Below are 72,089 nucleotides of genomic sequence, written 5' to 3' on the forward strand. Positions count from 1 at the left end.
TCCAGAGGAATGAGGACTCCTGCATCGAACCTCTTTCCCTTCTCAACTTATTTTCTTTCTTCTCCTTTTTCCCGCTCATTTGCTCCATGATCCATTCCACTCATTTTTATCTTTGATTTGTAATGACTCCCCCTCCTCCTTCACCTTGAACATTCTTCCCCAAATACTTCCTATCTCTTAAAACACTGGCTGTCATCACTATGATCTTGCTATTAATGTTTTTTAAATGCTCATTGGACTCCAAACCAAGAAGTGTGTTTTGTTTTGTTTTGTTCTTCTCTCTGGGGTGATCCATCTCAATCTCACTGACTAGTTTCAGTGGTAGAAAAACTAAAGTGAAAATAAGACTAAATCACTGAGAAGAGAAATAAATATTGTCCCACTGTATACATATATTTTTAAATTATCTGTCTTAACCTGAACGATTTATCTAGACACCCCTCTTACTTTCACCTGCTTGTATTTAGCAGTATAAAAGTATTTTCTAAGACAAAAAAAATTGCTTCAAAACAGGGAATACAAATAGGACCATATGCATGAAAATCATCTGGTATTTTCTCTGCTATGGATATTATTTTAAATTCTGGATTTTCAATGATATTGATATATTTGTGAGAGAGAAAGATGAATTGTCTTTGGAGAATTTTAGGTTGGAAAGGTGGAAAATCTGTAGATTTTAATCAAAACCAAAAGTTATCTAGATAAAATGTTTTTTATTTTTTTTTCAGGCTAAGGCATTGTCAGGTTGTAGTGCAACTGTGCTTTTGAAATATGACTTTTATTACATATGAAAACATACTGAGTCACCATTGAAGAACGATCCTAGACTTGGGGAAATTACAAGATAACTTATAGATTTTCTTTTTGAAGAGATGCAAACAATTGCTCTCTGGTTGGGGGAAAAAAAAAAAAAAACTCTAAACGTATGGTTTATTGCCTTGTAAGAAATTAACCAGTTTTTTTAATCTGTTTTCTTTCACTAGCTTATGACTGACTGACTATATAAAAAAATCCCATTTCTTGAATTCTCTTTTAAATATCTTCCTAATTTTTTAATTAACTAATTAGCCCAATAAATTATTTTATTTATGTTCAGTATATATTTGTATAAGAATAAGGTTTTTAAATTTTGAAAATTAAACTTAAATATACAGTTGGTGCTTGTTATTTGCTATCATTATCATCTACAAGGCTGCTATGAATACTACCTTAACAAACGACACCTCCTAGGGGAAATGTGGGTTAAGTTCCTTGTAAAGCTCTAGTCACATTTTCATCAACCAATCAATACTTGACTTTGTTTTATGTGTATTTTCTGTTTTAAAGACACTTTATTTAATATATATTATTGATTCATTAACGTTGAGCTCTTGTCCAACAGAACTATAACTCATGGCTGAGAGAAACTTATCTAACAAGTGCATTTTCTGTGTGAGTCACAGCACAGCCTTCTGGTGCTTAGAGACATCAGCCAGCACATCAGGATGACTGTGAGGAGCCCCTTAAACAGTGAGATCACCAACAAAAGACACAAAAATGAGAAAAAAAAAAAACATGGCACTAAATATACTGTGAAAAGGACACTTGTTTACAACATGAGATCTCAAACAAAACAGAGCATCTCCGTGTTTGACCTGAGCTGGCAATGTGCTCCAGAGCAACTCAGATTTTTTGCTGCTCTGTTCATGTCTGTAAACAACCCCAGAAGCACAAGAAATATTGATTTGGAGTTACCAATAAAATTTAGTAAGTAGGAGAATTCACAAATACTGAATCTACACATGATGAAGATCAGCTATAAGGGCATGTACTCATATAAACTAATAGGGATCATATTCAATAAAATCACATTTATTCCAAAAGAACAGCAAAGTAATGAAAAAATTCTTAAGCACTTATACAGGCTAGGTCTTCCCAACCAAAACAAGAAGCCAATGTTCAAAGAAATTATTTATCTTAAGATAAATTTTAATTTTTTTCATCTTGTTCAAAAACTTCCACCTCTAAAAGACAAATTGCAAACATTTCTCCCTACTTATTTTAACAATAAAACACAACTACTATGAAATGAATAATGCAGTACTCTGAGTCCTTTTATCAGCTTGATTCTCAAATAAAGTAAGTTCAGCAGTGCTGATGTGTAATGTTGAAATGGAAATGCTTTGGTTTTGTTGGTCCTGAGTTTGAAGTATTATTTTTCTGAGAGACACAAGAATTATTCTGTTTCTGACTATGACACCTATATAAAAGTAGAATGCTTTTTGTAACTTAATTTCTTTCATTCAGATTCATTCAAAACTTTTGTTTTTGTAGGTATTAACTGATCAACTACTGATATTGTTTTAATTGTTTCATGATAACTTTATTTTAATATTCAACTGCAGAGTTTATCAAGAGCTTTTAATGCTGTTAAAAACCAAAGAGCCATCTGAAATTTAAAGAATCCCCCCTGTTTTCTGTGTCACTAAGCTGTCTCAATATTTTTCCTTTATATTTCTTGCCTGAGAATATTGGTCAATCTCAAGTTTCCAAACATGCCATCCTCGTTTCACTCAATGACATGACTGACAAAAGCTTAATTTCCAGAATATATAAACAGCTCATACAACTTAATAAGAAAAAAACAAACAACCCAATCCAAAAATGGGCAGAAGACCTAAACAAGCATTTCTCTAATGAAGCCATACAAATGGCCAATAGACATGTGAAAAAAATGCTGAGTATCATTAATTATCAGAGAAATCAAAACTACGAGGTGTCACCTCACACCAGTCAGAATGGCTGTCATTCAAAATTCCACAGATGTTAAATGCTGGAGAGGGTGTGGAGAAAGGGGAGCCCTCCTACACTGCTGGTCGGAATGTAGTTTGGTGCAGCCGTTATGGAAAACAGTATGGAGATTCTTCAAAATACTAAAAATAGGCTTACCATATGATCCAGCAATCCTACTCCTGAGCATGTATCTGGAGGGAGTTCTAATTCAAAATGATACATACACCCCAATGTTCATAGAAGCACTATTTACAAAAGCCAAGACATGGAAACAACCTAAATGTCCATTGACAGATGATTGGATAAAGCAGTTTTGGTATATTTATATAATGGAATAGTACTCAGCCATAGAAAAGAATAAAATTATGCCATTTCCAGCAAATAAATGGACCTGGAAATCATCATACTAAATACAGTAAGCCAGAAACAGAGAGAAAAATACCATATGATATCTCTTATATGTGGAATCTAAAAAAAGGACACAGATTAACTTATTTACAAAACAGAGATAGGCTGACAGACATAGAAAACAAACTTATGGTTATTGTGGGGGGAGGAGGTGGGAAGGGATAAATTAGGGGTTTGAGATTTGTAGATAATAATTACCATATATAAAATAGATAAACAAGTTTATACTGTATAGCAGAGGGAACTATTCAATATCTTATAATAACCTATAATGAAAAAGAATATGAAAACAAATATATGTATATATATATATATGTATAACTGAACTAATTATGTGATACACCAGAAATTGACACAAAATTGTAAACTGACTATACTTCAGTTGAAAAAAAGTAAGTGAACAGAAATTGTGTTTCACAGTTTACAGATCTCTTATGGAAAATTTTAATTTATAGCCCCAAAGAGAGAGAAGAAACTGACTAACCTAAATAGGAAACTTCTGTTTCATTTGGATCTGGTCTTCCTGTGTAGACACAAACACTGAACTGCTTTTCTCATGTTTTGTTTTTACCACCATCACTTGACATTCCACCAATGACAAGCAAGTCAATAAATGACCTGTCTGCAACCAGATTGCAGATGTTTCACACTGTGTCCTTACCATTGACTTGAATACAGAATTTAGAACTATCTCCACAGACCTGAGAAGCATAATACTTGTCAATTTTATTAAAAGTTTGCAAGCATCCCACAGGCTTGCCAGCCCTCACCTCTGGCAAGTCCTTCTTGACTAGAGATTGTTGGCAGAGGGAATGAAGGCAGCAAAGATATTTTTATAGTTTCTCATATTATCTTTCCTTGATGGACAGATGTGTTTTAAAAGTGAGAAATTTATATTGAAAGACAAAAGATGCTGGTTAATTGGTTTAAATAATTTTTTTTTTTGGTAAAATTTTTGTCATGACCATCATTCTGATAATACTTTTCTCAGCATGAGGGTATCTGAAGGAATAGAAGCCTGAAGCTCTAAGTTTTCCAGTATAAAAACTAAGCTAAGAATATTTTAACTGGGCCTAATTGGCCCTAATTGATATGCTATGTAAAAAAAATACACCAGGAAAGCAAGATTTTTCCTCCTTTGCATGAAAAATAAAATGCTCACCTAAAACATTTTAACAAAGCCTCTGCATCCACTGGGACGTGAGCCCATCACTTAATTTCACATTTTTATACTGATTTGTGAAATATTTCTGAGCTAGCAATATTAATGAAGAGTAACATGGATTCAATGCAGGTGTTTTTAATACAAAGTGTTTTTGAAGGAAATTTCCCAAACCACAATATTCTTGACCACCCAAGCTGACTATGTAACCAACAAGTCATACCTGACCCCTTACCATACGGCATAGCAGGTTTCCCATAACACTGGTTTTGAATGAGCAACTAGAGAATTATATTGAGACAGAATTTGAAAAAAATGAAAAGACGACAAGCAACAATTAGTCTGGCATGGCGGAAATAGATTTTTCCTTTGCTCATTGTTGGGCCACATCCTAAAAGTGTGCTAAGCCTAGTGAAATTGAAATATGCCCTCCGAGACCACAGAACACTTGAGGAGAGGCGGCAGAGTTACCCATGTGTGAAGTTTTGAGGAATTTTTCAGATTTTATAGTTTCCCATAGAAAACAATAAAGTTGTTATTGAAGTCCAAATGTGTAGATGGAAGTCCAGCGAGAGTTGTCTATTTTGTTCCCAAGATGGCTGTGCTGAGTGCAAGGTGTTAAAGAAGTTCTCTGGGTCCTTGGTTGTCCCTTAGGAAAAAGGGCTCCCATGCAGGTGTACGTGCTTCCTTATCTTTCCAACCCTGGTGCACAGAAGATGAGTTTGCAGTACACAAGATGCTACTCCTTCTCTACACAACCTTCTTGTTGAGTTTGTGTATCAATTAGAAGCATGAAGTGAAACAGAATAAAGCCACTCTTTGTTTGAACACTTCAGTATTTAGCTCTTCCATTGCCCTAAGCAAGGTTTGACCAAGGCACATAAAAACAAAGCAACAAAGCAGTTTAGGATCATACGTAAGCAAAGTTTAGGTAAGTAATGTAAGCTAATATCACTATCTTTTAAAAGACAAAACCAAACAAAAACATACATTTTGCAATTCTAATTTTATGCAGTAATGTCACGTGCTGTATTCCTTGGGACTTTTTAAGGGGAGATTTGTATATATCTGTAAACATTTTATATCTGCTTTCTCTCCTTCCAAATTTACAGTGTAAGCTGGAGCAGGCGAGAGAGAGGAAGATAAAGAGAGAGAGACAGGGAGAAAGAGTGACATATATCACACTTACAATCAGTGGAGTAAAAAAGAAGAGATAGTGAGAGAGATCAAAACATTGTTTTATCTTTAAAAAAGTGTTTAATGAGAGATGAAGCTCCAAAATTCTTATTTGTGAGTATTAGTGATTTTTCTCTATTATTTTCTTTCTCTCTCTTTCCTCTTCTCTTTCATATAGACACACAGCAGTGGATTAGCGTATTCTTCCCAAATTTTACTGTCACAGAAAAATTAAAATTTGACAAAGTACTCAAATTATCAAGTTAGTATTTAAAAGTTATTACAGTATTGGAAAACATACCTATGTGGGAAAGTTCAAATTTCAAGTTACCATAGAGATGGAAAAGATGAGAGTAACTCCATAACTTTATGAATTGTTCATTTTAGGTTAATGGCTAAGATTTTCTCAATTTTGATGGTGGCATCACAAAGGAAAATGTCTAAAGATTTGACTCATCAGTCGTGAGTACTGGGGAGGCAGATTGAAACATTCATCTTTTTATAAAAAATATGAACATTCATCTCACTGTGACTCTTATTCTTTATCTTTGCAAGAAAAGCTACGTACAAATGCCCTTCTTGCTCTTACTCATCTGCCTTTTCCCCTTTCTACTGTGTCCTTTCTCTGTCTTTTCCTCGTTTGCATTCTGGGGATTGGGGTATTTGGTATATATTTATGAATTAGTTATGCTAATCCAACTTTTGAAGAAAGAAGAATAATTTTTTTCCATTAACAATAGCAATCCACCAAAAATTAACTGGGATTTCGCTGAGGAGAGTCACAAGAATCAGCTAGAATTGAGAAGCTGGGATGGTGGGGAGGGAGGACTTGAGCCTGGAGTTGGTCCCTGAAGGGGATTCACTTCTCCCGGGTGGACAGTGAGTACACAAGGAGACCTCGTTACACTTCTGAAACCTTAGTTGATCACAGTACTCACCACTCAAAAGCCTTTTGTTGAGTGGAACATGACTTCATCCTCACCTCGAGATTTCAAAGAAGCTTTCCTTTTTTTTTTTTCCCTCAAGTTTTTTTCTGTCTGGTAGAAACTGACTCTCAGGGACACTGTAGCCTTTCCTGTATCTTCATTATCCCACCTCCACCTAGCTCCTGAGCTGAACTGTGTGCCGTGCTTGTCAGAACAACAGCAGGGTTGCACTGAGCAGATTAGAACACACAAAGTTCACTGGGGAGGGATGGAAACGACTGGGTTAATATTCAGACAATACAATAAACTATGAAGGAAGCCTCAACGACATCTCTTCTGCAAATTTTTCATGTAAGAAATCAAACTTGCACCTATTAGTATAAACTTAACACATTTCAACTCTCCCTCCACTCTAATTTGGAATCTAAATGCGAACCACTCTTTAGAAATGTTCAGTGTCACCCGAGTCATCTAGAACATTTGTCTCCATTTGTCTATGATGATAAGGAAAAACTTTCTTCTTTCCATCAAATAAAGGGAAACTCTTTCCTCCACTCTCAACACTTCTAATACCTTATTTACTATTACCTATTTATTATAAAGTTTACAACGCAGGAGCCGCCAAATGGAAGAGATGCTTAGAGCAACATAGTGAGGTACAAGGCTTCCGCTCCCTCCCCGGACATGCAGCTCTCCCTGCACCAGCATGTGTTCACTGACCTGGAGGCTGTCTAATGCCCTCAGTGAAGGTGTTTATGGAGGCTTTAGTATACAGGCATGATTGATTAAATTATTAACAATTGATTATTAATTCATTCTCCAGGCTTCCTGCCTCTCTCCTCTCCCCATGACTAAGGGTGGACTTAAAAGTTCCAACTCTCTAATCACACAGTTGATTTCTCTGGAAACCAGCCCCCATCCTCCAAAAGTCACCTCTTCAGCACAAACCCAAGAATAGTTGAAAGGGGCTTATTACAAATAACAAAACATGCCTCTCTCACTCCCGTCACTCAGGATACATTTCAGAAGCTGAGCACAAAAATCAAACATTCTAACAAAAGATGCTTCTCTTACTCTTATCTCTTAGGAAATTACAAGGGGTCTGGGGAGCTTTGGCCAGGAGCTGGGGATGAAAACGAAGATTTATATGCCTTATTACATCACAGTATCACAGATGAGTGTGACATGTGTGAGCTTGTCAGGTTGGCCGATTTGCTTACTAATTCCAAAACAATTCCTTAAGCCAGTAAACGTCAAAAGAATGATAACGACAACACTCCCTCACTTTCCTACTAAATTCTGATACACTCTTTGTCCTCTTATATTTGAAATATATAGTTACGGACTTCAGATAGAGGAAGAGGACAGCGTACCAAATGTAAGCAGGTCTAAGAAGTAAATTACAAGCCCTGGGGATGTATTTGAGTAGACAGAGCAGGCTACCCTGGAAATAAGGATATCAGGATTTCCATCACAACTCTGTCACCAGTTACACAAGTGCATACAACCTGGATGTCACTTTCCTTAACAGTGAAAGAAAAAGATTCATCACACTGTGCTCTTTACAAATGTTTTTAGTATAAATTTTAAGGATTAGTTTTTAATTAATTTAATTAAATTTAAAATATTCTTTTATTTATTCCTGAATTATATATATTATTTTCATTCCAACTGGGACTCAGAGTGAGGTTAGGTACTATTGTGGGTCGAGTTGTGTCCCCAAGATATAAGCTGAAGTCCTAATCTCTGATTCTTGTGACTGTGAAGTTATCTGACAATAGGGTCTTTGCCAATGCGATTGAGTTAAGATGAGGTCCTACTGGATTAGAGTGGGCTCTGATTTAATACCCCTGCTGTTCTTATAAGAAAAGGAAACATACACACGAACAGGAGAACACCATGTGAAGATGGAGGCAGAAAGTGGAGTGATGAGTCTCTAATAAAGGAATGCCGAGGGTTTTGGGCCACCACCGAGAGCTAGGAGACAGGCACAAGGCAGATTCTCTCGGAGCTTCCAGGAGGAACCAGCACTGTTGACAGCTGAATCTCAGACTTCTAGCTTCCAGAACTGTGAGAAAATAAATGTCTGTTGTAAGCTAGCCAGTTTGCAGTACTTTGTTACAGCAGTCTTGGGGAACTAACATAGTTATCAATTAACTACAAATGTAAACTGTGAGTTTCCCATGATGTACTGCTTTGTCATCTACCAGAGAGATGATCAATTGAGTACGAATAACACAGTTTGGGGGCAGTCTGTATTTTTGTATACTCGCCTTATAAATAATTCTGGTGTAGATCACAAAGGAGGCACCCAGCTGTACTTACCAAAGATAATTTAGATTAAACCATTTTCTACATTACATATTTAGTTGAAAAGAAAAAAAAAATTCCTGAGTCACTATTTATCTATTGATTTGGTGGCTAATTTAAGGATTTGGAGTTTTTAAACAAAAGTTACCTGGAATATGGCCATTTTAGCTTACAAGCTGTAATCAGCTGAGATTTTAGCTCTTACAAAATTGATTTTATTTTTATTGGCTTTTTTGGTGTTCACTTTTGAGCTCTCCTCTTACATGTAGAGCTTTGAAGAAATGTGTGATGGATGAATGTAAGAGATCTAGTACCAGGTCTGTGTTTTTTCAGATGAGGAAGCTGAAATCCCCAACATAGGAAATTGGAAAAGAGATGAAGCTCTAACTCGGGTTGTCAAGTTTCCCACTGTTTACACCAGCTACACTGCATTGTTCCCACTGGATTTCAAATCTAGGAGGTGGAAGCCTCTCGCGTTACCTGGATTTAACATGTTAGTGTTGATGAATATAATTTGAATGTGAGATCTGAAATTAAGATGAGTATCGATTATAAATTAGAGAAAAGTGAGGTCTTTTAATAAAAATGTATCTGTGTTGTTTTGTGGGTATTCTTTTGTTTGGTTTTAGTATCTGTTTTCCTCCATCCCCTCAAATCAAAGTTTTCTTAAATGAGGGAAAAATTCTCTCCTTTGATTTATAGGGTCTGGGAAATAAACATTAATCTGTCATTTCAGCCACCACCATTTCTACATTTCTCATTCTTTAAATGAACTGCTGTGCCTAACAGGAATGCAGATGTTATGAGAAGAATAAAAACCTCTAATGAATGAGTTTGGGGCTTTCACAACTTAGGACAGAATCAAGACATCAGTAGGAATTACATCCCTCATGAGAGTTTTTAACGCTTAAAATAAAATTGTTTTTTAAGCCTTAAAAACATCTTCAAAATATGTTTAATGTATATGAGAAATTTACTTCTGTCCATGTTGTTTAACAAAGGCACAGAATTCACACAAGTTCATTTACTTTATTTTCACCAGACATTAGCCAGGGAAAAACTAAGCCACAAAGCTGACAGCTAAAGAAATTCTGCCTATCAGTTTTAAGACCAATTCACATTTCTAGCATGAGGGAGAAAAGCACACAAAACCTCTAACCCATAAGGATTTTGTTTTATATTAGGGACTGTATCTGTGTTTTTAAAGCATGGTATGAATTTTAAAGAAAAAGTACGATGTTGGTGCACTGTTCGATTCCCTAGAAATTGTTTGAGAAAGAATCAAGTGATTTAACAACAAACTTATGATTTCCCCTACAAAGTGCTCTTTGTATATTGGTATTGCTATGAATTTCAAGATTCGTAGTGAATGTCATCAAGATGTTATCATTTTCCCTTACTTAATTTTAAATACCATATTCCTAAGGGGCAGGATCAGAAGAACATCTTGCATTTCTAATCTTAATATTTCATATAAAAGAAACCACTCTAATTCCCCTCAGAGCACTTAACAGAATAACAAAGAGTATCCTGGACCATCTTTTACTATTGCAGTTATATGCAATTTATATACAGATGTGTGGGACAAGGCTTGCAAAAAAAAAGGGGAGGAAATGTGCCAGAATTCTAAAATATCTAGACAAAACACAGTTTTTATTGTGCAGAGTCACAACATTTCTTTGTCTAAAAACAGATGATAGGAACAGTCCTTGATAGTGACTGATCATGAAAAGAAACCCCAGGAGTACAGAGACACTATAAAAAGATCTAGAAGGAAGTCATTATGCTATGGAGGGAATAAGAAATTTAAGTCAGAGAGTTGTGAAATGTTCTCATTATAGGTCATCTTGGTGATTATCTGACATCTACAGACGGAGTCACTTCTTAATCAAAAGAATGAATCATTACTGCTATTGATTCAGACCAAGATGTTTGAAATAATGAGTCTGGTAACTCAAGTATAAATTTGGAGGTAATTCCAACAACTTCTTAGCTAAAGTTTTATACTAAATTAAAAAATATATATATATGCTTTTACACTTTTGATGATTATATTAAAATATAGCCATAACTGGGGATAAAATTGCAGTAGTGTAATCTCCTTAATTAAACCTAAAAATAATGGAGGTTGCTAGTATTCATGGTGCCATTGACATGGATTAATTATTAACAAGTAGGACATGGAATTACACTCTCCTAAGAATAATGCAGAAGCTTACTATAGAATACAGAATTTTACTGGGCAGCAGAGTGATTTAATCTTTTTAAACTATTTTCAGAATTAAGAGGCTTGAAGATAGTAGATAACTAGCCAGTTTGGCGAAAGAAATACAACTAAATGCAATTTATATTAACCCCAATTTAACATCAGTTGAGTCCTGACAGGATCCAGAGCTATTATGGACGTAAGGGCACATGTAGTCAAAACAGACGTTAAAGACAAGGAAGAAGAGCCGTAGATGCAACACATCATTAGGAGAATAAAATACCAGTTATTAAACAAAAAAGAGAAAGCTGTAACCAGCAGAGAGTTCCTCTAGGCATGAATCCAACTATGGCAAGTGGCTTTCTTTCCATTATTTCATTGTTGTTGGTGAGAGGAAGGAACTTCTAGAAAATTGAGTGGTATTTCCCCAATCTCTTAGAATTATGTAGTGAATTCAAACAAAATGACTTCAAGGAGTACCTAATAGTATAAGCCGGTAAAGGGGGGTGGGGGGAGGAGTAAAGAAAAAAGAAAAGAACAAAGCAATACTGTCAGTCTTGTAAAGCAATGAAACTACCTGGGGTTCCACTATGCTCAGGATTCAAATCCAACCTAAGGCTATTGGTTTCATTCTCATAAAGGGACAATTGTCATACTCTCCATTTCCCTCCCATATCAGAGTAGTAAGACCTTGCCTGGGTTCTTGAAGGCCAAATACCTGTGTTGGAATCCTGCCTCTAACAATTATTACATCTGTGACCAGGAAAATTACTTTATCTGTGTCTCAATTATGTCCTTAGTAAAATAGACGTAATTGTGCTTGTGTTTTTTGTGAGTGTTTTTTTTTTCTTTGAAAAGAACAAATGAATTAGGTTTTCAAAAATTTCAGATCATCATCAATAGACATCATTCACCACTTGTTCATCTGGGAAGCACCTGCTACGCTATATCATGTAAACTTTCTCAAATTATAGATCACAGAATAAATCTCATTTGATTTTTATAGGAAGATAGTAATGAATAATATGTACAATGAATTTAATTTGTTATTTTAGAAAAGAAGTGCCTTTTTGGTTTCCTTATTTCATTGATTAAAGCAGTCATGATCATTTGTTACATAGTTAAAAGTATTCTTTAATGTAACCAATGTATATTTTGTAAATAATCTTGAGATATTTCAGCAAGGCATTTTACTTAGTATAGTATCAAATCAGGCATTAGGGAATAAAGAGATGGACCAGAAACACTTCTGGAAATAAAGGGAATGTGAGTTTTGTTTTTCACAAACTGGTGCTGATATAGTACCCAAAAGGGCTTTTGCAAATTTTTTGTGACAAAAATGTTTTAATGGGACTTGCATTAGATACAAATTTTCCAAAGAAAGCTGTTATGCTCTATTAAGTAAACAATGCTTAGTTAGTGCTGAAACTACTTGTAAATCACTCCATCCCCTAAGGGCTCTGATTTATTATACAGTAAAGTGTATTTTGTTACCCATCTTTACCTTCTTTTTCACACTGCTTCTTCCATTTTAGGGTTTTTCATGAGCTTGGGTCATTCCAAATCAAAATTATACACCAGGATGAAATTCACAAGCTCAGTTTAATTAACTCGAGAGAGATGATGATCTGAATATTTCCCCAAAATGCCAATGCTCATTGTCTTTTAGATAAAACACTGAAAATATAGAGACCTCTTATTTTTATTAGGATACATCATGCAGGTAGAAATCATCTGGAAATTGGAAACATTAAGAAAATTAAAAGTTTTCTTTAAGGGTTATTTAAGTATCATTTGAGGACAAGGCTTTTACTCTTTCCCTGAATTTATAGAAAATGCAAGATAGCAGGATGAGATACCTCATAAAAATCTGAAAAGCAAAGAACTTGAAACTAGCTTTGAAATGACATATTTCACAGGTACAATAATACAAATTTAAAGCTAGAGTGCATGATTATTACACTGCTGTACCCCTAGGGCAGAAGAGGAGAGGGTTTAAGACTGTGAACACATGAGCTTTTATCCCTTCCCAGGGAAGTATATGCTAGTTACAGAGAGATCTATGTCCAAAATTTTACCTTAAATTACTTACAAGCGACTGCTAGGGTTTCTGAGTTTCTATCTGCTTAAACCAGATGCAGTTGGACAGCCAAGATGAGTCTTAAACCCAGATTCTGTGCAGAATAATGTTTTCTCTGACTTTGCCATCACCCTTAAGTTTTTAATTTTCACTTGAAGTATTTCACTTAAAATTCTCTGTATTTTGCCATCTTCCTAATAGTATCAAAAGAGGTAGATACAATGTTGTTGAAAAGCAGAGTCTTTGTAGTGAGCAGGGCTGGAATCTGACCCTAGCATTACTAGGTTCACATTGTGGAAAGTTTATTGGGCAAGTTAATACCTCTTTGCAGAAGTTCCATAACCTAAGAATACGAAGATAGATATATGTATGTTCATGTATGACTGAAACATTATGCTGTACACCAGAAATTGATGTAACATTGTAAACTGACTATATTTCAATTATATATATATATATATATATATATATATATATATATATATATATATATATATACACACACACACACACACACACACACACACAAAGCTCCATATCCTAAAATGGGGATGTTAATTTTTTATTCATAGGTTTTTTTAGAATTTTCAAATAACTTTCTAGATTTCTGGTTTTGAATCCAATGTTTATTTGATGAGTTGCTGGAGGTTCAGTGTAGACTAGCTTGAGAGTTATAAAATCTGTAGGGGCACCATCAAACATGCCAACAGTCCAATAATGGGAATGTCAGAAGGAAAGGAAAAAGAAAAAAGAGCAAAAAGAATATTTGATACACATTGGACAAAAACTTCCCAAATTTGAAGAAACTCTAACACATTTAAGAAACACAACAAACTTAGAAGTTGTAAAAATTCAATAAAATGAATGTGTACGATAATATAGCCAAGCTTTCAAATACCAAATACAGAGATAATCCAGCAAACACTAAGAGAAACGGAATTTGTCATGTAGAAGGGAGCCTCAACATGATTAACAAGTGACTGCTCATCAGTAAGCATGGAGGCCAGAAGGCAATGAGATAATATATTAAAGTGCAGAAAGAACGTGTGTCAAGTCATGAATTCTATATTAAACAAAACTATACTTAAAAATTGGGTGGAAGGGCAATACATTCCTGGATAAACAAAAACTGAGAGAATCTGTTGCTGGAAGAAATACAAAATACAAAAATACAAGAAATACTAAAGAGTTTTTCATGCAGAAATGAAAGAATACTGGATATTACAGTCTTCCTTTGGTATCGATGGGGGATTGGTTCCAGGACCCACTGTGAATACCAAAATCCACAGAAGCTCGAGGTCCATAGTTGGCCCTCCATATCTGTGGTTCCGTATCCACAGATTCAACCAACCACAGAATCTGTAATGCTGTATATATTTATTGAAAAAAAATCTTTATATAAGTGGACCTGTGCCGTTCAAACCTGTGTTGTTCAAGGGTCAACTGTAACTGAAGGCCATATAAAAACATAAAGTGCACCAGTAAAAGTAGTTAACTATAAAAGAGTATAAACGTATTTTTTTACAACTGTTTTCTTCTCCTACATAATCCAAGAAATAATTGCATAAACCAATAATTATAAAATGGTGTTGATAGGTTTAGAATGTATGAACATGTAATTTGTATGGCAATAGTAATAAAATGAAATGGGTATGTCTTTCTAAAATTCAATTTACCAATCCCATAAAAGCTGTAATTTGGTAGGAACAATTTCATGTTGAAGAAAAAAAATCGACGTTTTTCCTAAACAAATTTTTTTTAGAGACAGGGAGCTACATTTTCATTAAAAAAAAAAAAACTATAAACATAACATATAGGAATTAATAAGATATTAGACACCACAAGGCTTGAGTAGGGTTTTTTGGCAAAAGTACATTTTTCAATCTCTCCTTTATTAATGGCTTCCCTCAAATAAATACCTGAAAATAATCCTTATCCATTTTATTTATAAACCAGTGCCTTATCTGTTGACCAAAAACCTATTTTTTTTTTGATTTTTAGTCAGTGAGAGCAAAGTTAGAGAATGCATTTGATATGTTTATTTTAAAGTCCTGTATGTCTTTAGATTTATCAACTAGAAATCTTCAATAGGAATCTTTTGATTTATCTTCATTCTTTTTTTCTTTTTTATATATTTTTATTATAGTTTAGTCCGTTTACAATGCTGTGTCAATTTCTGGTGAACAACATAATGCTTCAGTCACACATGAACATACATATGTTAATTTTCATGTTCCTTTTCACCCCAAGTTGCTACCAGATATTGAATATAGTTCCCTGTGCTATACAGTATGAACTTGTTGTGTATCTATTTTATATCTATTAGTTAGGATAAATTGGGAGTTTGAGATCTTTATACATTTTAAGTGTCTATCTTTCTTAGAAGATTTTAAAAATTCATTTGGCAAACATTTACTGTCAACTGTATACATGTACTCCTGTGCACTTGCAATATGAACATGTATAAGACATTGAATGTGCTCACAGAAAATAACATGCACATATGTTTGCAGTGTTTAAGACAAAATTGGAACCCTCTAATAAGCTTCTGCTTCTGTCTCAGAGATCAGGGAATACAAACCTAGCACATTTTAAATAATAAGTAGGAATTTTTTCTTTATAGAGTTTATGTTAAGCCAAGAAAAGCAATAGAAATGAAAGCAAGTTTTTACGTATAACTAGTAAAGATGCACTATAGTTTTGGTGACTTTCCTGTTTTATAATTTGAGTATTAATTGTGTGCAAGCTGGCAAACTAAGTTTATTGAACAATTGCTATATGCTAGTTTGTTCAAGACATTTCCAAATAAATAAATGGATAAACAAATGGCATCATTTTATTTAATTCATGAGATAAATATTATCAGCTCCAAGCCAGTTCTCTTTCCATTAAATCAGGGTGATTCATATAGGGCTGAAGAAAGACATATTCAATCAAGAGCAATAAATAAGTGATTTCCCGAAGCAGTGTCTAGACTGTTTAGAGGAATAGGTTGGGGATAAAGACAATATAATCAGGTTTCCTGTAAGTAAATTCTGACTTCTCTTGTGTAATTATTTTTCTATGCTGTATAACAAATTGCCACACACTAGTGGCTTAAAACAACACACATCAATTAGCTCATAGTTCTGTACATCAGAAGACCTAGGACAGCATGACTGGGTTCTCAATTCAGCTTCTTTTCAGCCTGGAATCAGATGTTGGCTGTACTTAGTTTTTTTGCCTGAAGGCTTTTAGGACAAATTCACTTTCAAGTTCTTTCAGGTTTTTTGCCAAATCCAGTTCCTTGTGGTTGTAGGGCTGAGGTCCCCATTCACTTGCTGGCTATGGGCTACTCTCAGTTCATTGAGGCCACCCTGAGAACCCTGCCACGTGACACTGTCTATCTTCAAAGCCAAAAAAAGAATGACTTTCTCTCCTGTCAAATCTCTGTGATGCTTTCAGTCTCTCTGATTTTGAATCGTTGGCTTCAGTAAGACACCAGTCCTTTGTCAAGAAACACCTGATTAGGTCAGCCTCACTGAAGATAATCTCCCTTTATTAAAATGAACTGTGCCAAATAACAACCTAATCCCAGGAGTGAAATCCATCATGTTCACAGATCCAGGGATTAGACCATGTACGTACTCCAAGGCATGGGGATCTTGGAGGTCATATTAAAATTCTGCTGACCACGTCCTGTGACTTTTTGCAAGTCATTTAAGCTCATAAAACTAATTTCCCTGTAAATATAATGGGACGACTTACTTCATATGATGATTGGGAGGGCTCCCAAGAGTAATATACGAAAGTACTTAACATGTTATTTGGAAAATAATAAGCATTCAGTAAATGTTAAGAATTATATTAGTTTGAGTGTTCTTTTAATTAGCAAATTAATAATGGAATGTTTTATTATGTATTGTTATTATTATATAGCAATATTATTATATAGCAATGAGAGTTAATCTAAATGTCATTACACATATTTTGTGAGTTAAAGAGAAAAAAAAGTTGATGCAACTGGCAACTTCAATTTAAAAATAATATACACGATTTAATAGTTCTTACATGTTTCTAAAAATGAAGCCTTTTGATCGAAATGCAAAATAAATTTTAAAAAATAAAAATTTCCACACCTACTTTAATCACTCTATTAATGCTCATGAGATTCCAGTCTAAATGTAATTCCATTCATTTTAATTCCTCATTAAACCAAATAGTGCTCTATCTGTGGCATAATTGAACATATTCTTAATGGGAAAGTAGTAATCACTGAACTCACCATTTACACACTGAATTGGATATTATTCTTCATTTTGCCTGCTACTACTGTTGGGTTGGCTACTACTGAGAAATTTTGTAGCTGATTTCAAACAAGTGAAAAAATAACATCTACTAAAATGTCCATATGCTTGTTAATAGTGGAAGAAGGAGCATCTGGTAGAAATCCTATTTAGTAAGAAGAAGATAAAGGGGGAAGGTGTAACTCAGGAGGTAGAGTGCATGCTCAGCATGCACAAGGACCTGGGTTCAATCCCCAGGGCCTCCCCTAAAAATAAATAAAACTAATTACCCCCCCACACACACAAAAACAAAGAAAAAGATACCAATTTTTACATGAGACTGATATATGGATACAGTTTCAGAAGATTTGGACACAACAACAGACATTCCAACACTAAAATATGCTCCTAGTGCTAAAAGCTTTATATTTTAATGATGTGGGATAGAGAAAAAGGATATCTGAAATGTTATAAATAAACAGATGATCATTTCTTTATAAAGTCAAATAGCTTAAAAAATTCAACAATTCTGAAAGGAGGATTTTAAATGAGCTAAAAGTACAACGCAAAATAATTTGGGAATCTGCAACTGCTCTTTGATATTTTCAGAAGTCAGTTTGTTACTTCTGAAATGGAAATAACATATGCATTTCTCTGCTCTATTCTTTATGGAGAAGTGGGTTTTCAGGCTTCTTGAGGTAGCATCTACAAGGATTTAAAAACTGCTTAGAATAAAATTACTTGTAAACAAAAATTGTATAGTATATACATTCCTGTGACAAATCAAATACATTATTTGAGGTTTATTTGAATTTTTAAAAAAATGGGTTCCAAATGTTGAGAGCATAGTACATCTTCAAGGCCTGAGAAGGGCTCCCCTGAACAGAGGTCCTGCCAGACTGTAACTGTAGCAATTTGACAAGTCCCATATTTTCTTGGGGTTTCATTTTTCACATTTACAAATTAGTAGTATATTTATTCTTATGCTTTCTTCTCTAGATAGGTGAGGACCAACATGAGATCACAGCTATGAAAAGACATTAAAGACTACTATATATTAAAAAATGAAATGACTAGTATGAAAATATTACCAGCACAAAACTGATGATTCTTACAGACAGACTAGATCTGACCCATGAGTAATAAGAGTCAGAGGTAATTACTCTGCATTTCATCTTCAATAGCTTTAACATAATATGATTATAATGTGTATGTCATAAATATTGTTCCCTTTTTACTTTTTTCCTGTTGGCCTCCTGCTTCCTACTGGAATCAAGTTATAAGAAACATAGATGGTTTTAATTTTTCTCAAATGTTTCCAAAAACTGTAGTTTGAGAGGAAGTACGTGTGAATGGGAACTTTTATTGCTGTAGAGAGCATGATTCAAACATCTTTCAGAGAACTCAAAAAAAAAAAAAAAAAAAGAAAAACAAAGAAACCCAATGCCAAACAAATTAACACTCACACTCGAGCCTCATCTTCCTCCTCATCTAACAAAATGCTGTGTCCCTCATACGCTCATTGAAAATTCAAAATATATAATTACTTAAATTCTACTGGAACAAACATGGCTGATTTGGAAAATGTAAACAGACACGCTAGATACTACATAATAGTAGTATTAGCTCATATATTATAAAAAACACATTTTTTTTGTTAGTGGAGATAAACATTTTAAATGAATTAAAATGAAACAAGACTGAGGATTAAAGAAAGATAAACATGTAACTTTAGAATGAGAAATTGGTGATACCTTAATCATAACCCTACCCCCAAATGACTAAAGATTATTTTCAAGTATGGCAAGAGATATCATTGACCTCAAGAACCTGCAACGTAAACATCTTGACTTAAAAAAGAATCTTTTTTTTTTATTTGGTGAACAGAATAGGTTTCTATATGATAGTTCTTAATTAAATGGGCTGTGGAACAGATCTGTACTGTCACCAGGTTGTCAGACTTTTGGTTAAAAGAGGAGATGGTATTTCATTAAATACCTAAGATTAATCTCGCCATCACGTTGTATCTAATGTTGAAGCTCTTACACTAATTACCCCATCTAAGTTGATCTGCCTGTAGGACCACTTTGAAAGTATGTGCAAAGAAAAAGAGATTAGTTTTTCCTGATGGGTTTTGCTGCTCTTCGCAAATTGCCTTTGTTCTTCCTTCCTGATGGGAAGCATTACTTGAAATTTTATTCTACAGTGTCCTGAACAAAAATGTCCAGGAAACAAAGTTTGCCTTTAGTTCTCTCCTCTCTTAGTAGTGGCTCCTGTATCTTCTTAGAAGACACGATGGGAGCTACCCAAAGACTACTTGGATACAGCAAAAACAGCATGTGCCCTGAACTCAGACATAACTGATTCCCAGTATCTGTATGTTTTGTGCCTCTAATTTTGGCAAGTGACTTAAACCCTTGGAGCCTCAGTTTCCTTATCTACTATATTACATAACTTGTAAAATTATTGAGCAGATTACATAAGATACTATATACTTTTGAGACATAGTAAGTGGTCATTAAATGACAGCTACTATAAGAAATCATCTTAGGCTGCTCTCGTATTCTTTTATCTTTCTTTGGTTCCCTGCTAGAGAAACACAGACAAGTTTGTTGTCATGAATTTTTGCTAGCCCTGATAATTTTCATGAAGTTATACCAAAAGCACTCTGTTATTCTGCTTCAAGCTAATCAATTAATTGGAAAGATTAAGAAAGTTGTTTCCAAGTGATCCAAATGAAATTCAGCAGTTTCTTTCTGGAGATAATCCTCCCAGCTTGGTAGGCAATGCAAATATAACACAAACATCTACAGTTGATGGCTTGATTAGTGTGTCCCATGCCTAAGGCTTTGAGTACATTGTTTCATTCAGCCCTAAAATCAACTCTGAGAAGCGGCTGTCATTTTCCTACTTATAGAGGACAAATTGGAGACTCATGGAGGCAAAATAGATTCTCCCAAGTTGTACAACTGGTGAGAAATATATCCAATGTTAAGACTTGTTCTTAACAATCAGTAGTCCTTGAATAAAAGATTAAAATGACCGAAATGGCAGTCTCTGTAGGAGTGAACTGTCGTATGTCTGCACTTGGGGACAATTGGAGACTTTGTCGACTTACAGACCACCATTTCCCACAGTGTGGTCTCAGCTACAGGGTATACGAGATTATTTATAGTTGGATTATCAACAACATTTTAATGTATATTAGTGCATAACTATATCTATAGATGTATGTATAGTACATCAAATTCATGATTCAAAGTCAGTACTACTTCAGACTAGGCTAAGTGAAAATGCATATGACTGAAAATATTAAATAAATTCTAGCACAGGAGATCAACAAACACTCAAATATTACAAAGTTTTAAAGATAACACAGAAATTTCTAAAATGTAGGTATTCCTTCCCCAATCCACTGCACTGTATAGTACTGGGATAGGCATTAGCAGAAATGTTTAGTTGCAGATTTGGTTTTAAACTACTTTTCCTCTTTTCTAATTGTGTAGTAAAGAAACTCTATTCAGGGTCATAGTAGTAATAGTATTCATCCATATTTTCTCATAAAACTTTAGTCCCCTGTTCTTATCTGCCTTATATGAGGATGGTATTCCTTTAAAAGATCTTAATCTAAATTTGTAGCCTCTCAGCCATGAAACTCCCTACAAATTGTTCAAAATAAATTCAGCTTAATTTATCTAGCTTTTCATCTATTGAAACAAAATTAATATTTCTAATTCTCTCTTCTCACAGGTCTCAGAAAACACTCCCATTTTATCGCTTCCTGCATTATGTTAGCTACATATCCTCAGGTCTCTCCTGCAATCATGTGCCCACCACTGAAAGCTTTCTCAAAGCCAATATTGTCTTTCTAATATTTTAATTCTTAGGCCTCTTACAGGGCCTGATACATATCAAGTTTCTTATCAGAGGAAACAGAGTGGGAGATTCCAGCTTAGTCTTGGTGGCCCTGATACACATGCTTGCCTCCTGGGTAGGGAAGAACTAGCCTCTAGCGTAAAGTTCATGATCAGGAAGAGGAAGGTACAAGAGATAAATTCTAGAGTTACTCAACATCAAGGCCAATGAGATTTGTCTGTCTAGAGGAGTTTGGAAGATGGGAAAATATAAAGCAATGGGAAGAAAAATGGGGAAAGCAGAACCAAAAGTAGGTCTGGAGTGGAAGATAGCAAAAGGGACCTGAGCTGGAAATATGGCCCCACATGTTTTCTGTTGGGACTTTACCTCTTCACATTGTATCAGTGATGGATCCATTAAGTGCTCCAACAGTCTAGCATTATAGATGTTCCCTGAAGTGAATTTATCTGGCATACTCAATTTCACTAATGTGTACACAATAGAAGGGGCAATCTTGCTTGATGATTTATGGGCTGCCCAGAAAAGTTGTGAACACTGGCATACACTTTTGATGATATGCTAAAGACTGTGTCATTTACTCCAGCGGTAAGACTTAAGAACAGTGCAAGGAAAGGCATATATCATTCCATTTCTTCCCGGACAGATTTCCTGTTGGGTCTGCTCCTGATTGGAGAGAACGAATAAGGAATTAGTCAAGTGGAATCGCAGGGTAGCTGTCTAAACCAGAAATTGAGAGCTAAGAGGATTGGAAGTTAGTAAAAGTCAGTATCTGGTTGATTGGCCTTGGGTTGTAAGAATAAAATAAGTATAGGATATTCCCAGTGCTAGAAAACTGCTGGACTTCTGCAGCCCATTAAAGTCAAGATAACAGTAACAACAAGTGTGCAGCAAACAGAGGCCTCCTAATCTGTCTTTTTAATGCCAGTAAGAAAAATTACTTTCCAATAGTGATGTTATAGGGTGGGGGGTGTAGTGGGCAATGCTTTGTTGCACAGAGTGAGCTCTGTGAACTGAGCTCATGAGCAAACTTTTACCTTCTTTCCAGGATCTTAATGTTAGTAAAAATTCACGTTGTCTTTTGCTAACTGTGACAGTGAAGCTACCTAGGAAGCCAACAGAGAAATCCACCGTAGACTTGGCCTTAAAGCTAAGAATAAACTTGGACAGGAAACCTTATACATAGTCTGAATCTTGAACTTAGTTAGCTCACCTTGTAAAGAACATGCTTGACTTCATTGTTCATTTTTCTAATTTTAGTTTCATCATTTGAAATCATGCATTTTTTTTTAAGAAGAGTTTGCCGTTCCTTTGCAGAAACTGTTCACCACTTTTCTATTTAGATTTTTCTATTTGAGGGTTTTTCTATTTAGATTTCAATCTTTGGGGCTCTATTAACCTTTAAACATTGGCTACACAGATTTATTTTGTAGTCATGATAGACACTTTCCAAAGCCCTTAATCCCTTGCATTTATCTGCATAGCATCTTTCAGTTTTCAGCATGCCTTCTAATTCACTGTTTCATATTGTCTTCACAATAATCTGTGTTGTAAGTAGAGGAGTTATGGTAATCCCCATTCTACTGATGAGGAAACTGAGGTTCCATGAGGTCAATTAGCTGGTTATTATCAAAAGCAGGTTTTGAACCAAAACAATTTCACTTCTTGTCCATCCCTCATACCCTTTGTCTTCTATGCATTGTGAGAGAATAAATTCCTGTTACTTTAAGGCACAGACATTACAGTAATTTGATATGGCAGTCCTTATAAATTAACACAGTGGGCAAAAATGTTATGGACAAGTTACCTTCCTTCTGGTTTCTGGTTTTATGTAGGGATCTCATGTCTAGACCACTATGATAAATGGGATTCCCATGCTTTGTATGGCCATTAAAAGTCCAAACATAGATGTATCTGGTCATACATTTCCTATTAATGTTTTGATTTCAACTCATTCTCACTACTTTAGGCTTCAGGTCCTCCTTATATTTGGCATCTGCCAGTTTCATTTCTTTGATTTGAGACTAGCAATATATTTCCTTTTTTCTTGGTCATATTCTATCCAGGAATTCTTTATGTTCATATGCTGGGCTGTGAGGTACAGGCAAAACTTCTGTCAACCCCCTGCCCTGACTTTGTCTTCCAATAATCAGGTATCCTGGCTAGATAGCTCTAAGGTTAAAAAACAAAACAAAACAAACAAACAAACAAAAAGACAAAAACTCCCACCTTAGGCAAGGGGCTAGACAGAATGAAGTTAGTAGAGGTATGTGACTTAATCTTTGCTTGGATGACAATAAAAAGCTACTTTCTTGAAAGTCTCTTGGTGACCTAAAATGATTTTCTTTTGCAATAAAATTTCTTAATTTTCACAATGTCCTAAAACAAATCTGAAGTATGTTTTGCAAAGGTACAGCTCAGAGTCTCTTAAAAAAGTCCTTATCTGAGAACCCTGGGTGGCAACATCCCAGCGGTGATGCTAAAATTTATGCTATTTGTGTCTTTAGTGTCTATTCTGTACATTTTTTTAAAGCACAAGTCTTAGTTCTTCTACTTTTGATTTTGTGAATTAGAGAAGGGATTTTTTGGATTTACTATTTCATTCCTTTTTCTTTTCCAAGTCACTTGTCTGTGGGAAGCCAATAAAGAATTATTTGAACTAAATATTATAGAGCAGCTGTGTTAATGAAAGCATTTGTTTTCATTTATTTTATGTGCACATACCTAACAAGTTATGCAACAGCTATACATTCATATATCCAATGAATGGATATTATAAATAAACACAGGAATAGACTTCAGTTAGAAACCAGAATTTGCAGTTAAATAAATTATATAAACTACACAAATAGACAGGAAATTCGAGCTCTGTAAAATTTATTGGGGCAACAGTATATCATCACTTACTTTTAGTTTGACATCATTTTCTACTTAATGTCTTATACTTGAACTTTTATGCAATTTGGACTAGTATAATATTGAGTTTATTGATGCTGGTGGAGTTAAAACATGGTCCATTGAACTATATGAATTGGAGCTGAAAATGCCAATTTAAAAATGTTATGATATGGTCGCATTTATTTAACTTGTGCAAAGGAGTTAATAAAGTATAAACAACCCTTCATAATATTCCTTGGGAATAGTGAAAATACACAGATAGTAGAACCAATGCTAATAATTTTGAATAGAACATACTCCAAAATTTCATCTCCTAAGATAATTTTTATTTTGATATTTTACAAAATTCAAAATGTTAAGCATGAACTTCCAGTTTCAGCTCTGACAAGTAAAGAGCTTTGAACTACCCTCTTTACAACAAGACAAAATTAACTAACTGAAGAGCAGTGAATTTTCTCAGACCCATCAGAAAACAGAGGTTGCAGGGCAAATTGCTTCCCCTTAAATTTAAAGAGATTTGTGAATCCAGTGAGTCACAACTGAGCTCTATGTACCTAGAGCAGAAGTCCCTGGTGTCATAGAAACTGATGAGAACACTTAAATTTTGACAAATTGACAAACTGGTGGAGACTGAGTGTGAACTACCATGAGAGTGACACATGCATGGAGGCTGCAGTCTAACAGAGATCCCTACACTTGTATGGGGTTTACCTACACTCACCCTCATCAGGTTCTTAAAGATTCAGGAAAGATCTCCTCATGGCTTTAGTCAGGAGCAACTACTAATCATTATGAAATACAACCAGAGCATTCTTCCTAAGAAGAGCCAATTCTCCAAGAAAAATACCACACCAGAGTCTTATGCTAGCTTGCAAAAGCGTACTCCACCACTTGCCTTCCTGTCTTAGAAAAGAGTGGAGGAAATGCTGTGCCACTGGAGACACATTTGTGGATGTCAATGTCTGGAAACACAGGCTGATTAAAAGGCAGATTTAATTTTAATATTACACATCTGTCCGTCTCCCCACACCTCAGCACCATCCCAGCAGGACTCTAACATGAAAAAGTAGATATAAAGACACAGATAACAGAAGGGGTGGCTCAGTTTCTTACTACGATAGCACCAGAGTTCCTACTTCTGAAATTGTCTAGGCATTAAAAGTCCAGATGTAGACATGTCTGGCCACACAGCTCCCATGAGTTATTTTTGGCATCAACTCACTCATTCCTCTAAGTTTGAAGTTCTTCTTCCTCATTTCTGGCACCTGCAAGCTTTATGTCTTTGTTCTGAGACAAGAAATACATGCATATTTTTTGTAATATTCTAACAAAGCCAAACTCAAAGGAGACAAAAATAAAAACACTAAAGGAAATTAAAGTCTGGTATCTACAGCTACAGAAAAAATAAAATACAACATAGCTTCTAGCTAGGTTAACATGAAAAAGTATTGGGTTTAAAAAAAAAAAAAAAAAAGAAAGAAAGAAACAGAACTGGACATCCAGCAATTGTGGGATAATTCCACAAGATATAACATGTGCCCAAGAATGTTCTAAAATTAATCACAGACACAAAACCACAGATCCAGGACAGTGGTAGGACACCAAACAGGATAAAAACTAAAAACAACCTCAGCATATATAACAACCTTCAGAAAACCAAAGACAAAGAGATAATCATGAAAAAAACTAAGTGGGGAGTTATGTTCTCAGATAACAATGCAATTAAGCTAAAAATCAATAAAGCAAAAATTGGTGGAAAGTACCCAAATATTTGGAATTCAGACAATATGCTTATTCACAACTCAAAAAAAATTCTCAAGAAAATATCAAAATTATTTTGAACTAAATAAAACAAAAATATAACATTAAAATTTGTGAAAAGCAACAGAAACAGTGCTTAGAGGGGACTTTATAGTATTAAAGTCATACAATAGAAAAGATAAAGTAATCTGAAATCAAAGCTTAAGCTTCTACCTTAGGAAACTACAAAAAGAAGAGTGATATAATCCTAAAGCAAGAGGAAAAAAATAAATAATCTAAAAGCAAAAATCAATGAAACTGAAAACAAATAAATAAGAGGAAAACAAACAAAAGTTAGTTCTTTAAAAAGATTAGTAAAATTAATAACTTTTTATCCAGGCTAACCAAAAAAATAAGAAAATAAAAAGGAGAGTAAAACCAATTGCTAATATCAGAAATAAAGAAGGGAACATCACTATTGCTTCCACGGACATCAAAAGAATAATAAAATGTTCAGAGACTGAGTGTGTTCAGTGGGTTACAGTTTCAGTCCTAGACTTCCAATGCCTACTTCATGCTTATCCAAGCAAATTCAGGCATTGACAAGGAAATGGGGAAGTGGTCTAGCAGAAGTCAGTTCAGAATGGGTGATGAAGAGCCTCCCAGAAAGGGAGATATTCTCAAGGAAGATAGAATAATGATTTAAATCAATAATGAAGTTACAGTTCTGAGAATAAAAGTAGTTTCCTTAGTACAGTTTTGGATTCTGTTAAATACAACTCTCCTGAACACATGTCTTTATCCTAGAGATTAAAAAAGAGAGCGAGAAAGAGGAATAAAGTGGAAGAAGAAAGTAGGGGGAAGGAAGACAGGTGAAAGAGATGAGAGGAGAGGAAAGGATAAATGTATGAGTCAAAATGCTATAGATCTATGTTGTTAAACCCCAACCATTGGGGCATGAGGAACAGGCTCGAGAAAGTGTAGAGAGTAAAGCAAAGGCATAGGAATAATGATCTCTAATACAGCCACATGGTTTTGATACCACAAAGCAAACAATTCCTGTGGGGGAGAAAGGAAATGGTAACTCACTCTTACAATATGGATGTTGATATGGATTAATGTATCACTTCAGCTGAAAAGCTCACTATTTCTACCTCCCACTCTCTTCTCAACCACTGAAACCACTCTTGACATTGTTGCCAACAACAACCTTCATCTTGCCAAATCCACTATTTTAGTCTCAGTATTCTTATTTCATTCTGCAGGAGCAATTGATGAAATTGATCACATCGCCTTTCTCAAACCCCAACTTTGCATGACTTTCAGGATATTATATTTACTTGGATTTTATTCTACCTCGAGCTATGCCTTTCTCACCTTCGTTTAGTAATTTTCATATTTTCCCTACTTTTCTCCTGAGCTTTGACCTAATATATCCAGCTAGGTGTTTAACATAATTCTACTTGGAGGTTTAAAAGGAATCTCAAATATAATGTGTCTGAAACATGATTTCATCTCCTCGCTCCTTTCTCCATCTCAGCAGATGGCATCATCATTGGCTCAGTCACTAAGGCCAAAAACTCTATGACTATTACTGGTTTTTATCCTTTATCATCTGCAAATTCTATCAACTCCACTTTTAGAAGAGATCCAAAATGCAGCAAGTTCTTGTCACCTCTATTGGCCCATTTTTTGTCCAAGCCACCTTATCTCTCCCTTGGTGAGGCAGTAATCTTCTTACTCTATGCTTTTGCTTCCGGTAGCCAACTGTATCATCTCCGAAGAGCAGTAAGATGAACTTTTAGAACATAAGAAGAGACTATGTCTCTTCTCTCTACAAAATTCTCCAGTGGGGCTTCTGGAAAAAGCTGGAAAAGCACCACTCCATTCTAACCACAAGTAAAAGCTGAACAGACCGAAAAGCCACCAACTCTTCTTGGATTCATAAGAAAGTGAGGGACGCAGGACAAACCGCTGCCCCGAAGAGTGGGGAGAAAGACGGGCAAACACAAAGTACCAGTGCTTATTGGAAAAGGGATTCAGGAGCAGGAACTGCCTTGAGAACCAGCACCAAGGAAAGGAAACCTGAACTGTAATAAGCAAATTGCTAAAGGCTCAGCTTGAGCAGCTCAGTGTTAAAAACTGCAAGAGGAACCAGTCATAAAGGAACTTCTACAATATTGTGAGATTTACCTCCAGGATCTTAACCAGATTCTCACAGTAAATATTGGAGAAAAATCCCTACTTGTTTCTGGAAGAAGAGGAAAAGAACCATTTTGAAATAAGCCATAGCACTCTGTTTTTAACAAGGCCTGCTCTTAGGGGAAACTAGCCAACCACATGTAAACTGTTGGGGTATTATCGCAGGCTAACTGGCTTGGGGGAAGGAAAATAGCTACTCCTGTTACTTGGAGCCATCCTGTTCCATCTAAAGGGAGAACAAAACAAAAACAAGTAACTCTTGGGAAGTTCATAGTCCAGAGGCATAAGCTCACTTAAAAGACTAAAATCTAATCGTGGAACCATAGACTGCTTCCCTTTTCCCAAAATTTGCCACCACATTACTATTTACATAAGTTTCTTTTACCCAGTACATCATGTCCACTTTTCAAAAAAAAAAAGTTCCAAGGCACAAAAGGCAGTAAACACAATTTTAAGAGAAAGAACAGGCACCAGTACCAGGCATGTTAGGGATTTTGGAATCATCAGATGGAGAATTTAAAACAATTATGACTAACATGCAAGGATTGTAATGGCTAAAGTACACAGCAAGCAAAAACTGATGAGCAATGTAAGCAGAGAGATGGCAACCCCAAGAAAAACTAAAAAAGAAATGCTTGAGATAAAAAATGTTGTAAAAGAAATGAAGAACCCCTTTAAAGGGCTTGTTAGTAGACGGGATATGACTGTGGAAAATATCTCAGAGCTAGACAATATATTAACAGAATTCCTGAAAATTAAAAAATCAAAGAGAACAAAAAAAACAAACAAAAAACAAAAGCAAAAAAGCCCAGAATATTCAAGGAGTGTGGGACAAATTCAAAAGGTGTAACATATATGTAATGAGAATATTAGAAGGAGAAGAAAGAGAAAAAGGAACAGAAGAAATACTTGAAACTAGACTGGCAGAGAATTTCCCCAAATTAATGTCAGACAGCAAACTACAGATCCAGGAAGCTCAGAAACATAAATCAGGATAAATACAAATAAATAAAAATAAAACAATCAAACAAACACAAAAACAAAAACAAAATAACAAGAAAAAACTCTACACATAGGCATATTATTTTCAAATCACAGAGATAAGAAAAAACCTAACGGACATAGTTATAAATTACACCCACCTTCTCTAAAAACATGGTAGCAAGAAGAGAGTCAAGTGAAATATCTGAAGTGTTGAGAGATAAAATGAACAACCTAGAATTCTATATCCTGGGAGATTACCTTCCAAGAGTGAAGGAGAAATTAAGATTTTCTAAGGTCACCAAAAATTGAGGAAATTTGTTGCCAGTAGACCTATCTTGCAAGAAATGTTGAAAGAAGTTCTTGAGAGAGAAGAATAATAATATAGGTCAGAAATTCAGATCTACATTATGTAAGAAGAGCCGTGAAGAAGGAATAAATGTAAATAAAATAAAAACTTCAATTGATCTAACAGATAATAGTTTGTTCAAATAATACCAACAATACATTCAATTATGTATGCTTTATATATCATCTACCTACCTATGTATCTTTGTTTATATGTGCTTATATGTAAGTGAAATAAATGACAGAAATAATACAAAAGACAGGAGAGAGAAATTAGGATTATTTTGTTAATATAAAGCACTCATACTTTCTGTAAAGTAGTACAATATTATTTGAAAGTAGACTTAGATTAGCTATATATATCAAAATATTGGGCAATGAAAAAAAGTTAAAAAATATGTAACCAATATGCTAAGAAAAGAGAAAATGGAATCATATAAAATGCTCAGTTAAAATCACAAAAAGGAAGTAAAAGAGTGGAAGATAAAAGAGGAACAAAAAATATAGCAACAAACAGAAAATAGTGAATGTGATATTATCAATAAAATGATATCAATAATTACTATGAATATCAATTGTCTAAATGTGCCAATTAAAAGATAGATTGTCACAGTGGATAAAAATCAATAGCCAACTATACATATTGTCTATATGAAAACTAATTAAAAAACACATATAGATTAAAATTATATGGATCAATGAAAAGTTACTATGCTAACACTAACTGAAAGACAGCAGGAGTGTGTATATTAATTTCAGACAGAATAGATTTAAAAGCAAGGAAAGTTATAAGTGATTAAAGGCATAACATAATGATAAAGGGGTTACTCCTGCAACAGACAGAACAATTTTTGATCTGTATGTACCTCACAAACACAGTGAAACAAAAGTAATAGAATTGCAAAAAGATATGAATGAATCTACTATCATATTTGGAGACTTCAACACCTCTATCAGAAATGGACAAATCCAGCAGGAAGAAAATCATTAAGAATACAGTTGAATTCAAAAACATTATCGATCAACTGGTTATAATTGATATCAATGACAGACTTCATGTAACAACAGCAGAATACAGACACTACTCAACCTCACATGGAACACTCAACCGCGATAGACCACATTCTGGACCATAAAACACACTTTAAAAAATTTAAAAGAAAACATATCATACACTGTATGTTTTCAGACCACAATGGAATTAATCTAGAAATTAATAATAAAAAGATAATCGGAGAATTTCAAACTATGTGAAGATTAAACAACACATTTATAAATAACACATTAGCCAAAGAATAAATCTCAAGAGAAATTTTTAAATATTATGAACTAAATGAAAATGAAAACACAACTTATCAAATTTGGGGGATGTAGCAAAGCATTATTGAAAAGGAAAATTATGCCATTGAATACATATATTAGAAAAGAAAAATGATCTAAAACCAATAAACTAAGTTTCTACCTTAGGAAATTAGAAAACAAAAAAACAAGTTAAATCTAAAATTAGCATATGAAGATGAATCATGAAAATTAGAGCAGAAATCTATGAAATTGAACACAGGAAAGAAACCAAAGGAAAATCTCAATGAAACCCAAAGGTGATCTTTGAAAAGATGAATAAAATCAATAAACCTCTATTACTTTAATCAATAAGCCAGAATTACTTCAAAAAAAAGAGAGAAGACACAAATTACTAATAACAGGTGTGAAAAAGAGAACATTACTACACATCCCATAGGCATTACAAGGATAATAAAAGAATATTTTAAACAATTCTATGCCAACCATATTCCATGTTTATGGATAGGAAGATTCAAGGTGTCATTTCTACCCAATTTGATCAACATAATGAATGCAATGCCAACCAAAACTCCAGAAATTTTGTGGATACTGACAAACTGATTCTAAAGTTTGTATGGAGGAGCAAATGACCCATAATAGCCAACACTATTGAAAGAGAACAAAGTAGGAGCATTGATATGACCTGATTTCAAGAATTATTATAGAGCGTCAGTAACCAATACAATGTGGTACTGGCAAAAGCACAAGCAGATGAATGGAACAGAATAGAGAGGCCAGGAGTAGACTCATATAAATATAGTGAATTGATTTTGACAAAGGAACGAAAGCGGTACACTGAAGCAAAGACAGTCTTCAAAAAATGATGTTAGAACATCTGGACATCCGTATGCAAAAAAAAAAAAAAAAAAAGATAAAAAAGAATCTAGACAGGGACTTTACATTTTTACATAAAATAACTCAAAAATGGATCACACACCTAAATGTAAAATACTAAACCATAAAATTCCTAGAAAATAATAAGAGAAAACCTAGATGACCTTGGGGATGATAGTGAATTTTCAGATCCAACACCAAAGGCAAGATCCATGAAAGAAAGACTGATCAGCTGAAATCACAGGCAAAATCTTTTGCTTTGCTAAAGAGTCAGGAAAATGAAAAGAAAATCCACAGACTGGGAGAAAATATTTGCAAAAGACACATTTGGTAAAGAACTGTTATCCAAAATATGCAAAGGACACTTAAAATTCAACAATAAGAAAACAAACAATCTAATTTTAAAAAATGGGCCAATGATATTAACAGACACTTCACCAAAGTAGTTATACAGATGGCAGGTAAGCATTTGAAACGTTGCACCATGTTATATGTCATCAAAGAAATGCAAATTTAGACAATAAGATACCACTACACATCATTAGAAACATTCAACAGAACGAAGAGACAACCTATAAAATGGGAGAACATATTTGCAAATTATATTTTTGATAAGGGCTTAATGTCCAAAATATACAAGAAACTCAAACAACTCAATAGCAAGAAAACAAATAACTTGATTTAAAAATGGGCAAAGGAATTGAGCAAACTCATAGCAAAAGAGATGGGATATGTGATTTCCAGAATCAAGGGGTGGAGTGAGAGGGAATTGGATAAATCCGTTCTAAAGTACAAACTTCCAGTTATAAGATAAATGAGTACTAGAGATGTAATGTAAACGTGATTAGTGGAATTAACACAGCTGTAAGTTATCTACAAACGTAGTTACAAGACTAAATCCTAAAAGTTCTAATCATAAGGAAATTTTTTTTTCTTTTTCTTCTATTTTGTATTTATATGAGATCATGGATGTTCGCTAAGTTTATGGAGGGGATCACTTCAGTGCTGTTTGTCAATTACATCTCAGTAGATCTGGAAGTAAAAAAAAAAAACTGAATGAACACTGATGAAGTTCATAAAAACAAACAAAATATATACAGATAAGTAATATATTACAGACCATTTTCCCATACCCGGGTGGAATACTTTCCCCATGTCCTCATTATATATTATAACCTCATTTTGAGAAATTTGCTAACTTTCAGATAAATGACATTATGCTAGTTAATAGTGAACACCATAAATTATATATGTACTAATATTCATCTTTTAATATCTTTGACTCTGGGTAAAATTATAATCCATGCACTTTTATAATATTGCTAAAAGTATAACCATGCAATTTTTTTTTCTTAAGGAAAATTAACTAACAATTGATGAAGTAGTCATAACTGAAATACATTTAATATAGGCACAAAATGTTATGTTGTCATTTCTTTATGGCTATTTAGATTTGCATACACAAAACCAATGTTTTGGTTATAGCACCAAGTGTTTCATATGTAAGACATTATTCACAGTATGTTTCCTGTTATTCTGCATAGCATTATTCTTTGTGAAAATAATGTTTTGGCCTCAGGAGGAATATTGCAATTGGATGCACAGCAATATATTTTTGGTATGGAGCCATGGTACTATGGTTAAATTTTTTTTTTTTAATTGCCTTTGTAGTCAAGTCAATGAGCTAAGGTAAGAGTCAGAGAGACAGACAGACAGGGGCAGAAACAGAGAGGTAAAAAAGGAGTGAGGGGAATAAATTATAGAGAACGTGAACATTTTATCTTTAAAATCTGAGGCAGTTTATTAATAGATATAAAAAATTAGCTTTTTAAAATTATTACTTGCTCTTCTAAGTAGTATGTTTCTTTTACACAAATTACCTATAGTTTTTATAGATTTAAGTGATAGAGTAAGCTATAAAATGAATGATGAAAATAAAATGATTGCCTTTTGTGAGATAATTCCACCTTTGTGATCTATCTTGTGAATCTAATGATAAGAACTACAGAACTTCTATTAGCACTTTTCAAATTTTAGTTTGTCTTAATAGCAAAAAGCTGCCAACATCAATATAAAAATTACAGATTACTATATTTTCTTTTTCCAATCCCCATACATGTACATTGTTTTTCATATATAAATATTTACACTATGTGTATGTACATGTCAGTACTGTATAACTCTTCATAATTATCTTTCCGTCCTCCTAGTTGTCATGTTTTTCTGCTCATAACCTTTGGAAAATTGCCTTGTGTTTAGTAATGATGAAATAATTGAATATGTATTTGTTTAATGAATGTGTACTGAGCCAAAGAGTCAAAATCCTTTAACTAAATGGCTTAAACTTCACAATATTTTAAATATGTCTGATTGAGCATGCGTATAGAAAGTTGGCAAAATGATTTTTAATAAAAATTTTAAATGTCTCAAAATCTTGATATATTTCAACAAGTAAGCAGTGTACATAATTCTACTTTTGCTTTATGTCAGAGTGATGCAGGTACATTGGCTTATGGTAAAGACAAATCGTGCCTGAACGCGTTTTTGTAAAATTTGCAATAACCATTTCAACTGGTTTACGAAAGGACACATTTCCAGGATGGACTTTCTATACATTTTCAAACACTCACTGAATATATATTCTACCTCCTCTCCCGATATATTTGCTGTATTTGCATTTTCTATGGGTTCAGTTCTTAACCCGGTCCTATTTCTTGCATGTGAAATCTCTTCTTTGAAGTCAGTGGAAGCGCTGCATGTGGGAAAGATTCATGTTGTGTGGAGAGAGATGTGAATTGCAAATGCAGTTCTGAAACATCATAAAAAACATACTTATTCAAAAATTTGAACAACTAAGCTTAGAGTTGATATATAATGTCAATGCATTCATATTCCAAAACCTCAAACATGACTTGATTCTTTGTTTTGCTTGGGGTTATTTTTTTAATATCTTTAAAGTATGAAACCGTAAATGCCAACAACGTCAAAGTCCTCCTGATTTACAAGACCGCACAAGCAGCAATATTTTAGGTTCATAACACATACTTCAATCCTGTTATACCTCCAAATATCTAAGGATTTCTTTTTTACCCCTCAATTTTTCCTCTCTACCATTGTGTTCTGTTATTGCATCTATCCTGAACACTCCGCTCTTGCCCTTCTTAACAGCTACTCTTCTGTCTGCCTACTTTTTACAGAAAATCTCCTTGTAGGTGTTAGTAATCCCTAACTCTGAAACTTCTCACATTTTCTTGAACCCACTCCAATCAGACTGTCATCCCCAGCAATCCACTTATTAACAAGGTGCCCAGTGAAGTCCCTGATACTAAGTCCTCATTTAATTAACATTACTTGACCTGGTTCATCATCCACTCTTCCCTGAAACACTTTCTTATTTGGCTTTTCTTTTCAACATTTTTTCACCATGCTTTGGTCGTTCTGTGCCCCCTTCCCTGTGCCGTTTCATCCTCACCTCCCTGATCTCTACATATTGTGCCCCAGGGCTCAGTCCTTAGTTTTCCTTTTCTTCTTCTTTTTTTTTCTTTCTATCCGTACTTATTCTCTGATGGATCTCATACTGTCTTCCAACTTTAAACATTGCTTGAGGAAGATGAATCCCAAATTTTAGTTCTGGCCCCAATCCCTCCCATTACCTCCAGGTTGGTATAACCAACTATCATGTAGTTATCTCAAACTGAACAACTCAAAACCCAACTCCTGGTCTTCCTCTTAACCACCTCTTAATGACCTTGCACCACTTCTGTTTTTTTCCATCTCAGGTAGAAGAACACCACCATTCTTCCACATGATCCAGCCCCAAATCTTAAGAACCATAATGAGCTCATCCTACCCATGAACAAGATCAGAGCTCGACCTTCACAAAATATCCATAAACTGACTATTTTCAAACCACCACCATAGCTACCACTCTGCTCCAAACCATCACTGTCTCTTGCTTTGATTTTTATCTTTGCCTCCTCATTGTTCTTTCCAATCCCATGATTGCCACCCTTCAGTCTATTCTCACACAGTCATCAGAATGACCCTATTAAAATTTTTTGAAAGCATGTCATTCTTCTCATCACAATCTTCCAATGCTTGGTGTCCTTAAAAGGCTTCACCATAATCTAGCTATCCAGGTACCTCCAAGACCTGACACCTTATCATTCTTGTCTTTGCTCACTCCCACCAGTCAATCTGCTCCTCCTCTCTGCCCCCACCTCCATAGCTTGCTGAACATAAAGGTCAAATACCTGCCTTAGAATGTTTGGACTTCCTCTCTCCTCTGCCTGGAATGGTTTCATTCAAGATATGTACACACTTCAATTCCTCACTTCTTTAGTGTTTATTTATTTAAATATCACCTCCTCAGCAATGCCCTTTTCAACACCCTATTTAAATTTCAATTCCTCCCCTCCCTCCCTCCCACCATCATGTCTCAACATTGCCCTTTCCTGTTTTGCTTTTCCTTAGCACTTACTTAACAACATTTACACTACATATATATTCATGTATGTATACATGAGATTTAATGAATAGTATACACTTAATTATGATAAAGTATATACGTATCTTTTTGATTCACAGTCTACCCACAACAGATTTAAGTTATCTAAAAGCATGCAGACATTTTTGCCTGTTTTATTCACAGTTATATTCTTACCACATAGAACAGTGCCTAATACATGATATGTTCTCAATATTTATTGAATGAATGAAAAGACTTCCAATTAGATCAAATTCCTCATTACATAACTTTATTTTGTAAACTCCTGGATTGAAAACTACTGAGCAATAAAGATGTTTTGGAAAATTTTCCTTCACTAATCTGCAATTTCAGTCATTTTACCCTTTCTTTTTGACATTTTCCTTAGGTTTGGAATAATATTTTTTTCTTCTCTTTTGTGTCTGTGAGAATGATTTATAGAAACAGCAGCCTTCCCAGACAGTGCTAGGAATGTGGTCTATTAATTCTCCAAAATAGCTCTTTTCATATTCAAAATCCCATATTAAGCCAGAAGTTCTTGGATGATCTAAAAATACTTTTCATTAATTTCGATGAAAATACAAACATCTTTAGGTTTCTGAACCAATTTCTTTTGAACATTTTGCACATTTTATAATTCAAGATTATTTTCTTTTGTATCCTGTTTATAAAACTTTGCTAACTTTAAAATCATAAAGTTTTGCTACTATGATTTACTCCTTAAGCTTTCATTTTTATTTTACTTATTTATTTTTATTTTTTGCATTCAAATTCAAAATGCATCTGGAGTTACTGTTTTATTTATGATGTGGTGTAGAAATCAAGTTCTTTTTTACTTTTTTCACGTAGGTATTCAATGAGCTCAGAACAAATTATTGTGAAGATTTGAATATTACCTTTTCCATATATCAGATGTCTATACATGTGTGAGTCTGTTTCAGTCCTCTCTTCTGCTCCACTGATCAACCCTTCTACCTTTTAACCAATGTCATCCTCTCCTAATAGCTGGAACATTAAAATAAATCATTATATCAGGTAGAGTCTGTCCTCTGAACTTTGTGGTCTTCTTCAGGAGTGTCTTGACTATTTGTGGCCATATTCATTTCCATGTACCTTTTTTTTCCCCTTTGAGATTCTGGTGCCTGTAGGATATCTATGAACTGTATAAGGGAGGCAGAAGGGTGGTCAAGGCTGTAGCACAGGATATAAACCTAGCCCTTTTTAGAGTAAGACACATCAGCTTTCATATATCCATTGAAACCTGAGACTAGAAAATGAGGTATGGGGAGAGGGAAAAGAAGCAGGAAGGTATAAGAACCCATTGATCACTAATATTTATGGGCAGGAAGAAAAGTCTCAACGTGCATCCAGAGAAGTAGGAGGAAAAGCAGGAGCCAGACTTGTCACTAAAAGCAAAGATGGGAAATATTTCAGGGAGAGAATTGCCACGGTCTCATGTGATAAATATTGATAGTATAATTGGGTCCTTCACAAGAGCAATGCTTGGAATTGCTGGGTTCCAATGGGCAGTTAGTGGCAGAGGATGGCCTGGAGTCAGTAAATCTGAACAAAGGTAACAAACTATGGGGCAGTTAGATGAGATACAACACTCAGTGCTAAGTAGACAGTGGTATATGCAACGTATGTTTTTAGAATGTGTGAAGGGCTTAAGCTTTAAAACATTTTTCTTTAAAAGTCTCTTAATTTTTATAGAAATGAACAGCCTCATCCAAACAATTCTTGGACTTCAGTAAAAATTCTTATCTGATGTTACTGAAGAAAGAGCTAGTCGGTTAGAAAAAGATCGATTAAAGCAGTTAAATGTACAAATAATACATATATAAACATTATGTTATAATTTAAAACATGTAAATATGAATTGATTTGTCAATATTTTGATATGAAGCCAGACTTTTCTTCTAGAATACTTCCACTTATTCTCATTTCTGAGCTGCTGCTCTTGCAAAAACCTACTAACGAACATCAGTTATTAAATATTCAATTAAATTATATAATTAGATACTCAGTAAAACTACCATAAGAAAGATTAAAAAAGAATACGACCAACTTATAGGAAACATTAAGCTTTGGGTTGCCCAGCCAAATAAGTACCGAACATATTGTGACCATGAAACACGTCAAGACCATGAGTCATTGTGCACCAAGAGGGAAACAGAATATTTAATGATCTAGTTAGTCTGTCTGAAGGGGGATTGGTTGAAAGACCATTTACTTTAAGTCATTAATATACATCTTTATTGTATGACAGTATATTTTTTTATTCTATTTATTAGAAAAAAGACAACTTCAGTGCACTTCGGTGTAAGACAATAAGATAAGTAAGTTTTCAAAAAAAAAACCCCAAAACCAGGGAATAGGAAAATAATACATCAGAGCTCTGGGCATTCTCTGCACAATGTTTGATGACTAAGTGATAAGGACAACCCAGAACAGATTCAAGAAGTATTCACTGGCACACCAACACACCCAATTCTTCATCTTTTAGTCCTAACTTATCTCTGGAACACCCTACACATATAGTCAACTATGTTTTTCACACTCTTTCTACATGACCTCTAACACATAGCATCAAAACTACTAATGAGATCAAAACAGAACTTCTGATTTATATTCCAAACCTACTGTCTCATAGGGAGTCCTATGGATTCATCTCTTTCCATGCTTTCCTACATCCACCCCTTCACAAACCTCAGTGACTCTAACTTCAAAATGGTTGTAAACCTACTTAGTTCTTATTTTCATCATTACCGCACTAGTTAAAGACCACATTCTATTGCCTAATTTAATGCAGTTGGTTTCTGGTAATCTTATCCTCTACAATCTATTCTTCTGAGTAATAATTTTAGAACATAAATGAGAAGGTATTATTTCCTCTAATGGGCTCCTATCAAAATAAAACCAAACTCAGTACTAGACAAAGAACCTACATGATCTGGCTCTTGACTCTAATCGACTCTAATCTCCTCTTCTTTTCCTCCCTCCCTTGACCAGTATGCTTCAGCCATTTTTGCCTTATATTATGCAGCTATTTTGTTCATTGTATGAATAAGGCACTCATTTTCCACTGGTTAACTAACAAACCAAGTCACTTTCTAAAGTCAATCATTGGAGGGAGGGTATATAGTTCAGTGGTAGAGTGCATGCTTAGCATGCACAGAGTCCTGGGTTAAATCCCCAGTACCACCATCAAAAAGCAAAAGAAAAAAGTAAAGTTTATCACTGAATTCCTATTTACTTTACAAGAGAAGCTGGAACTGAATGGGTGAGGTATTAGGATTGCCACAGAGTCCAAATTGTTCTCTTAGTCTTGATTTCAAAAGGAATATAACTCCATAAGAGTTTATATTTCATGAGCCCTGGAAATAAAATCATTTCTTCCATATAGGAGTCTACTGGGAAATATAAAGTGAGACACTGCTGGGAGATATAAAATAAAAGGTGGGTTCAAAAGTCATACATAGGTTGAGAAACCATATAATTGATCATTTCAACAAGGACATTTGAGGTTGAAAAGGAGGACCATCACTAATTACACAGGTATTAACTAGGATTGTTACAGGCCTACCCGTCTTACACTGTAACTAAGAGAGAGATTGAGAATCTATCACTGATAGCATCAGAAACCATCCAAGTTGTAATCTGGGTTACTTGTGCTAATTATTTGCTTCATATTTTGCCTTTTATAAAAACCTGTGCTTAGGCAGCTCCTTGGAAGAAGATGTGAACTCATGGCATTTGATTTCCAATGGTCACAATCATCCAAGCAAGAAAATCCTGAGGGGAAGCTAAATTTCCAAGGGAACAGAGCAAAAGCTGGCAGGGCAATTAACCTTCCCCTATATGGACACTGTATTTCCAAACCTAAATACTTGAAGATGAATTTATTTTTGTAAATGAGGGTGATAATTCCTTCATGGATCAATTGGGAATAATTGATGAAAACAGATGCATTAAGAAAACTTAAATATCTAGAAATTAAATGCTAAGACTTAAGTTGTGGTACTATTTCTATACCACCAAGCTACATCTATAAAAATATTACTGTACAATTAGGAGAGTTGTATGTTGTTTCTATATAGATGCATAAATCAATGTATATGTAAGTGTTCTCTGTATCATCTACATGGGCAAACATAAGTTAAATTATATACTGACTTACTTTTTGAGATTATTGTCTTACTATTTAATGATATTACTGATGCTTGATGTGTTCAAGAAGAAAGGCTAGGAAAACAGGAAAAGTCGTTTGGGAACTTGCATATAAGGAAAATTACCTATATGAAAATATGAATTTGACAGGGCATCCTTCTGTCTATCTCAGTGTTTCTCAAAGTGTATTTCAAGTGTCACTCACTATAATCAAAATCTTTAGGGAGTAGATCTAGAAACTTGCAGTTTTAACAAGATGATATTTATGCAAAGAAAGTTTAAATATTTTGGTCCAATTGGCCAGGCCCAAGGACTTGACACACTTATATAACACAGAAGACCTTTTGTACAAAATGCATAAAAGAAGTGGTTTTTGCTATGAATGCAATTTGGAATGAAGAATATATTTTACCAGTTAATTTGAATCTTTTTCCATTGTGGGAAAAGCTGGAAAAACTCTTCATCCAATATGGGAGAGAGATGGCTTAACAGAGGTCTGTGTGGAAAAATGGCAAAGGAAAAGTAACCAGTTGAAAAGAAGTTAAGCACTTAAAAAAAAAATTGATGGAATGGAAAGATTTTAATTGAATATGCTAATGTATAAATAATAGAAATGATTTTAATGAATGAAACAATAAACATATGCTTCTGACCTTTTATTTTAGAGTTAATATATTTATTTTAAGTGCCATTCACCTATATTACTTGTGGCAGCAACAATCCTAATGACACTTGGAATATTTCTATACAGCACTAAACAGTTACAAAGAATGGGCTCCATTCATCACAGAGGCAAATTATGAAATTGTGCAATAACAAAACTAGAGAAACATTAAAACACTGACCGTCCAACAACAGTACAGAGAGCAGGTTGTGTCTGCACAAAAAAAATAATGTGTGCTCATCACATATATATAGCATAGTTACTATTATAATAAACACTGTATTGTTACAGAGACCTTAACAAAATTATAAACATAAAGAAAAAAACAAACATTAACACATTAAATTTTTTATTTACATCTTAAGTTTTGGCTTATACGTTTTTTTCCTAACATGTGTTTGAGGGAAAACAACTATCTAGGTTACAAAACAAAAAAATAAAAAAGAAATTGTCTTGAAAATGAGAGAGAAGACTAACGGTAGGTATGTGTATTCTTGGAAAAAAGATTTCAAAGTTACTGGGATGTACTAAAAACAGTCAAAGAAAAGAATGTATCAACTAAAATTTGAGTTAATTTATATACAAATGAGGCTTTTTATGGGCTAAAAAAAAAGAATAGTAAAAAGACATACCCATGAAAAAAAGAGGAAATTTTATACTTTGCATCTAGTTTCTAACTATACCATTCTGTATTAAGTCCCTAAATTATGGCCTTGAACTCTCCTAATACTGAAGAATAAAAACATACATTAGAGATTTTTAAATCTCCATATCAAACTCCCAAAGTATTTGTTCAAGAAATATTTTTTAAAAGCATCGAAGTGATGAAAATGAATTCCATATGGTATGCTTACATATGCTAAAAGCAAACTTTATTTTTCTAATCTCAGGGAACATCTGTACTTTATAACACATTTTTGGGTGTGTGTGATAGTCTGTTTTTCATACAAGATGGTTAGGCTGCCATTATGCTCTTTTTTTCTTCAGTGGCAGGGGTGTGTTTCTAACTATTTTGTTTTAATCAGCCTAAAATTGATAGCTTTGTTTTTTGTTCTTTTCATGTTTATGTCTATTTTTTCCCCCAGTAATACTTGAAGATCAGCATGTATTAATAGCTGCAGGGCAAAGGCAGCTAGAGGAAATTAGCTGTCACCCACAGCCGAGGATTCTGTGGTCTTAAAAGGCAAAAAGGGCTAAGTGTTCTATGGTGATCTGGCATGCAGATCATGTCATTTCTATTAAAAATTAGACATCTTATATATTTTATATTGTTCTGTGTTGATTAAGAAATCCAAATTAATATGCTTTCTGACATTACACAAAACTCCCATTTTAATAAGCAAAGTATGATGAAATGTGAGGAAATCTAAGGATTGTCTTAACTAATTATGCATTTTTGACCTAATTTTGTTTTAGATAATTAATCTTTCACTTTGGTAAATCTTTTCTAATTAAAAGGATTATACATTTTATTGTGCTAATGATGATACTTGTTTTAAAGAATATTTTCTTTAATTGCTGTTGTTGCAGTACCAACATAATGGTTTTTAGAGATGAGTTACAACAGTGTTACTAGAAAAACTCTATACTTTTTTTTTACTTTAATGTTAAGTCCTCAACAAATTTCAGTGAGCACAGGAAGTCTCACAAATGAGAGTCTAGTGTATTACAAAAACATGGTCTTTGCTTCACTAAACAGGATAGAATGGACAAATGCAAGGCGACTTAAAGCTTATCCTGTCCTCTGTGGATGTGGTTGCTTTGCTTTTGGTCTTGGCTGGTTCCCACCAAGTTGTCTCTGGAAGGCAGCCGATCACATTGTCTGTAGTTGGTTTTTCAGAAAATATGTTGGTCAAATTTTAATTTGGATTTATATATGCCTGTTTCAAAACCTTGATCGTGCTTTCTAAGCATTAAAGTTTCATTCACCGATTCAAAAATTGTAAAGAGCAAAATCAGAACCAGAGTTTGCAGCTTGTATTTGCGTGTGTGTCTGCATTTGTAGATGTGAAATAAAGTTCACTGACACCAATGTCTGCCTGTCTGTCTGTTACACACACATTTAAGGCTCACAGATTATACTAGGGGATGGGAGCCAACATGGCCAGGTATCCTAAGTGATTAAGTGTTTCCACTTTATGCAGCAAGCCTCAATCACATCATTACAGTCTACCTTGAGGTTGGGGCACTCACTTTAGGTATGATGAAAATAAGCATTTTTACTTAGCTAATTTTTGCAAGAGGGGAGAGAGGCAACATTTTACACTAAAGAAAAAAAAAAGCAAGCTATTTCCATGATACATTCACTCCCAGGCTATGAGTCATGGCACTGCATTTAATTGTTTTATTGACTTTGACGACAGAATACCGGGACACTTTCTTTTCCTGCTTATCACTTTAGCAGATTGCTAGATTACTTTCCACTGATTAAAAATGGCTATCTCTTCCACAACTTGCTTCTTATAATGTCAGTTGATATTTAAAAGCAATAGGTAATCCATCTCCCTTTCATAGTTTACATAATGTTTGAAAATTTTGCATGATTTTTTCTAGGTAAAAATGTTCTTTCTTTACCTTTCCCTCTTGTTTCCAAGCTTTTATGCAGTACTCATCAGCTGTAAGAGAATAATGTGGAGTCTTCAGCAGAACTTCTTCACCATCAAAGAAACTACTACCTGCTATTCACACTTTTCTCTTCTCTTTTGTTTTTTTTTTTAGGTTTTAAGGTGACTTAATTGGACTCATGACCATTGCCAAGAGACAATAATATGACCCAGGACTACTCTGGCAAATTTACAATTAAATACATCAACTTGAATACAGATGTATTCCTTATACCTGTGATTTTTAGAACATTTTCTTCACTAAAGCTTGGATGTTAAAAGTTTAATTGATTTATAAAATATTGTTTGAATTCTGAATTTCACAGCTTCTGCAGGACAAAATAATGAAAACTGCAAACTCATAATTACATTTCATGAAAAAAAATACATTCACTTCTAAGCATTTTACTCCAAGAGGGATGCATTTCAAATCAAAATTAAATATGATGGTCGACTTTTCTTATGAAAACACATTTTGAGGATTTTGATGACATAGTTACATATAGTTACATAGGAATTCATGCAGTTAACACCTAGACATAAGCAATCAACTCAAGGCCCCAAGACACTGCAGGTTCAGAGAATAAGCCATGGAAGTCTCAGAGAATCATTATTTTAAATTTCTTAAATCATAATTCTTTATAAAACCACTACACTGAAAATGAATATGCTTTAATATGCTTGAGAAGATACTAGTATTAAGAAAAATTTGAAAATACACACTGAGTATGTATGATGAAGGGAAAAGTAAAAAACTGTACATAGGAATAAGCAATATAATATTCACCATCTGATAATCAGAAAGCATGTAGCTCTTCTAAGTCTATGAGAAAACAGGATTCACAAAGGAAATCTAAAGAGCAAGATAAGAAGACATTGACTACAGCACGTACATGCACAGGAAACCCCCTAGGAGTTTAAAAAGAAAAAAAAAAAAAGCCAGAAGTATATTGAAACTGATTTAGACTTTTGCCATAATGACTTGCTAATTTGGGAAATTTTGCAAAGTTTGGGGAAGATGAGTTTCCATTAGGTCCTTCAGGGAAATACGAAGGATGATTTACCTAAGTGGTGGTGAACTTTAAGGATGAGATATCAACAAAGATGAATGATTCACAGATCTAGATAAAAGCATTCCATGATGGCCCTCTTGAGCAAATGGGTGGTTCAGAGAAGGCTGGGTGACCCAAGGGAACTTCCCTGGGCTGAAGAAATGCCTACAGCCACTGTGATTTTGTAAAATGGCTCATTTACCTTTGATGGAATGCACTGGTTTTCTTGATGTATTTAAAATAATATTGAGGTGAAATTGTTACTGTTTTCATTGTTGTTACACTATATTTACTGTGTACTGTGTATATTTACTGTGTACATTACTTTGAGTATATAGTGCATGATAAGCCATAACACTGATTATTTTAATTAATCCTCACAATAACTCTAAAATTATTTTAAGTAATGAGTTGTGTTAATGAGGAAGATGAGGAGAGACCCAGTGAGGCATTATGAATGGAAGAAAAAAGTGTGCTAAGACAGAGGGTGAATAACAACATGGTCTATAAAGAAAATTCTGATAGATTCAGAAATACTGGATCATAATATAACTGGGGAGTGAGTGGAGGAGAGGGTGGCAGGAGCAAAGGGCAAAGCTTCTGTCTGGGGGTTAAGTAAGGAAGAACACTGTCACCATTCCATAGACATTAATCACTACCCTATACGTCATACAAATCTACTGAAAAATACTGAACAAAACAGAAACATGACCGTATTTACCTTTTATAATGTGAACTCTAATAGAGTATGAGGAGAAATGGAATGGTGGGGATAGAAGCAGACAGAGCAATTAAAATATTATTAAAGTAGTCAAGCTGACTGAATCTTGAATCAAGTTAGTATTGATGTAGGCAGATGGAAGAGAAAAAAGAAGGCATATTTTAAGGAAGGAAATCTGTAAGATTTGGCACATGATTAAATGTGACAGGACAGGGAAAGGTGAGGTCTAGGGTAGCTTCTAGATGCAAAGTCACTTATGAAGACCAAAATCTGGTGATATTATTTGGGCTAAATCTGATACTTTAGAGAGACTTCTGAGTTTTATGTAATACACCCTCCATCCTACAAAAAACAAAAACAAAACAAAACAAAACAAAAAAACAAAGCAAACAAACAAAATGACCTGCTTTTTCTCAGTTTGATGTGCAGCAAGTGCAGATAAAATGTTAGATGATCCTTAAACTCAAGAGTTTTTAATCAGAATCGGGGTTATTTACTTCTATCCTGCCTCCTCTGTTTCCACTCTAGCAAGAGAATTAACCCTTAGCATTGAAAGGCTAAAGAATAGCATTTGAAATTATGCTATTTCAGAAGCACTAAGAAAGACCATACCTCAGAAGATAATAAACATAGTGGCTTACACCACACAATCATTTTCTTCCCATGGGCCATCATTTTAGTTTAGTAATTCCTTAATGGAGAGGGGAGAGTTGGAGGGGAAGTTGAAGAGATTCTCACCTTGCTTTTGTAAAACTGGACACCGAAGCAGATAGACTCACAGAACGGCATTATCTTACTGCAGCGAGCATCTCCTAAGAACGCTTCCAAGGAGAGTGGAGCTAAACAGAGTGCCCCGTTACAGGAGTCCTGCTCGTTAGACGATGCCTTCACTATGGATGACTACAGGAGAAATGTGTGTATGTGTTATTAATGACCACAGTTAAATGTGTATGTATATATACACTTTGTGTGTTTTGTGTTAAGGGCAAATAGGAGGGTGGCTGGTATTATTTTATAAGGATATGCATAATATTGGGAGTATACAATTATCTAGTCTCTTAAATATTGTTATTCCTACTATGGAGGATCTCCCTTTCTGTTTAATAGCTAAGCAAGGTTACTCAATGTTTAATTCATGACATATCACCTAGAATACAATCGAATTTTGTTTTGAAAACTATTTGAAAACAGATTTTAAAAACAGTGACACCTAAAGTTAAAAATGCATAAATTTGGAAAATATTCCAAACAGTTAGATTATTTTGACTTGGGTTTCAAATAATGTGCAGTAAGTATATAGATAAGAATGAAAGTCTGGTAATAGAATTGAAATAAGTCTAAAGTTGAAAGACTTGAATTCTGTATTCACCACACTTAAATGTGTATGTATTAGAAATATTTTGCTCAAACATAGGCATGAATTGAATTAGAATTCAGCTGTAGCTTTTGGAATATGAGTATTAGTGATGGCATTATATATTTCAGTGAAAGGTTGGAAAGATTCAACAAATCTGGAAATGATTAGACTTCCTTCAGGAACTCACATTTTAAGTTTTTGTGGACTGAGAGAAAACAAGCCTTTTAAGGGCAGGAACTGTGTCTTATTCATATTTAAATTTCCAAATCTGAACACAAGTTCTGACTAAGTTGAAATTTAAAAAAATGAATTGATTAAATGAGAAATATACATATCAGATTATAGAACACATAATTATTGAGCTTCTACTGTGCTTCATGAATTTGCTAGATATTTTTAAATAATAATTTATCACATATTTGCACAGAAAATGTCTTTGCTGTGTTTGTATTAGGTGCTGTAGGGGATATGGGTCTATTTATAAGAGAAAAACAAAGACATGATTCCTGATACCTTACAGCTTACAAATACATTAAAAGAATGACATGAACAATGATGGAAAAGCTAGGGGACAAAATAGTTTGTTGGAAAGCACTGGCAGAGAGAAGTAAATTATATGTGGTAGAGACAGCTAACTGTCCACCACAGTTAATATTCCCTTTCTATTGAAAAATCTGTCATTTATGAACAGCTACAGAGGCACAGAACTATATTAGGTAGCAACTAATTCTTTTAATCTTATATGGACAGAAGTGAATTCATGTCCATTTTGGGCCAAGAAGTTTAAATGTATAAGTAACTTGTGGATATCACTTTTCTGAGTCTAGTTGGTTGGAGTGTAGATGATCACCAGGGCCATATTGTAAGTCCCAAGCTGAAGATGTTGGAACATCTATCAGCATGGATCCCTGATTGATTGTGTGGATAAGGGCTGACTTGAAAACCTGGGCATTTATTCAGTATAGTTATCTGAATAAGATACAAACTTCTACTGACTTTGATCCATTGCACCATATTGGGGCTGTTACAGCAGTTAGATTGCCTTAACATTTGACATTTGCATAATAAATAGATTGATGGTGATAGTAGATAGAGATGGATGAACTCATGAAGAAAGCCTTTTGAGATTAAGCAGTGACATTAAAGGACAGGAGCACATATTTCATTAGAGAAAAAGAGAAGTTACGGTATCAAAATGGAAAAAAAGATTGTGTGTGTGTGTGTCTGTGTCTGTGTGTGTAACTTTGGTTGGTGGAGGAAGGAGTTCTGCAGGTCCATCATAATTTACTAAGAAAGCATAGTAGAAGAACTTGAACATCAGTCTGGATGGACAGCATGCTGTAGAGTAGAAAGTTTTCATAGCACTTGCAAAGAAGAATTACATGAAGAAAGCAATGTTTTAGGAGGGTTAACTTACTGACACTGTGTCAGAAGATTTGGTATATGACAAAGATAATTCAATGGAGAGGTAAACCTCAATCATAGAGTAAACACTAACAAGAGCACCTTTAAATTTGAGGGTGGCAGGAACTGAAAATTCCTTTAGTGTCCAGGCAAATAATGTAATTGTCCAGAACAGGACAACATATGCTGAATAGGAAACACTGGGAATTATCAACTCAGAGAATATTTGTACTGCTTAAAAATAACTGTAGAATAGATAAACAAGATTGTACTGTGTAGCACAGGGAAATATATACAGGATCTTGTGGTGGCTCACAGCGAAAGAGAATGTGACAATGAATGTATGTATGTTCATGTGCAACTGAAAAATTGTGCTCTACGTTGGAATTTGACACAACATTGTAAAATAGCTACAATTCAATTTAAAAAAAGTTAAAAAAATGGTCTAATAAAATGAAGAAAACTCTGTCTGTAGGGCCCATAATCCAGCAGTTTTGCTACCCACTTTAATAAATATAATTATACATTTTGTGGAGTGGAGAAAGAGAAAGAAAAATCTACTTGTGTCAAAACCTATAGAGTGGGAAACACAACATATATATGTATATATATCATATACACATAATTATTTATTTTGAAGTCTTGATTTTCCATCACAGTCTATGATTTTCATAATTTTCCAAGATTTGAAAATTGAAAAGGCTTTGCTGAAGTTATGCAATAATTAAAGAGTAGACAAAGATAATAAAACATATCTCCTTTCTGAAGTCTACTACCACTTTACCTGATATCATGATGATGCTGTGGTTCATGCCACGCACATGTCATTGCCTATTGCAAACTATATGACCGAACTTGATACCAACAGATACGGAAGTGAACTGTCCTTATGATGAACCCATGGTAAAGCAGTTGCAGTGAGGGTTGAACTATTCAGGCCAATTATACAATCTATCACTCCATTTACGCAAAATTATGATTTAGATTAACTCATTGTAACTGACTGTAGTTCAATAAAAAATTAAAAATATATAAAAAACTAAAATAAAAAATAAATTTAAGTAAAATTATTATTTGGAAGTCCAGTAATATTTTATATAGAATGACTTGGAGAATTGGCTAAGAAAATTACTTTATTTCCTATAGACTTAGTTAAAAACATAACTATTTAAACATTGAGAGGTAAATACTTCTCTATTTTAATTAATGAAGATTCTGTTATGTCAAATAGAACATTTTCTCACTCAACTCCATTATCCTTCATTTATTTCACTTTCTTTTTTTTTTCAGCACTCTTCATTCTTCTTTTCCTCCTTCCTCTCCCAGAAAATGTTTGAGCACTTATTTCATGGACAGTAGTTAAGTGCACAAGCTCGGGTCAGATTAGCCAGGTAAAAATGTACCCAAGAAAAACCCGGTTTAGGGCACATCACTTACTACATCTAAGCCATATGTCCCCTAGCTGCACTATAGTGATAAACACCACCTCACCAAGCTGTTACAAAGAATAACTGAGATCAAGCAAGTAAATTATTTAGCAAAATACCTGGACTATATTAAGCGCTCACTAAAGGTTAATAATGATTGATTGCAGAAAGAAAAAGACTTCAAAAATAAATGCAGAAAGAGTAGGCCTAGATTGTTTTTCCAGAAACAACTTTTCTTTTGGTAAAGAATCGAGTAATTGTCTGTTTCTTAGAGGGGTTATGTCCAGGCATAAATAATTTAACTGAATAAGACTTTTTCCTCTTGTGATGTGAAAATACAGCTAGGCATGTATTTTATTTTTTAGATAGGCAACAAAAATTGTTTTATATTTGTCATGAAAACGAATGCTGCTGCATAATTACACAGGAAGGCTTTTTGTCCATAACAGTCTTCTCCATTCGAAGATCAATTTTGCTATCTCTTGAAACGATCCACAAGTTAAATGAAGTCAAGTGTGACGTACATACTTGAACGTGCTTGAAATACTCTAATTTGAGTATTTATGATATGCTTTTACATATTTATGGTTAAAAATATAACAGTGCCTTTTAATCAAAGCAAAACATCTTATAGATAATGATCTACATTCAAGTGCTTAAAGGCTACGCAAAGTAACAAAGATTCCATTTTTATGTGTAATATTTTATAAAGTGATTGATAGGCTAAAAGCATGAGAAATACTGGCCAGAAAGCTAAGTTCACAAATGTTTTTATTTTATATTAAAAAAAATCTGTAACTAACTTTATTTTTCAGATTCTTGCTAGAAAAGATAGAAGCCAGTACTTCAGTAAGCTGTGGTGGAGAGAAGATCTGGTAAAATCACAGATAATAGCCCCAAAGGAAAAAACAGAAGGACCTATTGTATTGACCTATTTAAATATTTCCCCTAAAATTCAATAGAGTACTAAAAAGATATTAAAAGCCTTGAGTTGGAAGAGTATGATTATATAGAACTGATGTATTTTAACAAATTAAATCTCATATTTTAAAGTGAAAACTAGCATTTTCTCAAAGTTAAATGAAAGTAGCTACTGTGTAATGAACAGCTATGAAAAGGAAAAATTATTTGCAGATAAAAAATCGTATTTTATTCATTGATTATTAGTCTTAGAAAATATAGAATAAAAGCTGTAATTGTTGTATAAAAACTTTTATATGTATAATTATTACTTTATCTCATAAAAATCACTTCCTTGGCCCATTACACCTTTGCTTCCATCCACCTCCTTTGTGCTGTTATTGGCAAGTATATGGCAATTATATTACATTTCTATGTTATAGGTCCAAGAACACATTTTCCATATGTATTTTATAAAATGTATTGTCATATATAGTTATTTATATACAACATATGCACATATATCAACATAAAATGTATTACTGGGTCTAGAGCATATAGAAACATTTGATAAATTTTATAACTTAAATCTTTTTATTAATATAATCTATATGACATGACATGGCTATCACATCTACTTTTATTTCTTTAATTTTTAAATTTGCTTACCTTCTAACCTCCTTCACTTACTTCACTGACAAATATGGAAGAAAAAGACTCTATTTGTACCTATGCCAGAATCCTGCCAAAATATACATATTACAAGGAGATGTCAATGTCCGTCCAATACTCGATCTCAAGCAAGGTTAAGTGGATAAGCCCAGCTGATTCTGGAAATGCCCTGACACCTTTCTCCACCACCCTTACCAGTCTCTCCCTGGTCACTTTTGTGACCTCTGTTTCTTGCCCCACTGTTTGTCTCTTTTCTCCTCCTTCTTTTCACCAAGGTTAGGCTGTACAGACAGATGAACAAGTGAATAAAAACAAATTATTCACTTGTTATCAAGATCCTAGCCTATTTAGGACTGAATAGGAATTCAGAGACAACCAAAATTCAGCTTCCAACCTAACAGGGGAGAATGACTCCTTCAAGACAGAGAGATAAATGCCAAAAGAGAGGTGAGGAGGAATCTCGGGGGGTCAGGCAGGAAACACTGGGGATGTGGCATATTATTTAGCCCTTGAAGAAAAAGTTCCTGCCAAGAAAAGAAAGTGGCATAGCATCTCAGGAAGGAAGAATATTGTACGTAAACAGATGCTGAGTCTGAAACAATGAAATACTCGAGGTGTATAGCATTCAAGCCAGGGAGAAAAGGAAGGCAAGCAGCCCAGGAACCTCCCTAAGACCTGTTCACGTCTTGGACCTTGGATCAATTTGATCTTCAGATTTGCTAAGTATCAGGGGTCACTAGAGTCTTAAATAGGTTCCACTTCTATCATGATGATGCTTGTTCTGTTCCCTTCACAATGTGCTACTGAAATCCCACAAAATTTTGAGACATGCTTGGTCCTGAGGCTGGAGCCAAATGATCCTGCTGAAAATGCCCATCTCCATGCCTCCACCCCAGGCTTGGTTTTAGTATATATACCTACATATAGAAATGCATACATTTAGTGTATAGAATGTTACTTTGTATGAAATAAGTGGCTCTGCCTGTGTGCACATTAAAACCAAGGCAACCTGAAAATGTAAATATTTGCCAAATTACTCCTGGTTGGAAAGAAAGGAATTTATAAAAAGGGGTGAAAGTAAAACTTTAATATCTTTACCAAATATCTACATCACACACACACAAAGAGGGGAAAAATTTCATTTTAAAGTTTCTCTGATCCTGTCATTTTGGTTTAATCTTTTTTCTTTGGGTCCATTTGTTTTAAATATACCCCAGTCACTGGTCTGTATTGACCTTATTCAGCCTTTTGTTGAATAAATACTAGTAGTCTATAAAATACTTAGAATAAATTATTATGTAATAATTAGTAAATCTGTTTTCTCTTTTCTTGTTTTCTAAATTAATATGACATAACTAAAAACATAGATTAATATGATATAACTTTGGCAACACATACCTTCATTTTAGAACAGGTACAATGAACCAGAAAAATGGATTTACAGAATTCTAGTCCCTATCCTTAGAACTGTTCATGAATCAAAGAAATAAATGTGAAGGTGAAGAGAAAATTTATGGTAGATGTTTATGGGATGCAGAGTTCCCCTCAGGGTTTCTGGGTTCTTCAGCTCTGCATTCATATCTGTGCCAGAAACAAAAGATGCAGCTCTTGATGGGTATCAGAGTGAGAGTTCCAGGGGACGGGTGAGTAGCTCTAAAGGGCCAAGAAGATAGGGGTTTATGGGGAGGAAAGAGTGGAAAGAACACACCCAACTTTGGAGAACTTAACATGGGACTTGAACAATGAACCCTGTGTTGATAAGTGCTCAGGTGTAAAACACTATGTCTGGAAGCTGGAATCAGTAAGAATAAAGGGTCAATGGTGGGGATGCACAGGTGCCCTGAGAGGAAGTAATTCCTACTTGAGACCACCTTTTGCAGGTATGTGCATTAAAACACAGGCTTGAAAGAAACGTGCCCTCATGGAATCTTCCCTCCCCACTCCCACTACTTGCCAGTCTACCTTCCTGTTTTTTGACTATGAACATTTGTGGCCTTTTATTGGTTTATTTTCCCCTTGGTAAACTCGACCTTTTTAAAGAATTTGGTCTCTGCTAGGAATAGAAATAACTGATGCAGCTATAATCATTGCTATTCATCTCTTGGAAATACTGTGACATAAAAAAAAAAAATGTCAGTTGCCTTATTTTACTGAATCGTAACCAAACGGTAATGGTTTTCTCATTTTTACCGATCAGCATAATTTTGGAACACACTAACCTGTATATTATAGGATACATTTTTTGAACTTTTTCCTACTAGCTAATCGACTTTTGACCAATGTGTTAAATTAAAAAGAAATTTGCCACATATTATCTTCAACACTTTATCCCACAGCAGATTTCAGTGTGGCAAAATAGAAGCTGGATAGAGGATGTGGAAGCAAGAACAAAAAAAGAAATAATCAGAATAGGGTTTCTCATATAATCAAAAAGGAGATAAGGGTTTACTCCAAAACTTGTTCCAAAGTCGGGAGTGGCAGATCATAATGTCACTGTATCATTTTTGCACTGTATACTCAGCAGTATTTAGTATATTAAAAAAATGCATGTTATCCAAAGTCACTGACTATGAAGATGCCTGTGCTTTAAGGACCTTGGAAATCATGAGTCATTAGAAACTAAATATTGAAATTTTATTTTAGAAACTAAAAATCAACCACAAAAAAAAAAATCTTTGTTTCTTCAGTGTTCTTTCTATCTGCCACATCATTCACTCCCAAAGAGAGAAGGATTGGTTATTGCAACACACTGAACTGCATAGCACAGGATAGGTTTTACGTTCTATACACTCTTAGCCTTTGTGGAAATATACTTTCCAATTTATAACAGGAAATCCAATTCTATAAAAATCTAATTATTTCATATGGTGGACTCAGCATGACTCTCCCCTCCACGCCTTCCCTGTTACTTGGCTGGGTGATGAGTGTATTTCCTCTAGGGTTTATATTTTTTTTTCAACCCAGCTACATTTTGAGAACACACACGCAAAAAGGGATTTGGCACACGTCTTTTCCCATCTCCTTTCGGTAATTATAGTTAATGAAACGACGTGTGTTTTTTCACTTGTGTGGTCTTCTGGAAAATAAGAGTTTATTTTATTCCAAAAAATGTCATTGCAGTATTTTGGTTGGTTCGTTGTTATTATCTTTTTCAAGGGTAACAAGCAGATTCATTCCAAAAATATGTTAATAATTATGGTATTAACCAAGAAAGAAATTGCTGTACTTTAGAATTAACATTCATCTTCTGCGGCTCTGCTCTGCAATAACTGGGTCATCAGTTTGGGTGTGCCTGCTTAACATGCATTTACTATCCATGTGTATTCCCTCACCTAGAGGCCTGATATTTTTAATGAGATTATATCAAAGGATGGAAAGGCTGGCAAGTGGTAACATCATTTTATTGGATAATTCCCAGAACTCTGATCCATTTCAGTGAGGCAATTAAGACTGCTAACTACAATAAATGATACTGAGAGATTATAGAGGTTTTCCTGCATGAGTGCATAGTTTAAAAAATAATTTAGGTTTACTTAACATAAAAAAAAAAAAAAAAACCTTCCAGAGAGGAAAATAGTGGGTTTTTTTTTTTTCTTTTTTTTTCTTTTCATTTTTCAATTTAGCTGAATGCAAAGGAGCGATTTTCTCTTCCTGGGCCTGTGTGGCACTTTTGTGCACTCTGATGATAAATGATTTCTTTGAGGTATCCTGCTCAAAGAACGGGATTTTAATTGTACGCTTTTCCTACTGATACCTGTAAGGTTCATTAGCATTAAACCCACTATGGTGGGTAGCTGGGGAGGACTATCAAGCCTGCATGGTAGCCCGTGAAAAGCTCCGTGCACTTAGCCTCCTTCTCCCTTGTCGGCTTATTACTGCCAGTGCCTCCAAAGACAATAGGAGAGTTCTTAAAAAACAAACACAGGAAAATCAAAGTTTGTTGTGTTGAAGAGTTAATTCTGACAGAGAGGTGACCTTTATCCCTACCTACTCATCCTTTTATTTTATTTTATTTTATTTTTTTATTTTATTTTATTTTATTTTTTATCAAGCCTCTCCAAAGGGACTCATCATATGCAGGGCTCTATGAAGAGAAAAAGAAGAGCATTGTCCTTATCATCTCCTTCCAGAAAGTGGCAGAGTAATAGGACTTTGTAAGGCGGAATGAAGCCCAGTCTGATGGCTGCTGATTAAAAATTGACTCTGCCACATCAAAGAGGAGTTGAAGGTGAAAATGATGATCACTTCCCTCTCCCAGGGACCCTGCACCATTTCTTTTATTCAACCTTGAAAGGTTCTTTCTGAATAAGATAATATCCCTTGAGTCCATTCTGCCTTGGCAGCATGGAAAAATGTAGATCAGTATGCCTATTCTTTATGGAAAAAAATGGGATTTTGTTAATGACATAGCACTGTAAAGTGATGGCTTGTATGTGGTAAATGCTGAGAAATTAATTATAAAATGCTTCTTAGACTGCAGATGAAATTAATTGCTGAGATGTAGCTACTAAAAGCCCACCGTAAACCTGAACGTCCTTTACTGCCTTTTTCCTGATTATTTTCACTTTTAGCCTGAATATCGTTGCCTACGCTCCTTTTTTATTTTCACATTTGAAAAAACCCTGAATTCTCAGAAAGGTTGTCATCTGTAGTATAATACTCTTCTACATAAAAGCAAAAGTAGCTCTCTTTTTTTTGTCAAAATGTATTATAGGGCTGTATTTCCTGAATGTCTTACACTGCCCATTTGGAAATATAGTCCCCAGAGCATCTAAACATATAAATATACATGTATATATAACTGTAGATACACACAGAGGTATAGTCTAACTAGACTAACACATATATGCATACAGAGTTGAAAGATCTGTAAAGGAAGATTTTACAAAACATTTATGTGTTTATAAACAAATGCAGAATATGCATCTAACACCAAAATGTCAAAGACAGATGAAGAAAACATTTTATGCTACTTGCAAAATACAAAAACAGGCTTATGTACAGAATTCACTGAGATCTGATACATAGGAAAGGTTTTCACACATTCCTTTTAGGTTTTCCTATTAACTCTCACTTGCATTAGGGCAGGCACATTTCCAAGCAGGCTCTCTCTAGCTGCCTCACTTCTGTCTACAGTAGTACAAATCATCGATTTCTCTTGGATTATGATAGAAATTCAAAACACACTATAAAATTGGTGAGTAATTAAAGTTCTTCATAAAGACTTGAACTTAATGTATACATTGAAAATGAATAAGTGGAAGCCATGAATTTGGTAAATGAAATATTTTGAAGCATTAATTTTCTAACTAGTTTTAGGAATCATTTAGGTAACAGACTATGTGATTTATAGGTCCACAGCTATGTATCGCACAAGGTTTACACACAGAAGATAATTTTAAATCTCAGAATGAATTCAGATATATAAGATGATGTACTTTTAAGCCCAGTATATATAATCAAGTTTATTACAGTATTTCTGATATTATCTTCTTGTGACATTTAAATAAAATCCACTTTTTGACATGGTAGAAATTATGATATAAAATTATATTAGAAAACAGCAGGTAAACTACTAATGGCATTAAAATTTAAGAATAGATTTTATTGTCGTTGCTTCAGTGCCAAGCTTAATTCAGTTATTGTTGGAAGTACATTATTCGAGTCAGTGTTTACCTAGAATATCTGTTTATTTGTTTGCTTTTTAATATTTGGTTTCCAAAACTACCTAGGTTTATTTTTAATGGAGATCTCTGATGACAACCACTCCAAATTACAAAATATAAGAAAATGGCCTTCAGAGAAAAATGAAGTTTAATATAATTTTATCACTGGTTTTCATTACACAGCAATATATTTCATATTAAAATGTGACAAGAAATGCAGTCAAGATATTTAAACTTTAATTTATTCTTATTTCTAAACGTTATTATATTAATTATATTTTCTTAGAAGTTATAGAATCATTAGTGTAAAAATATGGTCTTTTAAATGCTTTTCTACTTTCTTACAAAAATTTTTAATATTCCCAATCAAATTAAAATGAATTTTTTGTCTAATATTTATAGCTGCAATCTAGTTTCACCTAAGGCATGTATTCTTTTTCAACAAAACAAGAAATTAAGAGAGAAAGCTACATTAATTTTGTTTTTTGTTTTTTGTTTTAAATAATCCTTATTTTTAAAATTCCATTGGTCCCTAACCTTTGGAAATTAGGGGTCATTTTTGGTTTGTTTTTGTTTACCTAAAATCTTCATTAATGTCTAGTACATAGAGAGTTTTCAAAAGTATTTTTCATGAATAGTCCTAATAAGTAAAAACTTTAAAAATATTAGACTCACAGACGATTAAGTAAAAACTTATGTCAAAATGGTCAGAACAACTTTCATGATGTTAGTCATTCTCTAGTGTGACTATAAACCCAGCTGAATTAAATTCATTTATCAAAGATCTCATCAGCATCTTCAGAAAAGAGATACAATGATTTATATTGGTTATTAGAGTTCATATATGATATACCAACAACTTCATTCTAATTAGAAGGTCTGTTTTGAGATGACAACCCAATCATTCCCCAAGCATACCTGGCTCACGTTGCCCCTCTGAACCATGATGCTGATGCAAAACTCATGGATCTGGGGGAGTTCATAAATTGTTGCTCAAGTCCCAGATTTCTCCACCTTGGCATGATTGATACTTGAGACAAATCGTTTTCTGTTGTGAGGAACTGTCCTGGGGCCTCTCTCCCTATTTGATGGGAGCAGCTTTCCTCCCCCAACCTGTGGCCAGTTGCGAGAGCCATTAATGTCTCCAGACATTACTAAGTGTGCCCTGGACAACATAATTTCTCCCCAATCCACACACCTGGCCACTGAGAACCACTGGTGTCATCCCACAGAGCCAGAGGACCACCTGGTGTTACTACAAGAAGACCAAAAGGAAATCCTAAGAAAATTCTGCTGCTTGAATTTGGTTGGTTTCTGGAGTTTTTAACTGGTCTTTGTGTACTACAACCATGGAATATCTCGTGGCAAACCCTATTCACATTCCTCATTATTCTGCCTAGTAAGTTTTAGAAGTATCTTCAAAGTCATACATCATTGTTTTGGCATATTTCTTATCAACTGAATTGTATGTATTATAACATGGTAGACAGTATCACTATTCTTTGCCACTTAACTCCAATCTCTACTTTCAACTATATTAGATCCGATTTTTCCTCTGGGTCTGGGTGTGATTACGAAGTTTTCACAATTGTTAAGTGAATATACAATCTCATTTCATTAGTTGAAAGTCACTCTACTTTGTTTTAAGGTTTTGGCATCAAACTCAACTCAGAGTGGTCCTCCCCTGTTCTACTACTTCTTGAATTAGAGGTAGAGTGATGTGTTCTGGCTCTAAGATCCCTCCTGGACTCTTCATATTTTTTTTTCAGATGCATTCTCTTCTGGGGTTAGGGATAAGAAAAAAGAATAAAACAATCACAGGTCATCTTCTCTGAATGCCCAGGTGACACTGGTAGGATGAATCTTTGACCTTGTTCTGGCTCAGTCTATTTTTCTTTTCTTGATGCTATGGGCATCTGATAATTTGGTGGTTCCAAGTAAATTGTGTGTATGTGTGTGTGTATGTGTGTTTGCTAGACTGTATTGCACTCTCCAGCCTGTGCAAAAGAATCCTTTCTGAGAGACATCATCTCTTGCCTTCACCCTGCCAGAAGCAGAGGACCCCAACCCTTTATAGGTGTCCCAAGCCCCTCACTTGACTCAGGAACCATCTGCCAAATGCCATTGATCCTGCCTCTTTTCTAGCCTACATTTTCATTCTTGTATGACCACTGGAACAAATGGGGTTCTCTTCTGCTTACTCACGGTGCTGCAGTTTTAGACTGAAATGAGAGTTCCCAAGTATATTGCAACACAATCTCTTCAGGCCATACTGGGATTGGCCACTCTGTAGATTTCTTACTTTCAGCTACCCAAAGACCACATGCAAGCTCCATTTCAGATTTAGAACTTTCCTCAAGTCTCAGAGAATAAAATGTTAATAATGCCACTCATATTCCCCATCATTGGGAAGTAGGATTAAAAATAAACACATTTGATGATTTAGGCTCCCAGAACAATCCCAGAGAACTCCCTTCTCATATATTGTGTTGTGCTGGAGGAAGAAGAGGTGGTTTGAGGGTCTGACAGTACTACAGCTCAGATGGGAGGGGAGTGTCTCCTTATTAATGCCACTAATATTGAGGACTAACCCTGGGATCGCTACTCACTTGGATTCATGGAGAGAACAATTCTCACCTGGAATAAAATACTCTACAACAGACTGACCTCTTTCACTCATGGGTCTCTCTGCAAGCCTTGTGGGGTGGTGACTTGTCCCAGTTGATGAGTGCCTTCTTTGATGGCCATTTTCCTCCACTTAGGATCTTGACTACTTTTTAGGACATAGGGAGAGTCTTCAATATGCTATCCTGTTTTCTGTGCTTGACTGTTGAGTGTGTGTTCTTCCCCTTTAGGATCTATATTAAGGAGGATTGATTTGTTTCTTAATTTGATACTGGCAAGGAAGAAAAACTTGACCTTGTATCTTACACAATTGTGATGGTTAATTTTATGTGTCCACTCGGAGGGTACTTTTGAATGAGATTAACATTTAAACATGTGAACTTTGGGTAAAGAAGTTTTCCCTCTTTTATAGGAATGGTCCTTATCTAATCAGCTGAAGGTCTGAGCAGAACAAAATAACCAGCATCCCTGAGCAAAAGAAATTTCTCCAGTAGATTGCCTTGGGGATTCATCTGCTGGTAGGACCTCCTGAGTCTCTACCAGCCAGCGTTTGGACTGGAAGTGCACCCCTAGCAACTCTCGGTCTTGGCTGCAGAGACCCATACCACTGGCCCACACTGAAGATTTTGGACTTCTTAGCTCCCATAATCGTGTGAGCTAATTCCTTGTAATAAATCATATATATATATATATATATATATATATATATATATATATATATATATATATATCTTATTGGTTCTGTTTCTCTAGAGAACCCTGACTAATACAATAATTAAGAAAAAAGGGGCTCAACTATATTGCATTTTATATTCATTAAAATATACAAAGGATCTAAATTAATTTCCCAGATTAAAATTACTTTCCATTTCCAAACTATACTATAATAGAGTGCTGAAATTCTAATTAGTGCTTCTCTTTAATTGGCAAGGGTGTCAGGGCATAAGTTCAGTTTCTATCTATGCCTTTGACACATGGTAACCTTGGACACCAGCTATCTTTCATATTTTGTAAGGAGTATGTTCTAGTCTTCTTTCTGGAATATATGTATGTGTACATACATGCACATATTCATATATAATATATATATATTCATTCTAGCCTCAGGTCTTAGTTCAGAACTCCATTCCAAGCAAAAAAATCCTTCATAAAGAGTTAACCACTTTTGTTTCAAAAATTCTATTTTTCTGCTGTAAGAATGAAGTTATTAAATTATTATTTGTGATCAGCTCTCTCTCTTGCCTTCCAAGATGGCCCACACTCTGTCTATAGAGTGTGTTTCTACCTTTACTTAACTCCCCTGCCCCACCACTGCTGTACATCTCTTTAAACAAATCTACCTTTACTAAAAAAAAAATTGTTATTAGTGGTAAAAATGTCATCTATGGTTATGCCAAAAACTAAATAGAGAAGTTTCATCATTATGGGACTACTATGGTTGATTTTTTTCATCTATATATTTTTCAGTGTTGTTGTAGTTATTACTATTATTTTTTTCATTTTATTTTCTTTTCAAATCACTCCAGCACACCAAGTGCATTTTTTCTTTGAAACTGATATATAATGCATTTAAATCTGGTAATGGCCTAAGACTTCCACTCTGAGTTGAGTGGTGAATTAAAATTCTTAATAAGTTTTAAGCATTTGTGATTTGCTGGAGTGCTTGATACTTCTCAAGAGAGGGAATGTTTGAAAACAAATATGATAGCAAGATGACACTATATTACAGGATTTTATGCTCCATGTTAAGACAGGAAGGAAGTCCTACCGTATTTTATGGTGATATATTCTAGCCAAATATTTATTACAATATAGAAAGTTAAGTAACTTTAAAAAAATACACAGGTGATTTGTAAATGAAACACAAATTGTTTCTGAGCCATTCCTAGTACTATGTTCATAATCTCTGCCTTTGACTTATCAAAGTTGTATGAGCCAGTTGAAAGAAAATAAGTGAGTTAAATTTGCAGAAGGTATAAGCTGGATATATAGCAATTAATTTTGATGACCAACTAGACTGGTAGGCCAAATCATGCATAAAGGATTATAATAGGAATACAAATAAAAGCCTGAATTTTTTCTACACTTAGAATCAGTATGAGAGAGTAGTTCTTGATTAATCTCCATTGGAAAAGCTATACTGGAGGATTTGTCTTCAGATTTAGGAAATATAAACCCACGTTTGCATGTGTTGTGGGTTGGATTGTGTCCCTCCAAAAGATATGTTCAAGTTTTAATCCCTGGAACCTGTGAATTTGACCTTATTTTCAAATAGGATCTTTGCAGATAAAATATGAAGGGGCCATATTGCATTAGGGCGTACTATACATGTGTCCTTATAAAAAGAGGACCATTTGGATACAGACAGAGACAGACTGGAGAATGCCATGTGAAGATACATAAAGAGAGGAAAACCACGTGAAGATAAAGACAGAGGTTGGAGTGATATTGCTACAAACCAGGGAACACCAATAGTGCCAACAACCATCAGAATCTAAGATGAGGCAAGTAGGAATTCTTTCCTATAACCTTCAGGGAAAGGAGGCCCTACCATCACATTGGTTTTGGACTTCTAGCCCACAGAACTTTGAGAGGATATATTTCTATTGTTTCCAATCGCCTGGTTTGTGGTTATTTGTTATCATAGCCTTAGGAAGCTAATGCAGCATATATGTAAGAAAAAAATGACCAAGATTTTGCTGTGTGGAGCAGATAAACGCCAAGGGAATTTTTAGTCTGGAGAGATGTAACTAAAGACACACGTGGCAAATCTTGAATGAAGGACCATGCATCTTCTAATCATTTCAATAAGTGGAATAAGGATCAATGAACTGTAAATATATGAAGAAAGATTATGGTCCAGCACCAGAATTTATGAATGCTTAGTATCCCATAAAATGGAATAATTCTTCTTAGCAGAAATAAATTTCTAACCATGTGAACTTAGTGAGATTACTAAGTAAGAACGCTTAGTAAAATGATTGGGACCTGTCTGATATTTGAGTTCCCTGCCATTTTTGAAATTTTGTAATTCAGGAAAATGGGATAACAATCTATTATCTTAAATAGGTAGTCATTCATATCACAATCTTGTTTCTACCTTAAACTTTAATCAGCCACTTAGAACATGGTTTTTGAATGTCTCCACACATTGTGCTTTTTTGGTGACTATGTGGGAAAGAAAAGTAGTTATGAAGCCTGCTCACAGGGAGCTTATAGTTAAGATAAAAAGACAGGCATTTAACTAAAGAATTACCATGCATCTGGATAAGTTTTATACTGGAGTAATCTTTATCTACTCTTGGGAGCCCAAAATGAAGAGAACCATTTCTCTTTGTGGAAGAAATCATCCAGAAAATGGTTCGGTTCCATAATTCCACAGGAGTACTGATGTGCACTGAAGTGATAAAAGGAGAAAAGAACATTCTAGGAGAAGAAAAGAAGATTAATTAATGCAGAAAAGTAATAAAGAACATAATAGAATCAGAAGACTGCATTACAGTTTGGGGAGATATTAGGAAGTAAAGTCGGAACAAAGATGACTAGTTTGATTGGGACTCTAAAGTGCATCTCACTAAGGACAGGGAATGTCAGTGGAACAGGTGACAACCCATTTGCTCCCAAGCCTTCCAGATCAAATTGAGCTGAGCATTAAGGAAGCTCCACTGTAAGCAGGAGCAGTCCACAAGATGAGAGTCACTTTCCCACCAGCTTTTAATTAAGGACTGTGGTATTTCACTGGAAGAATCAGGACTCCGATATTTTGTTCTGTTTTGCTTTAATCTTCTGTCCCCAGCTACATTTTGCAGAGGCTAAAAACCCTCCTTAATTTTTTTTTTCTCTAAAAGGGTTCGAGTTTAATTGGAGGAATCAATGTCCCATGGCATTTACAACAACAGTAACAGAGTAAGTCAGCAATTAAAGAAGCCTAGGAGATAGATAGGATACCAAAAGAGGAACACAGCTTGACAGAGATCAGGGAAAGATCCAGTCAAACATAATCTTTTTAAAAACACTGTTATTCCAGGATGACATGAACATGTCCAAGGCTGTGTCCTCTGGGGAGTGACATCAGAGTCTTAACACCGTGAACAAAATATACTTTGCTGAAGTAGCTCAACTGAGTCACTAAAAAATGAAATAAGAAATAAAAAAGAAATAAGAAAAAAAATAAGTTTGGGAAGGAGATCTTTACCTGAACTAGCTATAATAAATTATGAAAAATACCTAGTTTTTGGAATAAAATATTATAAGACATGGAAAGAAACAGGAAAATTTGAAAAGAAATCAATAGAAAATGTCTGTGAAATGTCTAAATACAAGGTTCAACTGACAAAAATGTAAAGCAGTATTTATAAATATGCTCAAAGAAATAAAAAAGACCATGCTGAAAGAAATAAAGGAAGTCTTGATGGCAAGATCTTACCAAATAGAGAATGAACAGAGAGTTAGAAATTATTTGAAAAGATCCCCGAAACCTGGAATTCAAAGCTGCAGATGAATACATCTTGTACTTAGAGGATCCTAAGGATTTCATGAAAAATTACAAAAGCTGGTAAATGAGTTCAGCCAGTTTGCAGGAAAAGATAAATATACAAAAATTAATTACATTTTTGGACAGAAAATATGAAATTTGTAAAAATATATACAAAAGCACAATTTCTATAATGGCCATAAACAATCTCAAAATGCAAATGAGAAAAAAAAGTCTGTTTATAGTAGCATGAAAAACAATAATATATTTAACAAAAGAAATGCAAAACTTATTCTGGAGATCATATTAAAGGCATTGATGGCTTCTAAGAACAGGACTGATGAGATCAGAATCATGTTTAAGAAGATCATTTTGGCTACAAGTGAAGAATTGCTTAGGTCATGAAACTGAAGGTAGATCAATTAGAAGGCAGCAGTACTAATCCATGAGAGATTATGGTGGCCTGAATTAGGATGTTGAAGTGGAACTGGAAAGGATAATCAATAGTCAAGAAATGTCAGTAAGGTCAAACCAGAAACCTTGGTGAAATTGGTTATGACTAGTGAGAAATACGAAGAAATCCACATTATTCACAGGGTTCAGCCAGTATTCATGTCACCAAATGAACAGTGGACCAGATGAACTTGCCAAAGAACCCCAAAGAGGAGCAAATTTAGGGTTAAGACTAAAGGTTTCATTCATATTTCTATCCTTTGAGTTTAAAACACGTGCCAGAAATTAAGTGGGGATGACCCAGGATTTTGGACCAAAGTGTGATCCAACAGCATCAGAATCACATGGGGGTGTTTTAGAACAGTACGATTTCAGACCACCTTCCAGAACAACTGAGTCAGGGTCTGCATTTTTAGAAAGAGCTCCAGTGATTTTTACGCACATTAATATTTGAGAGGTATTGCTCTCATAGACTATTGGATGTGTAAGTCCAAAGCTGAGTAGGGAAGTCTGAGTTGAAACTAAGGACATTATCATAAATAAAACCATAAGTAATGATGAAATGATATGTATCTTTAAAGAATGAAAAGTTGACCATCCATTCCATCATATTATGATAGATTGCATTTTACACAGAACATTTTCTTTTTCAATATTAATAACTCTTAACTGCCTACCACTAATTATCTTTTTAAAAAGTCAATTTCATCAGGAGTAAGTATAATTCTATTTTTTGATGATTGTGTTTCTGTCCCCACAATATATGACATGCTGTATCTAAGCATGCTTTGCTACTGTAACTGCAAAATGGCAGCTCTATTGCATTTTCTATTAGAAGTGAAAAATAAGATGTACAGATTCAGATATATTTTCTAGATTTCTGAAATCTTTATCATCAAGCAATTTTCAAAAGCCAGTGCACTTAAAAACTCTCATTTCCTATAAATCTGATTTAGAACAAATTTATATCTAGAAGATAATTCACACAGAAAGTCAATATTTGGAAAATTTGTAAACTTTATAAGCATAACGTTCCTACAGGCCCAAATTATTCTCTCCTGTAAGTAATTTGCTCCAGTGTGGCTTCACCCTTATATAGCCAATTTGTCAACCAAGACCCCATACCAGGCAGATACACTCAAAAAGCTGTGTCTAAACTTGTCTGCGTTGTGTTTTTCAGCTTGGTTCCAACATTTCAACCCAGGACGCTCACTCTGCCCTGAACAGTGTGAGTGCCTTTAATTACAGTCTGACATGTGTATTCGTGAGATACGAAAGGCTGTGAACTGAGGGTGATGATTAACTGTTCTACCGGATAATTGCTTAAACTACTACTTATATTATGCTGCATTATCTCTTTTGAACAAAGTGATTATTGGCCCTTTGTGTAGTGATTATACAGTGTAAGTGCAATCTTGCTGTTTTAACTCTTGTCAGAGTTTATGTTTAATGTTCTTCCATTACAAGGATGGATGCGACTTTACATGTTCTTTCTTCAGTTGAGAACCTTTCTGGAATCAGTCTCTTATGGCTTGATTTCTTTGCTTGGAATATGCAATATCTTTTTATCTTCTGGGAGAAGGGAATTAAAAGCATAATGATATAGTATTTGGTAGTAAAATAAATATACTCAGGCTTTGTGTATGCATGGCCACAAATGCAAACACCTCCAATTTCACAATTTTGACCAAAAAAAAATCATCAAACTGGTAGGTTCTGAAAAACTCAGAGGATGAAACTGAAGTTCCAAAGAAAAAACAGTTTACTTTTTACATGAACAGTACTGACAAGTCCCAGTCTTTATTCACTTTTGTAAATACATGGTAACTAAACACAAGTAGTTATCATGATGAATCCTTATCTCTGTTATTAGAAAAAAACTCAAAATCCCATCCTTTAAAAGCTTTAATTTATGTTTACGTTGTTATCTGCTTCACAGAACTTGACCCCTTTCCCAAAACTTATCATTCAAGCTCATTATTTCCCGGGAGAAAATTTTCACAATGCCATTGCATTTGGTTGATTTTGATCTGCTCCAAGATCTGGCACGATTGCCATGAGAATGGCCTCTAATGAGATCTGATTACATATTATTTTAAAGTTTTCCTTGAGGTATAGCTGATATAGAATAAGCTGCACATGTATAAAACATACAATTTAGATAAGTTTTTATGTATGTGGACATCCCTGAAGCATCATCACAATTAAGATGAGCATAGCCCTTCCCTGACAAAGTTTGCATGCCTTTTTGTAATCCCTCCCTTTTGCTTTTCCCTGAAATCCTCTGCTCCATCCCCAGACAACCACTGCTCTGTTTTCTGACACTGTAGATTAGTTTCTAGTTTCTATACAGTTAAATGTAAATGGAATGATACTTTGTGTACCTGGCTTCTTTTATGCAACATAATTATTTGGGGATTCGTACATGTTGTGCATGACAATAGTTCATTCCTTTGATTGTGCATGAATGTTCCAATGGATGGATAAACCACATTTGTGTCTATATCATCCATTTCTGGGGCATTTTCTGTTATTTCCAGTTTGTATCTCTTACAAATAAAGCTCTATGAACATTTGCTTGCAAGTTTGTATAGGCACATAATTTCTTTTACCTTAGGTACACATCTAAGACTAAGATGATTGAATCATATGACACATTACATTTTTAAAACTGGCAAACCCATTTTTCACAATATTGTACCATCTTGCAGTCCAGCAGTAGCAATAGGAGAGTCCCAGTTCTTTCACATTCTTGCCAGCTCTTAGCTTGGTCACTCTTTCTGATATTAGTCACTTGAATAGATTACATAGTTCACTGAGGTTTTAATTTGCATTTCTTTAATGGCTAATGATGTAGAGCATCTTTTCATGTGTGATTTGCCATTTGGCTTCTACTCTAATATTTATTATTTATTGCATCCCTCTTATGTCCATTATGTTTAGTTTCTCCTCTTTCTAGTTTCTTCAGGTGGAAGGTTAGTTTACTGATTTGAGATATTTCTTTTTTTAAATTTTGGTATTTATATGTATAAATGCTGATAATTGCTTTTATGGTATATCATTTGTTTTGGTATGCTGTGTTTTTATTTCATTAATCACAGAGTGTTTTTAATTTCTTCTGTGATTTATCCTTTGGCTTAATGGTCAAAAAGGAATGCTTTGTGTATTTCTGACATTTGGGGAATTTCCCAAGTTTCCTTCTGTTACTGCTTTCTAATTTAATTCCATTGTAATCAGAGAATATACTTTGGGTGATTTCAACTGTATTAGATTGATTGTGTCTTTTTTTAATTGGGCTAGTATATCTAGTAAATTATCTATCTCAGAAAACTTTCCTTGTGTACCTCAGAAAAATATGTATTCCCCTGCTGTTGGGTGCAATGCTCTGTAGATATTTTTTGGATTACTAGTGTTGCTCAAGTCTTCTATTTAATTGTTATTTTCATGCATTATTATTCCATCCAGTATTAAAGATTTTAATTATCATGTGTCAAGGTATGAAGCTCTGTGTTTATTCTACATGTACTTTGTTGAGCTTCTTGGATGTGTATATTAACATGTCACATCAAATTTGGAAAAGTTTTAGCCATTATTTCTTCAAATAATCTTCCTTCCCCTTTCCCTCCTCTGTTTCTGGGATTCCCGTTACGCATATGTTGGTATTCTTGATGGTGTCTCATACATCTCTAAGAATCTGTTAATGTTTCTTCATTCTTTTTTTTTTTATTGCTTTTCACATTGGATGTGGAAGCTGCCAAACACATAGATACTAGACTGCTGGGTTGTTTAACAACTGTTATAGCCATAAGGCTGCATGTTTTCAAAGCTAGTTCCTAGCTGTGGAGAAAGGTGTGGTACAGGACAAGTTAAAAACCACAAAACTCACTGTTCTTCCCGAAACTCAGCCATCGTTCTTGAATAAACGCTCCTCAAATTATGGAAAACTGGTTAATTTCTAGAGTTTAAACAAGTTGATTTTGCATTTTTGCACCTGTGTTCTCTGAGAAGTGGATTTTCAGAAGTTTCACTCCACCATTCCAGAAGCCCTTCCTTGCAATCATGTTTGAAAAAATATTTTCACTAGTTATACAGTTATAGGAAGAAAAAATTTCTTTCAGTACTTTAAAGATGTTGTTTGTGCTTATATTGTTTCCAATGAAATATTTGTTGTCATTCAAATGTCTGTCCTTTTATATCAGATCTATTTTCCCTGTATGCTTAAAGATTTTTCTCTTTATCCAAGCTCTAGGAAGTTTGACTGTAATGTGCCTTAGTATGTTTTGTTTTGTTTTGTCTTGTTTTTTTATCTCTCTTGTGCTAGTGGTTTATTTGGCTTCTTGGAACTGGGTGTTTATAGATATCAGCAAATTTGGGGATTTTTCTTATATAATTTCTTCAAATAGATTTTAACCTCTTCCTTATCCTCTGCTTTGGTAACTACATTTATAAATATATTAAACCACTCAAAATTACCCCAAAGTTTACAGTTGCCCCTTTAATTCATTTATTTTTTTGCTATTTGTATATTTCACTTTGTTTAATTAATATTGCTTTGCATTCAAGTCTTCTGATCTTCTTTGCAGTGTCAAATCTACTATCAATTTGTTCTAGTACACATTTTATCTCAAGCATTGTAGTTTGTATCTTCTAGAAGTTCTACTTGTGCCATTTCTTTATATCCTTAATATTTAACTTTTTGAGTCCATGGAATCCAGTTCTAGCAATTGATTTAATGTCTTTGCAAATTTAATGTTTGGGCCAGAGCTGGATCAGTTTTTATTGGCTGATTTTCCTCCTGATTAATTACTGTATTTTCTTGCTTCTTTGTATATATTTAGTAATCTTGATTGGACACCTGACATTGTGAATTTGTATTTGTTGGATGCTAGATATTTTTCTATTTCTGTAATTATTCTTAATAAATGTTTCTGGACTTATGTTACTAGGAAACTGTTAAATCCTTCAGTTCTTACTTTTAAAATTTATTAGGTGTGACAGAACAGCAGTTTATCTAGGTATAATTATCCCCCAATACTGAACCATGGCCTTTCTGAATATTCTACACGATGCCCACAAATTTGGGGATTTCCCAATCCTGCTTGTGGGAGTGGGCGATATTCTCAGCCCTGTGTAAAGGCTAAGCACTGCTATTTTTTAAATTTTTCACATGGCTTTCTCTTACTTCAGATAGTTTCTTCACAAGCATGTGTTGATTACTGTTCTACTGATACTCCAGGGAGACCATCTGCAGATATCAAGGGTTCTCACTTGGCTGTATTCTCTTCTCTGGTTTTCTGTCCTATGAATTCTAGCTTTTTGGTCTCCCCTGCTACTCAGCTCCATCTTCTTAAGTCGGGGATTCTGCTGAGCTGTGCTTGGGTTCATCTTTACTGTAATGAGACTGGAAATTCTTTCAAGTCAGTAGACTCAGACAGTCATAGGCTTACCTCACCCGTTTCCTGTCTCTCAGTGAATACTGTAATTCTTTGCCTTTTCCTGCTGTTCCATGTCTTGAAACTCTTTTTTTTTTTTTAATGTATTTTGTCTATATTTAAAGATATTTTAGCTAGGAGTGTAAATCTGGTCACAGGTACTGTATCTTGGCTGGATGCAAAGAACCAAAGTGCCTACTTTTAATGTTCTTCTTTTTGAGAGTGGAGGGGAGGCCTAGTAGGGAAGAGAATATCATAGAACCAGAAAACACATAAAATTGAAAGAAGGAAAGGCACAATTTATCTATTAATTGCTAAAATAGATTGCTGTAATTGAGGAAATTTAAAGCAATTGTATTGCTTCCCATGTAGGTTTCAGCGAGGCATCACTTAAACTGCTAGATTCACTAGTGAAAAGATTATTGACATTTCTGTAGATTGGCTAAATTTAGCTGTTAATGTGCGAAGTGATTTTTTTTTTGAGTTTCAATAATATAATGTTTAAAATGATGATGTTTATGCAGATTGTATTCAATGTTCTTTTCAGCTCCAAAATTTCTAAATAAGAGTTTAAGCCAAAATGTTAGTAGTATAATAAGACTGAGCCTGGGATTATCTGATTTCCTTGCATTTCCCATATTTGGAGACTGATTTCTATTATAGTTTACTACTTCACTGGGTCATACAAATACCCACCTAGTATTTGCCCACAGTATATTTTACACTGAGGAAACTTTACTATTAATCACCTTCTACATTGCTCAGAAATTATTTTCAAATCAAGAACTACCTCAAGCTTGGTATTTTTTCTGGCTTTTATTCTGTTGCTTTGAACTTCATTTTTATAGTATTTTCACAGTCTGTAAATATTTCACTTTAATTCAGCTGCAGCAAATTTGCAAGCAGAATCTGCCTGTTTTATATCTTGGCCTCGGGTCTGGGCCTAAGATTACAATTCCAAAAAGTGTTATAAACCTTAATTTCTTTTTTTATATGCTATTTTATTTACTTAAAATAATTTTAGACAGATTAAAATTGGTCCTATAAGTCTTTATGCTTATGTCATTCAAAACATATCCATTTTAACTCAAAATATTATTACTTTGATTCATCCATATGAACTTAAATGAATAAATAACAAACTCTTCTTTATATTCCCCAATATACTTGTGACACCTTGAACCAATAATGCTGATTTTCATTTAGCAAATTGGGAAAACTTAAAAATAGAGTGAAACATGATATTCCTATTGAAAGTGATAGTCCTACACGTTCTGTCCACACAGTCAATTAGCATAGAGAGAGAGATGGGGTAGAGGAGGAAGCAAAAAAAAAAAGTCAGCATCAGGCAAAAGATGGCTCAAATAATCTTCTATACAATTGTCCAACCTCTGCAAAGTAGGTAGAATAAGGGTCATAAGGGTCACGATGCATTTGGTAGGGCATTAAAAAAAAAAAAAAAGAAACCTAATGATCTGGTATAACTACAATTCAAGATGACACAGGCAGGATTCTTATATGCTCTCTAACTACTCCCCTGTGCTAAATTTCCCATTATCCCTGGCACTCCTCTCATCTTCTCCACTTATCAAAGCATTGATCTTTCAGTCATATTTGATGTATAGAAATCCTTTGCAACTCATTTGCAATCAATCAGCCAAACCCACTCTTTCTGTTTCCTACTACTGCATATCTCTACATGGTCTCTGCCCAGTTCTTAGAATTGCTGCTAGGCAGGGAGTTCTGAGACCTGGGTTCTAATCTCCACTAGCACAGACTTGGAACAGAATGTGTCTGCTTCTTACCTATTAAATAGGAGTAGTAGACAAGAGAGATCAGACTCCTGGAAGAAAATGAGCATTAGGTATAATTACAGACTGGAAAACCTTGTATATGTCAGGTGTTACCATTATCATCACCACCATGGTGACTTTTCTTTGAGGTAACTTTGCCTTAATTTCTTCAGGCTTTGATGTCTTCATCAGAAAAAAAAGTTTGAAAACCTGCCCTTTTCATTATCCTAAGTCTCAAAGGCAGTAAAGCATGAGGAAATGTTTCCTAAAATGTAGAGCATTTTACGTAAGTGAGCATTGCCAGTTACTTCCAGAACTTGAATGGAAATATGCCATCAATGTTGAAAAAAATAAAGAACACTTTTGAGTAACAATAATTTCTAATGCAGGAGTCTTAAATGGTAACTCTAGTTATGTGTGTGTGTGTGTGTGTTTGCATGTGTGCACGCATGCATTTGCCCATCAAAATATCTGGTTAGGGCTATTTATGATAAATTCAGAGTTTTTCTTGACATTGCAAGTAAATCCATAGAATCTTTTTTATTTATTAAAAATGTATGAATATGTCATTGAAATCACTTTGGGAAGCATTGTGTTGTACAGATTTCATCCTGGCAGGCTATGTTTAAGTGTCCAATTCAGTTTAAGGGTCCTACTTTTAGACCAAA

This window comes from Camelus bactrianus, chromosome 29 (assembly GCF_048773025.1).
Source record: "Camelus bactrianus isolate YW-2024 breed Bactrian camel chromosome 29, ASM4877302v1, whole genome shotgun sequence".
Taxonomy (NCBI): domain Eukaryota; kingdom Metazoa; phylum Chordata; class Mammalia; order Artiodactyla; family Camelidae; genus Camelus; species Camelus bactrianus.